Raw genomic sequence first — 72,089 nt, 5'->3', positions numbered from 1 at the left:
GATCTCCCCATAATGACCACAGCCTCACTCATGGCCTCAGACAGGTTGGCTGAAGTGCAGGCACAGGAGTGCCCCTCACTGCCCCCACAAGACAGCTGAGGACAGGTTGGAACAGTTACCAACTTTCCTGAGGCTCAGAGATGACAAGCGTCTTGGTTACTAGGTGCCGTCCTCATGCTGTGTCCTCAGCTGGAATACTCTCCCCTCTGCCTTCTCCTGGCTACATGTGCTCATCCATTAAATCTCTGTGGACATGCCACTTCCTCCAGGAAGCCCTTCCTGACCCTACCAGTCTGGGTGAGTTCCCTCTCTGTGCCTCCTGAGCAGGCCCCTATTCACATAGAGTCACTTGAGTCCCAGAGAGCAGGGCCACTTCAGTCTTACCTAAGTCACTATCCCCAACACCTAGCACAGGGCCTGGCGTGGAGTGGGCCTCCAGTCACTGTTTATGTCCCCCCAGAATTTATATGTTGAAGTCCTTGCCATCAATAGGATAGTAGTAGGAAATGGGGACTCTGAGGGGTGATTAGGTCATGAGGGTGGAGCCCTCATGAATGGGATTAGTGCCTTATAAAAGGGACCTCAGGCAGGATTCCAGTCTGCAACCTGCAAAAGGGCCTTCCCCAGGAGCCGATCCTGCAGGCACCTTGATCTCAGACTTTCAGCCCCCAGAACGGTGAGAAGTACATTTCTATTGTTGTAAGCCACCCAGCACTGTGTTATGTCTAGGGTACTGGGTTATAGCAGCTCAAAAGGACTAGGAGAGATACTATTTGTTGAACTGCTAACCTAAAATTTATTTTAATTTCAACTTTCAGATGATGGGTTTCCTTGCTTCTGGTTGGAAATTCAGCTACTGCTATATTGTTTGAAAACAGATTTCTGTAAAAGATGATAAAGTGAAGCGCTTACAGGAAAAACAAGATTTCCCTCTGTCATGCCACCAGGGGCTCCTAGGCAGCGCCCCCGCCTCCCCTCCACAGCCAGTAGCTGCCCTGAGAAACTTTTAGGAGGTGAAACTAACACGCAGCCGGAGGGGCCGACCTGTTCGGGATGGGGTAGGCTGGAACCACCTCGTGCTGTGGAAGGCTGAGGTTTGGTGGCCATTTCCTAGCCTTAGGTTAAATCCTGTCTTAGATGAGGGTACAGTGAAGACTCCCCTCGGAGGAATTCCTCTCACTCTCACGCCAACACACCCAGCATATGGTGATACCAAGCAGACCGTGAGCAGTGTGGGGTTCCGTGCGCTGCGCTCCGTGCTCAGCAGATTCTTGCTCCTGCCTGGTCTTCTGCCTCCTTTCCCACTGGGAAAGCCATCGAAGTTCACCCAAGGGAGCCCAAGAAACGGCAAAAGAGCCTCTTAAACTGCAGCCGTGAGGACACTGAGGAATCAGAACACGTCTGGATTAAAGGTGCTCTTTCTGAGAACAGACAGAAGAAAGGTTAGGTATCTTTTAAATGGAAATGAATTTATTTTTATGCACACTATAAAAAAATTAAATAGTACAACAGGAATCCAGGGAGAACAAGTCCTTTCCCAGCTGGCATCCTCTAAGACTCCAGTCCTCTCCTGTTCCAGACTCTCAAATATGGGATCTTAGCTAATTTTTAATTTTAATGGACTGTGTTTAATTGCATTTTAATTTTAATTAAATGTTAATTAAACAAATAATAAAATAGTCATTCTTATTTAGTATTAAAAGTATTCTTAATATTCTTGAAAAATATTAAAACACGATAAAGATGTTTAAAATAAAACTGACAAAGACCGAAATAAAATGGAAAAGCAACAAAATGCTAACAGTCAATGATGGGGCTATCCGTGATTTTTTATCTCTATATACCTTTCTATTTAAAAACATTTATATCATAAATATGTATTATTGCTACATTATTAAGAAATCACACTTTAAAGCTGATATATTGAGATATAGTTGACATACAATAAACTGCACTTAGGTGTATAATTTGCTAAGTTTTAACATGTATTACACCAGTGTATCATCATAATCAAGACAAAGAACATATCTCCACAACTTCACACCATACACAAAAATTAACTTAAAATAGAGCTGGAACTATAAAACTCACAGAGAAAACACAGATGCAAATCTTCATGACTTTGGATTGGGTAATGATTTCTTAGATATGACATCAAAGGTGCAAAAAAACAAGAAAAAAGGTAAACTGGGCTTCATCAAAATTTAAAACTTTTGCACTTCAAAGGACACCAAGAAAATGAAAAGACAACAGACAGAATGGGATGATATATTTGCAAATCATATATCTTATAAGGAGTTTGTATCCAGAATATATGAAGAACATTTGCATCTCAACAATAGGACGAGCCAATTGAAAAACGGGCAAAGGATTTGAGAAGACATTTCTCCAGAGAAGATTTACAAATGGCCAATAAGCACATGAAAATATGTTCCACACAATTAGTGATCAGGGAAATAAGATACCACTTTATACACACTAGGATGGCTAAAACAAAAAGACAGACAATAACACTTGTTGACAAGGATGACGGAAAGAAGACATTGACTTGCAGCCAGGTTTTTACCATTGCAAATAAAGCTATGAATATTTTTGTGTACAAATCTCTCCTAGCTATCTCTTTCAAATGCAGAAGTTTTTAATTTTGATGAAGGCCAATTTATCCATTTTTTCTTTTAAAGATCTTGCTTTCAGTGTTTTATCTAAGAAATCTTTGCCTGACTGAAGATCATAAAGATCCTATGTTTTCTTCTAGATATTTTGCAGTTTTACATTCAGGTCTATCTTTGTACCCATGGATATCCAATTGTTCCAGCACCATTTGTTGGAAAGACTCCCTCTAGTCCTTCCGGTGGGTCTTTCCCCATCTTTGGCTTAGTTTCCTCACATATATGCTTCAGTGCTCACCATAATGGTCACGAGACCCCTCTGCAGACTCCCAGAGTTCTTTCTCTGGGCAATTTTCTCTCCTCTTGGGCTCCCCTAGATAGCTCAAGGGTGGATGATGGTCACCAGAAAGACCAAGCAGCATTAGAGGGTTGGAGCTTTCATCCCCACCCCTTCCCCCAACCTTCAAGGAGAAGAGAGGGGCTGAAGGTCAAGTTGATCACCAAGGGCCAATGATATCATCAATCATGTATATGTAATAAGGCCTCCATAAAAACACAAAACGCCAAGGGTGCAGATGAGCTTCCAGATGGCCGAACACCTGGAGGTTCCCAGAGAGTGGCACATCGAGGGCATGGAAGCTCCATGCCCCTTCCCATACCTAGCCCTATGCATCTCCTCCCTCTAGCTGTTCATCTGTATCCTTGGTAATGTCCTTTATAATAAATGGGTAAACAGAAGTAAAGTGTTTTCCTGAGTTCTGAGGGCCACTCTAGCAAACTAATCAAACCCAAGGAGGCGGTCATGGGACCTCCAAATTATAGCCCATTGGTCAAAAGTACAGGTCACCACCTGGGACTTGGCATCTGAAGTGGGGGTGGTCCGGTGGGACTGAGTCTTCAATCTGCAGGATCTGACACCATCTCCAGAATTGAATTATAGGACACCCCTCTGCTGTGTCCACTGGAGAATCTGGTGTCAGGGGTGTCATGTCGAGTGTGTGTCAGAGCAGGCAAAAACGTTTTGTTTTTCTTACCCTGTAAGACAGGCCCACAGGAGGGTAATTCCTGCCCCTCTTATTCTACCTTGGCAAGAAGTGGAAGTTCAAATGAGTTGTTTAATTGACTAGTGGATTTTGAGAACAAATAAAAGGTGGCCAAATTCTTCTGAAAGCTCAATTTCCTAATTAAGTTCCAAGTCTTTAATGTTGGAGGGGAATAGTCACCCCAGCCATTGAAGGCCATGTCATCTCTACTGTCCAGAAACACAAAGCAGAGATGTTTCACACTGTATGTCTAATGAATGTTGTAAAATTGCCTTCTTGGAGGTCCTAAAACCTTCCAGTGATCGCTTTTCTTTTCAAAATCCTCTCAAAGTCCAAGGAAAGAGGCCTTTCTTAAACTTGTAGGTGTCAAGGGGACTAACCATCACCTACCCAAACCTTAGCCTAACACCTGCCATGTTTCCCACAGAAATAATGCACACACATAGAATAAAACTCATTAAGATGTTCATTTTAAGTGGTGTACCCTAAGCCAATATTCATGGCATTTTGTTTAATTTCATATCAGAGACAACTTTTGTGTCTGGTTTCTCAGCTCTTGTTCTGTTTCTTCATTTGTCTCTCCCTTGCTTTCTTCTTGGTTCTTCCTTCTCTCCTGCCTGGTCCTCAGAGGACCCTGAGTTCATTCATAGGAATTATTTTACCCCAGCTAGGGGTTGCTAGACAGCTTTTGACTCCACCTTAGAAGCCAAAATAAAAAGCAAAGAAAATTAAAACTCACCTTTATCTGGATTGCTGATGTTTTTACTTTTAATATAGTGGTACATTTGGCTGCTTATTTTGGATCAGATGGAACCCTTAGCAGAGACAAAGCTAAACAGCCTTTGTGGATGGGTTATTATGTGCTGATCTTTTACAAATAATAGATACATAGAATGAGCAATCCTTGTGGAGCAAAATCATAAACGAAACTCCCCTTATAACCATCCTGTTGGGCTAGTTCTTCAACCTGAGGTCAGGTTGACCTCAGGATTTTCCTGTCCACTGGCTTGACCTCAGATCACGGTCCAGAATACTAAGGAGCCTCGACATATGGCCCAGGCTGGTCTCGAACTCCTGCCTCAGCCTCCCAAAGTGGTGGGATTACAGGCGTGAGCCACCGCACTCAGTCAAAATGAATATTCTTAAGACTCAGGGTACAATTTCTGAAGCAAATTGTGCCAATTTACACTCATACCAGCTATGTGTGAGGGTTTCTGTTTTAGTTCTCCCTGGTATTCTTTGAGGATACTTTAAAAATCTTTGCTGTAAGTCCAATTAAACCTCTTTCTTTTGTAAATTGTCCAGTCTCCGGTATGTCTTTATCAGCAGCGTGAAAACGAACTAATACAGTAAACTGGTACCAGTAGAGTGGGGCGTTGCTGAAAAGACACCCAAAAACTGTGGAAGCGACTTTGGAATTGGGTAATAGGCAGAAGTTGGAACGGTTTGGAGGGCTCAGAAGAGGACAAAAAAATGTGGGAAACTTTGCAACTTTCTAGAGACTTGAATGGCTTTGACAAAAGTGCTGCTAGTGATGTGAACAATAAGGTCCAGGCTGAGGTGGTCTCAGATGGAGATGAGGAACTTGTTGGGAACTGGGGAATAGATGACTCTTGTTATGTTTTAGCAAAGAGAATGGTGGCATTTTGTCCTGCCCTAGAGATTTGTGGAACTTTGAACTTGAGAGAGATGGTTTAGGGTATCTGGCAGAAGAAATTTCTAAGCAGCAAAGCATTCAAGATGTGACTTGGGTGCTGTTAAAGGCATTCAGTTTCCTGGGCCAGGTTCAGGGCTCCCGTGCTCTGTGCAGCCTAGAAACTTGGTGCCACTCCAGCTGTGGCTGAAAGGGGCCAGTGTAGAGCTCAGGCCTTGGCTTCAGAGGGTGCAAGGCCCAAGCCTTGGCAGCTTCCATGTGGTGTTGAGCCTGTGAGAGCACAGAAGTCAAGAACTGGGGTTTGGGAACCTCCGCCTGGATTTCAGAAGATGTATGGAAACACCTGGATATCCAGGCAGAGGTTTGCTTCAGGGGCAGGTGCTTATGGAGAACCTCTGCTAGGGCAGTGCAGAAGGGAAATGTGGGGTCAGAGCCCCCACAGAGAGTCCCTATGGGGGCACTGCCTAGTGGAGTTGTGAGAAGAGGGCCACTGTCCTCCAGACTCCAGAGTGGTAGATCCACCGACAGCTTGCACCATGCACCTGGAAAAGCCATAGACACTCAATTGCAGCCTGTGAAGGCAGCCAGGATGGGGGCTATACCCTGCAAAGCCACGGGGGTGGAGCTGCCCAAGACCATGGGAATCCACCTCTTGCATCAGCATGACTTGGATGTGAGACATGGAGTCAAAGGAGATCATTTTGGAGCTTTATTTGACTGCCCTGCTGGATTTCAGACTTGCGTGTGGCCTGTAGCCTTTTTGTTTTGGCCAATTTCCCCCATTTGGAATGGCTGTATTTATCCAATGCCTGTACCCCTATTGTATCCATGGAGGAAACTAACTTGCATTCGATTTGACATGCTTATAGGTAGAAGGGACTTGCCTTGTCTCAGATGAGACTTTGGACTGTGGACTTTTGAGTTAATGCTGAAATGAGTTGAGACTTTGGGGGACTGTTGGGAAGGCCTGATTGGTTTTGAAATGTGAAGATATGAGACTTGGGAGAAGCCAGGGGCAGAATGATATGGTTTGGCTCTGTGTCCCCACCCAAATCTCATCTTGTGGCTCCCATAATTCCCATGTGTTATGAGAGGGACCTGGTGGGATATGATTGAACCATGGGAGTGGGTCTTTCCCATGCTGTTCTCATGATAGTGAATGGGTCTCATAAGATCTGATGGTGTCAAAAATGGGAGTTTCTCTGCACAAGCTCTCTCTTTGCTTGCTGCCATCCACATAAGATGTGACTTGCTCCTCCTTGCCTTCTGCCATGATTGTGAGGCCTCCCCAGCCATGTGAAACTGTAAGTCCAATAAACCTCTTTCTTTTGTAAATTGCCCAGTCTCCCAGTCTTGGGTATGTTTTTATCAGAAGCATGTAAACAGACTAACACATACACACACACACACACACACACATATATGTGTGTGTGTGTGTGTGTGTGTTCCTTTTATACATTTAGGAATCTATTCTAAGATAACAATAAAAACTAACCGGCCGGGGCCAGGTGCAGTGGCTCAAACCTCGAATCCCAGCACATTGGGAGCCAAGATGAGAGGAGCTTGAGCACAGGAGTTTGAGACCAGCTTGGGCAACATAGTGAGACCTCATCTTTACTAAAAATAAATATTAAAAAATAGCCAAGCTTGGTGGTGCAGACTTGTAGTCCCAGCTACTAGGAAGGCTGAGGCGGAAGGATCACTTGAGCCTGGGAGGTCAAGAATACAGTGAGCTGTGATTGCACCACTGCACTCCAGCCTGGGTGACAGAACAAGAACTTGTCTTAAAAATAAATAAGTAACAAAAATGTGTGTAAAAATACTTATTTAAGTATTATTTACCCTTGTGAAAAAATTGGAAATAACTAAATTCCTAACATTAGGGAATTAGTAACACAAATAACAGGAAAACCATCTCCAAAATAGTATCGCTCGTTGAAACTGATGTTTACAAAGAGTCTTTAACAACATGAAAGAATTCTTCAGCTATGAGTTTTTTAAAAGGCAGGATAAAAGGCATTTTTTTGTAAACTCAGAAAATTTCAAATGCCAATCGTAATCATCTTTGGGTAGCAGAACTGTAGATTATTTTTATTTTCTTTATTATTTTCTGTACTTTCCAAAACATAGATGTATTTTTGTCATAGTCAGAACAAAAATACTATGTGTAAAAATACAGTCCTTCCTGGAAGCAGGAGAATGGGCGTCATTCTTTCTAGTCTTGTGGTTCACATAGAGCCTCCATGGTCTTCATTTCAGATTGCACAAAGTCCAGGCAGATCCAAAAATTCTCTCCCAAGCAGCCTCAGTTTATCTCATCGGAGTTGAACATTCTACAGTTTTAACCTAAAGATAAAATGGAAGCATTCATTTTACAATAAACTATTCAAAGTGTAAGAACAGATTCTTATTCCAGGTTGATTAGCATTTCCTAAATCCTCTTTCTTTCTTTCTAGACTTGCTGCAGCCCTCCCTAGGATTTGGAGATGGCCTCCTGGACTTAGGAACATCTAGATTCCAGCAGATATCCTAACCAAAGTTTGGGAAATATTTTTACTTATAAATTCAGCAAAGAGAACATTGGAGTGCATCAAAAGGAACTTTTACTAATTTATCAGTCAGCCATAGCAACATAAAAAACAACCACAAAATCTCAGTGACACATCCTAACAAGCATGCATTTTGCTCATGCATCTGTTTATTGGCTGGAGGGCCATCTGATACAGGCTGAGCTTGGCTGAATAGCTCTAAGCTGCAAACTGGGATCAGATCTTATCCACATATCCCTTATCCTCCTTGGACCAGTGGGCAAGCTTGTCATGTTTTTCTCATGATGATGGCAAAGGCCTGAAAAAATAAGCCTAACCATGCAAACACATATTAAGTCCTGCTTGCATATCTGTTAACAGCCCATTGACCAAACAAGTCACGGGGTGAGCCCAAAGCTGAGGAACAAGTAAGATCTGCCTCTAGTGGCAGGAACTGCAAAGTCACATGGGTAGAGGTGTGAACACAGGAAAGAATGAGGAATCAGGGCCAATAAATCAATCTATCACAACCAGTAAAGAAGGAAAAACAAATAAAAATGCAAACATGGAAGGTGGAAGTTAACTTACCAAGAGCAGATTCCTCAACCAAAATCTTTTTTTTTTTTTTTAATTTCCATAGGTTATTGGGGAACAGGTAGGTTTGGTTACACGAGTAAGTTCTTTAGTGGTGATTGGTGAGATTTTGGTGCATCCATCACACAATGCAGTATACACTGCACCTTATTTGTAGTATTTTATCCCTCATCCCCCTTCCCATCCTTTTCTCCTGAGTCCCCAAAGTCCATTGTGTCATTCTTATGCCTTTGTATCCTCATAGGTTATCTCACACTTATGAATGAGAACGTATGATGTTCAGTTTTCCATTCCTGAGTGGCTTCACTTAGAATAATACTCTCCAATCCCATCCAGGTCGCTGCAAATGCCGTTAACTCATTCCTTTTTATGGCTGAGTAGTATTCCATTGTATATATATATATACCACAGGTTCCTTATCCACTTGTTGGTTGATGGGCATTTGGGTTGGTTCCATGTTTTTGCAATTACGAATTGTGCTGCTATGAACATGTGTGCAAGTATCTTTTTCATATAATGACTTCTTTTCTTCTGGGTAGATAGCCAGTAGTAAGATTGTTGGATCAAATTGTAGTTCTACTTTTAGTTCTTTAAAGAATCTCCACAATGTTTTCCATAGTGGTTCAACCAAAATCTAATGGACAGCTCCTGTTCCTAGTTACATTCTCAACAGCTCTGTTGCAACCCAGCCCCCAGATCCCCAGCACTTCAAGTATTTCTTCTACCCATCTCCTCCAGAGGAGAGACTGCAGACAGAGATCACTTTGATAGGTTATCAGGTAATGGACATCATCCTAGGGAGAAGATGGAATCCTTGGCTTTACTCTACAGAGGAACACCAGAGGCTGAAGCCTCTCCCAGCCTTCTAACCCAGTCCAGAAAGTGCCTTGATATGATTTGGCTGTGTCCCCACCCAAATCTTATCTTGAATTGTAGCTTCCATAATCCCCACGTGTCATGGGAGGGATCTGGTGGGAAGTCATTGAATCATGGGGGAGGGTTTTTCCCATGCTGTTCTCACAATAGTGAATAAGTCTCACGAGAGCTGATGGTTTTTTAAAAGGCAGTTTCCCTACACATGCTCTCTTGCCTGCCACCATGTAAGGTGTGCCTTTGCTCCTGCTTTGCCTTCTGCCATGATTGTGAGGCCTCCTTAGCCATGTGAAACTGTGAGTCCATTAAACCTCTTTTTCTTTATAAATTACCTAGTCTCAGGTATTTCTTCACAGCAGTATAAAAATGGACTAATACAGGCCTCAAGGCCATCAATCTGCCTGCACCCCTAAGCCCCTTCATAGTGATGAGGAAACGGGTCTGGAGGGTCATCTTTCCGATCTTTCCTGGAGGCAGAAGCCTGAACTGTATGTTGTTAGGTTCCTTCTAAATGGGAGACTTGTGGATTCTATCGTCACTGAAGGGGCCACCATTCATCTGAAACACAAAAAGGAGCATTCAGTAATTGCCTTAGAATATGCTAAATGCAGCCTAAAAGCAACTTACTTCTCCTCCTCTTCCTCCCCTTCCTCTTCATCCTCCTTTTCAAGCCATCTGCGAAGCAGACCTGAACCTTCAACAAAGGCCCTGAACCAACCCAGCCACACTGCTGGGGGCCCAGGGATGCACCAGAGTAATGATTTGCATTCCAACTTTATACCTGTGTCACTCATAAAAGTCAGGTGTTCCACCTTCTGCTGAGAAACATGGGGGTTCAGAGTGCAGATCTTTGGAGTCTGATAGACCTGGAAGCCTGTCTCCCAATTTTTACTTACCAAGTGACTTTAGACAAATGGGTTAACTCCTCAGGTAAAATAGGGACAACAATAGTAGCTACCTCCTAGGACAGTTGCGTGGATATTGTGAGATAAATCACAATATCCTTAGGACAGTGCCTGCCACATCGTAATGCTCAATAAAGTTTGACTATAATGATGAGGGGCCATGGCAGGAGGATTGCTCGAGCCCAAGAGTTCGAGGCTGCAGTGAGTTATGATTGCACCACTGCAATCCAGCCTGGGTGACACAGCGAGACACTGTCTCTAAAAATAATAATAAAGTAATAATAATAACAACAATTTGATGGGAGAACTATTATCTCCAAGCTGGAAAATACCCAATCCTTGTGAACTCTAAGGAGCAGGCACCCTGCATCACACATCTCATGTCTACAGAATTTAAAACGCTTAAAAGACTGGACTCACCTTGAAGATGGAAGCACAGTGTTTGGGTCAGTTTGGAGTTATCCTCTCCAGGGTACTCAAACGTTATAGTAAAGATTTTTGTGGTCTGAGCAAGAATATGCAAAATCGCAGGTGTTGGTGGCCAGTGAATTTAAATGCAAAACCACAATCACCTAGCGATAAGCCAGGAACACCTGTTGGTATCTGTTAGATGCCACCACGTGGTGCAAAGCAGCTCTTTCCTTCTGCATCCTTGGTTGAATCAACTTAAACTCTTTCATGTAACTGAATAAGATGCTGGTTGCCATCACAACTCCACCTTAAATTGTGGCTTCTTTTGGTACATTCAATGTGTTTCCAATATATTTCCAAGGCCCCTTGGTTGCATTTGATAAGGATGTGTGGACTGTTTATACTGTGGCAGATGTTTTGGGCATGGAAAAGGCAGAAAGAAAGAATGAAAATAGGCATGTTTTGAGTTCCTGCTGGGACAAACAACCTATGGTGATTTATAACGCCCCTGCTCTACTTTGTTTAAGGGTGGATCCAGAGAAAGTTAATTTGTGTAACTAGGATTAAGGGGGTAAAATGGAAATACTAATGCTTTGTATATGAAAAAAGGAGTGAGAGACCCAGAAGAGGGGGTCCCACACTGGGCAGAGGCAACTTCCTGAAGAGGTGTGAAGCCAAGATGAACGGGTGGGACCAGGGAAGGGGAGGGGAGGTGGGAATAAAGAGGAGGCAAAGGGGCCATGAGGAGAGAAGTTGAGCAGAGCAGAGCCAATTAAGGTGAGGGTGGGGACGCTGTGCTCTCAAGTGAGATGTAACCCCCTCCCGTGTCTCCATCTGGGATCTTCTTCTCCCGCTCAGCAAGTTGAACATGTGCAATATGCAGAGATGGGCTTCGAGGAGAGAACAGGAGGCCTGGGGCACAGGTTATGTTTTCATTTACTTAGAGCTCTGCTATCACAGGGTTTGAGAGCTCATTTCCAAAACTCTGGTGTAGAAAATATGCCTCTGCCTGCAAACAGTTACATAGTAAATTCTATATGTTTAGGTGAGGAGACTTGGGAACTGGTGGGAGGGGATCATTACTATAAAAGGCAGAAACCCCATTTCTCTCCCCTGCCCAGCAATCCATGCTTCCTCTCATTTGGCTGGATCTGCTGAGGGTAGCTTGAGATTTTTTTTTTTTTTTTTTTTTTTGAGACAGGGTGTCACTCTGTTGCCCTGGCTGGAGTGCAGTGATGCTATCACGGCTCACTGCAGCCTTGACCTGAGCTCAAGGAATCCTCTCATCTCAGCCTTCCCAGTAGCTGGACTACAGATGTGCACTACCACCCCTGGCTAATGTTTGTATTTTTGTATTTTCTTGTAGAGACAGGGTTTTGCCATGTTGCTCAGGCCAGTCTTCAACTCCTGAGCTCAAGCAATCTGCCAGCCTCGACCTCCCAAAGTGCTGGGATTAGAGACGTGAGCCACCGCACCCGGCTGGGGAATATTTTTGACAGGTGGAAAATTTTTCAGGGTTGACTTAGAGGACCCTCACACAAAAGGCACTAAAGTAGGAAGCAAGTAAAAGTTCACATCCACTTTTCTGCTCCAGAAAAGATGAATTATGTCTGACTGTACCTGATGGAAAAATCCTTTCATTTTCAATTGTATGAGACAAACACTAACTGCTTTCAGAAAGGAACTCAACACTTCCGTGGCCCAAGACAATAGAAGTTGGACCTCATCCTCTATCAGCCTGATGTGGTGCTCCTGGTGAGCATATGGCTGGCTTCCACGTGGTGATTCAGGCACTCCGGCTCCTGCCATCCTGCAGACCTGCCATCCCTAGTGCTTCAAAGTTCCCTGCACCCAAACTGCAGAGGGAAAGAGAGAGTACAGCAAAAGCCCACCCACTTCTTAAAAGCCCAATCCCAGAAGTGACACACATCTCTCTACTTCCATCCCACTAACAAGAATTCATGACGTGGGCACATCCGGATAGAAAGAAGGCTGGAAAACATAAACCTTATTCCTGTTGGGATAGCAACAATTCCACACTGTGGAAAGGGAAGCTTAAATTTTTGGTAAATAGTTGGGTACATAACACGTATGCCTGTTAATATATAGTTTTACTTCTTTTTACCTACTTCACCTCTCTCTAACAAGAGTTCCACAAGAGCAGGGATTTTGTTTTGTTCACTGAAGAATCCCCAGTTAGTGAAGATGCCTGAACTGAGCTTTGAAGGAGTTATCCAGGTGCAGAGGCTGGAGAGAAGCAGGCCATGCCGAAGGGGTGGATGGCAGGAAGTGTCGGGTGTGGTATGTTCTGAGTGTTGCAGTTGTCTGCTCTGGCAAGAGAGGAGTGGAGTCTGGGCCAGGGCGTGGCAGGCTCTGAATGGGCAGGGCCGTGGCCTCACAGTAAGGCGTTGAAATGAATCCTTAAACACCATAGGACCCAGAAACTCCACTCCTAGCTAGTTACCCAAAACAAACGAAAACATAGGCCCCCACAAAATCCTGTACACAAGTGTTCATGGCAGCACTATTCATAATCGCCAAAAAGCAGAAACAACCGAAATGTTCATCAGCTGGTGAATGGATAAACAAAATGTGGCATAGCAACACCATGAAATGCCAATTAGCCATGAAAAGGAATAAAATACGGATACATGTTATAGTGCAGACCAGCCTTGAAAACATTGTGCTAAATGAAAGAAACCAGACACAAAAGACTGCATATTGTGTGATTACACTAATATAAAATATGCAGAATAGGCAAACCCATAGAGGAAGAAGTAGATTAGTGGTTGTCTGGGGCTGGGGGGAAGGTGGATTGGGGAGTGACTGCTAATGGATGAAGGGTTTCTTTTTTGAAGTGATGAAAACGTGGAATTAGCTAGTGATGACGATTATACAACCAAGTGACTACACTAAAGACAACAGAATTGTATACTTTTCTTTTTGAGGCAGGGTCTCTCTCTGTCACCCAGGCTGGAGTACAGTGGTGTGATCTCAGCTCACAATAGCCTAGACTCCCAAGTTCATGCCATCCTCCCACTTCAGCCACCTGAGTAGCTGGGACTACATGCGTGCATGACCAAGCCTGGCTAACTTTTGTATTTTTTGTAGAGACAGGGTTTCCCCATGTTGCCAAGGCTGGTCTTGAATTCCTGGACTCAAGCAATCCACCCATCTAGGCTTCTCAAAGTGCTGGGATTATAGGCGTGAGCCATCGTACCCGGCCTGAATTGTACTTTTCAAGGGTGGACTCTGTGATATTTGAATTATATATTAATGAAGATATTCAATGAAGCCGTTGTTTTAAAATCTATCTTTAAGCCAATGGGAAAGCATGGAAGGGTTTTAAGCAAGTGATGGCGAGGCCATCAGGTGTCACACTGGTGGTGATGTCATCAGTGGATTCAGCAGTGAGAAGAACAGAGACTGGTGACCCGGGTGAGACTTAACCCAGAGCTGAGCTAAGGCAGGGGTGGCTGGGATGGAGAGAACATGTGGACTTGAGACAGGACAGGAAGGTGGAAGCAAGGGGAGATGGTGATGGACTTGGTGACAGCTCCACATTTTTACCAATGGGGCTGAGCCGGGCTAGTGAGTAGCTGGGGGAGAGGAAATCTCCTAGAGTTAACGCTGGGTCAAAGGTGGAAAAAATAGAGAAAGCACAGAACCAGCTTAGCCGCTCTCCCTGTAAAACCCCATCTACCAAGCTGGCCAAGCAAAACCTGCATAGGACATAAGAAGTGCCAGGCCTGCTTCTTGTCCAATTGTGTGCAGTTGAGGAGTCGCTGGGTCAGTCATGCTGCTGGCTCAGGGATCCACCTCCTGGGTGTTTGTCTTTTCAGCAACAGAACATGAAGCAAGTTTTCAAGGTTCTAGCCTCGCCTGTCCCAGCAGCAGTGCCACTCCTAGCAACCTGGGTTGTGCAACGTTGGCTGCTGGCTTTGGGGCTCCTTGACATTTTGCCATTTAAAAAAATGAATAAATAATTGCACACATTTAAAAGCTACTTTTGTATCCTTGGGATGTCTCCCACTGAAGGAGAGGGTGATATTTTGCAAGTTAGTTTCCCCGGTTGCAAGAACCTTGGAAACTTTCTCCATGTTTTGGTGCTGAAAAGGCAAACTCCTTAGAGGTTAATTCTTTTTGATTTCATTTCTTTATAGAAATGGAGTGTTGTTATGTTGCCCACGCTAGTCGTGAACTCCTGGCCTCAGGTGTTCCTCCCACCTCAGTCTCCCAAAGTACTGGGATTACAGGCACGAGCCACTGAGCTCAGCCAAAAAGGTGAATTCATTACCTGATTAGTGATTTGGGTAATGAATTTGGTACCTGCCAAATTTGATATCCTGTCCTATACCAAACTCTACAACTCAGGTGGGTTACGCAAACACCTGCTCTGCAGCAGGGATCAAGGAATGTAGAATGGATAGAGAACATGATCCATGTCCTCAGGAAGCTCACAGGCTGGTGGGAGAGAATGACTCTGAGGCAGATGGGTGTGAAGTTATGGAAATGTGGTAACAGAGGCCTGTGAGGTACATCCAGCCTGAAAGGCGGGGAGTGGCTTCCAGCCTTGGGCTCCTCCATGGTCTGTGGGCCCTGAGGCTGGCCTCGTGGCCATCATCTCAGGTGTAACTTCTCTTGAGTGGGAGAACCCATGGGGCATTGCAGAACTGGAAGGCAGGGAAGGAGGACCTGGGATGCTGGGGAAACCCCAAACAAAGAAGACGTTTCAGGTAAAATCCCAAATGCAAGAACAGGAAAGTCAAATCTAGGGTTACTTTTGGGGGATATTGACTATGAAGGGCCCCAAAATGAGCCTCTGATGGTACTAATATTCTATATTTTGATTTAGGTAGTAGTTACAGGTGTGTGTGTGTGTGTCTTGAGGGCTATGTCAAAAAATGAGACAAAACAAAACTCTAGAACTGCTAAGACAACTGGATTATTCATTATATTTTTTCCACAACACAAAAAATTATTCACCTTATATTTCCCATTTACAAGTGTTTTCATCTTTGTGATCTCATTCATTTCTCTTAAAACTCAGATTAACTAGGACACATATTTTATGCCAGAAACGCAAGTTGAAGTAGGTTAGATAACTTGCCCAAATCTTAGAAAGTAGCAAGGCCAGGATTTGAGGAAGTTGTCCTAGCTCCAACTCCAGCTTTATTCTCATTATTCCAAGCTAGTTTAAAAACCTGGAGTCATTAATTTCATATTCTAACCGCAGGAATTTAAGATCAAAATTTGTGCAGAGAGGGAAGAAGCACCCCTTACCTGCTTCTAACACAAACTCCTTTCGACTCAGTTCATCCAAGCCTCTATCTACCACGTGTTCCTGGCAACATGGTGTGGGCACACCAGCCACACCTTTCAACACCTCGTGGTCTAATGGAGGAGACAGGTTGTGTGCTAGCTTGGGCGTGGTGGAAGCAGGGTATGACACAGGTGCTATGTAGGAGATACGAGGGGCGATGTGAGGACAAATGAGGCAGCCGTGGCTTCAGCTGGCATTAATCTTATTCCCAGGATACTCAACTATCTAGAGGACCAAGCCGGGTGGCTGCCACACCAGCTATCCCTGTGGCTCAGCTCCTGAGGAAACTGGTTCTATGCATTTCCCGTGGCCCAGCCTGGGAAACCGAGGGAGCCCTGGTGCTTTACCCAGCTCCTTTTTTGGAAGGCATGTGTTAACTGTGGTGACATTGACCCTGGTTCCTTCTAAGGTTGTCGGGCATTGGCTAGAAGATGAAGGAAAACACTGGATTTCATTGACAAAGTGCAAGGCTCTGAGATTTCTGCCTGATCAGTCCCAAAGAGGCCAACCTTTGAGCCTGAACGGCAGGAGATCAACTGACCCAGATCTTTCCATGGGGGCTGCTAATATGAAAGAAAGAGTATGTGCATAACCGCAGTGAAACTAGGTGCAGGCTGGCTCTGCCATTCACCACCGCTGTGACCCAAGTCTTCCTCTCCTCATCTGTTGCCTGGGAATAATAATGCCTGCCTCACAGGGCTGCTCTGAGAATGAAATGAGAGCTCCCATGTGAAATGCCTCGTGCATGGTGCTGTTACCCATTGGTATTGCATTCCCGCCATGAGGAGATGGTCAGAGCTTCTCTAAAAGCTGGAGTGGATTCCTTTGGCATCACATTCACATAAACATCCCTCTTGAGGCTGCCCTCTTTAAAAATGACTTCATGCTCCTTAAATGCTAGACTTGTCTATTTAAATCCCAGGACAGGATGTCTTTGCCCTCAGAAACCCGTGTGAGCTCTGAGGTGATCTTGCTGCCTGGAAAAGGGTGCATCTCACTGACAGTAACCTCGTTCCACTGCATTGATGAGATGGAGCTGAAACGGCGACGTTAGGTGATCCCAGGCTACGTTCTCTCTGCCCTGCAGCCTCCGGGCACAGAGGCGCCAGCTCATGCAGTTCCACAGTGGAAGTGGCATTTTGTTCCCTAAAGTAGAAGAGCTCAAGAGGGGGGCAGTGAAGAACAGAGACCTGGGGGGAGCAGCCATGGGACAGGAAAAGCTTACAGGCTCCCAGGCCCACCCTCTGCCTTTAGAAAGGGACTTCGCTACATCCTTTACAGCAAATGATAATCTATCCTTTCGAAATGAAAAAGCCACAGGAGAAAGCAAACCTCAACCCTCCCACACACTCCCCACCAGATAAGTGTGTCCAACTTAAATGTCTTGTGCTGTCCCTTAACCCTGGGGTCCCTGGCTTGGTATGAAAAGCAGGTGACCTTATTTTTTTTTATTGAGATGGGGAGCCCGTTGCCCAGGCTAGAGTGCAGTGACACCACCACGGCTCACTGTAGCCTCGAACTCCTGGGCTCAGGCAATCCCCTGCCTCAGCCTCCTGAGTAGCTGGGGCTACAGGTGCACACCACCACACCTAGCTAATTTTTTAATTTTTTTGTAGGGACGGGGTCTCACTTTCTTGCTCAGACTGCCCTCAAACTCCTGGTCTCAAGCAATCCTCTCACCCCGACCCCCTCAAAATGCCAGGATTGCAGACATGAGCCACTGCACCCTGCCGGGTGACCTTTTTGGAGTAGCATTAAATTGCCATTCAGTCTTTTGTTCTGCAGCCTGCAAAACCCCAGTCCTCTTTGAAACAAGAGGTCTTATTACCCAACCCCTCTGTCTCCACATTTTCCATGTCTCTCTTGGATTGTGCAGCCAGTAAGAGACTCAGAAAACAAGTGTCTAATTTCCGAGGGAAGAAACATAAGCCAGGTGTCTATCATCTTAGGAGAAATAAAGTAGTGATTGTCTAGTGCGGAGTCTTAATTATCAGGAGAAAATGCTAATCTGGCCTTTCGGATCATGTTAATGCATCTGTGTCTTTTTTCTTCCCAGGAGAAAAAAACAGTTTTGCCTTTAAAAACAGGATTTAATACAGCAGGAGCTGAATTCTGGACCTAAAGATGAGGTGGGATTAAAAAAGGAAAATTCACATGCAGGAAAATTAACTAATTTGTTATCTCAGGATCACAAATTACTAACAATTGTCTGCAGTCTGGCTCAGCTTGAAAAACCTCCAGTGAGTAGCCTACCAGAGAGGAGCAATCTCTTCACTTTCTCAATCCAGATTTTAAAGTGTTTAAAGGATCCAGATTTTGTTTTCCCGTGTGCCTTAGGACCCACAGGGCCGTGGCCCTGATTTGTTTTGTAACCTCTGTGAGGGCCAGCTCTAATCTTAGCACAATGGGCTTCCTCGGATCAAGGTGACCTCCCTGCGCAAATGTTTTTCTTGTCTGCATGCTCCTGGCTCCCTGGCCTCCCATCTTACATAACCTCTCTTATCTGTGCACACGTGCTTGGTAAGGGAACAGCCTTCTAGACACAACTAATCTCTCAATCAGTCCTAGGTCTCCTTGAGATTATGGTGGCGGATTATATTTTGGGTTTGTGGAGCTATTTTCCCCATGGCATATTCACATCTCTGATTTCACCTTCCTGAAACGTTTTTGTTTGAGAGATGCAATGTTTCATCACTTAATCCTTTGGCCCCAGCCTCAGTTTTCTTGTCTCTGAAATGAGGCAGCTTAACTAGAGTGAGCTTTGTTGGATCAGCCCATTAGAGGCAGCACTGTGATCAGGCACCAACAACTCTCATCTTTGGAAGATGTGCTGCCAACTCACCTTCCAGGATCCTGAACTCCATTCTGCTTTAAGTTTGCTTTCCTTCAAGTCTACTTACCTCCCAGAAAACTCCCAAAAACCCATCCTGTTTCCCAAATTCCTCTCTAATGCCCAAGTTATTCCAGGAACTTACTCTACACTCGTGCTTTCCTAAGAAGCAGGAGGCCCTCCCTCAGAATCCCTTCTATGACAGTGGGTGACTTTGCTGCGCCCTTCCCCACCCAGGGCTCTCAGGGCCTCCTTCCTGCAGCTCCAGGCCTCATCTTCAAGATACCCTCAAGGGAAGGGTCACATTCTGGTCCTGCCCCTCCCAGACCTGATCTTGGCTGGGTGGGGGCTTCCTTTGGCTCCGAAGCCACCGCCAAGCCGTGACTCTTCTGGTTCCAGAACAGGCTTTGGCTCTGGGCCTAAGACAGCAGGTCACACACCTCCCAGGAGCCCAAGGGAATGGGCCCTTCCCATGTGCTGCATGAAACCCCAGTTAGGAACATAATCCTGTTCTGTAACGTTGACAAGCAAGGGCGAGCTTCCAGAGGCCGTCGTGCTGTTGCCAGCAGGACAGTCCAGTGAGTTGTTTAACATGAGACCATCTGGGGGCCCTGCCTTCTCCTATAGGTCTGCCAATCAAAACCCATGTCTTTGTCTTCTGTTCCCTCTAATTCATAACACACACACACACAGGCACCTGTATGCACACAAAGACACACACACACACACACACACACACACACACATGCACGTGCCCACAGTGTGCTAGTACAATGCCCTCAATGTGGCTCGGAAGACTGTGCTGACTTAGAGTCTTTGAGTTCCAGGAAAAGGTATTGATACAGTGTTAAGATCAGGGTTAGCCTTTTCCTCTACTGCCATTTGGGGTACCTGAAGTTCCACCATTACATACTCATTCCTTTTGGCCTCAAAGGTCTCGCAGTCTTCAGAGGCCCCTGCTCCCCAAGTTAGTTATAAATAGCTGGGGAAGGGGCTGTCATGGGCCTCCAGCACCAGTGTTGGCTCTGGATTAATTTCTCAGATGCTTTGGTAGAGTGGAAAAAAAGTCCTGGAGAACGGAAAGCAAAAAAGGCCTGCACGAGGAGGTGACCAGGCGAGGGGACAAGGTCAAGATGTATCCCACAGACACTGTGTCGTGGCCAGCCTACCTGGGCTGTGGAAGGGGTGGGAGGTTTCTCACTCATTCGATGGACATGGACTGAGTGCTTACTATGTACCAGGCACCATGCTCACTGCTAGAGATGTGGTGGCAAGCCACGAGGCTCCTGTCTTTGTGGGGCTTATGGTCCAGTTACAGGAGGGTAGGGAGACATTAACCAAAACATCACACTACTGAATATGCCATTGCAAACCAAGATGAGTGCACTGAAGGAAGGTTCTACAAGAACACAGCACCAACAAACAATCTAGATGGATCTGGAAGACTCTGAGAAAGTGATGCTTGAGCTGATCCTAAAGAAGTAGAATTAACTAGAAAAACCGAGCAGAGTGGACGTTCCAGGCAGAGGGAACTGAGTGTGCAAAGGGCCCTGCAACGGAGCCACCTAACGCTGCCATTGTGGATAGTCACAATCCTTAACCTTCACTAAACCCTGAACTTGAAGGAAAATGTTCCCTTCTAAAAATGTGTTTCCCTTTCCCTTTCCCTTCTACTCACCCCAGCACTTGATACCAAGCCATGCAGAGAAGGTGAGTTGTGCAGGAGAAAGCCTTAAAAAAAACAAAACTTGCAGACAGCAGCTATGACAGCAGTTTCCTGTTTGGTGTCTGTCACTGCAAACCTTCTTAGTCAAATAAATTAACACAGGAAGGCATTTTGGAGAAGTATGTGCTTCTTGCACTTACTGAAAAATGAAGAAATATTCCATCTATTTTTCAGAGAAGAGCTGCCAGTCCGAGGACAGGGCCAGAGCCCACCAACTGTATGAATTGAACAGACCCCAGGCCATTTAGTCCGATTAACTTGGAGGAATCTGAGGCCCAGAGAGGGGAAGGGATCCAGTTCACAGCAGGACTGGGACTTTCACCCTCTCTCCTGCCCCTTTGCCCAGTGTTTTTTCTCTGCCTTCCTCGCTGTGATTGCATTAGGCCAAATCTGCCACTTTCTTCTATCAAACAAGGAACAATGGGGCTAGAACTGCCCTCTGCAGCCACTGTAGGAAAAGCTTAATTTTACCTTGGGTACAGGAGCCCAATGTCCTTGTGGTATGAAAAGGAGGAGGAGGAGTGCCAGACACCCTTTCTTTTCTATATTTGATCATTGCAATGACCCTAGGAGACAGTGACTCATGCCTACACTTTACAAATGAGGAAACAGAGCCTCTGAGAGGTTAAAGAGCTTGCTCAAGTTCACCTAGCTACTACATGGCAGAGCTGGGATATGAACCCTGTCTAGCCTGAAAGCTCATACTTTCTCCTCCTTTCCTCAGCCCAGACCTAGGGGGATGTTGCCATGGAGAAGCCTCCTCAGGATTCCTAACCTTGACTAATTGCCAATGGCCGCCCATCGACTGCCCCTCATTTCAGACATGCCTCTCACATGTGGAACATGCAATGTGGCCTACCTCTGTCATGATCCCCCAGGGAAAATGTATTCATTGGTTCTTCTGCCCCATTCTGGAGGCTGGCTGGTGTATAAATATTTGGGCTGGCACTAGAGCCTCTTTCTCTTGGGTGTGTTCAGCATTTGTCATTTTGTTTTGCCCTAACTGTTCCTCCCTGAAGTTAGAACAGAGAATTTCCAAACTCAAAAACATACCAGCTTTGCATGCATAATATTCTACCAGCTTTGCATATACAATATCCAGTCTCATTCTATTCCAGAAAAGCCCACTAGCTGACACTCTCCAGATAATAATCAGGCAGTTTGCAAGGCCATGGTCTCAGCACTCAGATCTTGGAGGAAGGGGAGTGCAATAGACCCCACTGACGTGAGGTTACCTATAAAAGCATTTCCCAAGGCATGTTCCAAGGAACACTAATGACGCTGTGGATTATTGGCAGCTTTTTCATCAAAAAAACAAAACAGAAACCAAAAACAGACCAAACCTCTTAGCTTCAGGATTTCTCAAAGCCTTCAATATGCTGTGGCAGAGATAACTAGTTGTTCTGCAATTGTCATTCTCTTCCTCTTTCTTTAATAATAAAACTCTTAAATTTTAGCTGAACACATATATGCCAGCTAGAGACTTTTTCCTGGCCTCCCTTTCAGCTGGGAATGAGGATGTAAGATCTGAATAAGGGGATGTGAGCAGAAGTGAGGTGTCTCTTCTAGTCATGTTGTTTAAAGAAATAAGCCTGTGCTTGACTTGCCATTTCTCCTTTCTGCTGGCTGGGATGTAAATGTGATGACAAGAGCAGGAGCAGCCACTTTGGACCAGAAAGCCACCTACTCAGCCTTGTACTAATCGTCTCTGGATTGTTAGAAAGAAAATTCCATCTTGTTTGAGCCACTATATCTTGGGGTCTTTGATCCAGAACTTAGACTGGCCCCTAAGTAACCTAAGCACTAATATGCATAATGGATCTCTAAGTGGAGCCTATAGCATGCAGCATTTCTCAAGCACATATGAGCTTAACAGCAATTTTTGCAAAACGAGTTAGGACTGTGCTCCTTGAAACATATCTTGGGAAACTCTGAAAATACTTTTTTCAACATTCCCAGAACCCCAAACTGTGACTGAGTCCACAGCCCACTTGTCCTTAAGTCATTATCCAAAAGAAGCTTATGGAGTACAAACTACCCGTGCCCCCTCCCCACCTCCACACACACACACACACATACACACACACACACACACATGTAAAGGGATCCATTTCTTTTCCCAAAACCACTGACTTTCTCTTTACAACAAGCCACAAAGCTTTACACCCTACACTTCTGACTTGGGGAGTCCAGATGCCAGGAGCTCATAAAGAAACAGCAGCCAAACACAGTTAGATCTTTCATTCCAGAAGAAACTAATAGTAAAAGTTACAGTGAAAATGAACAGCTGCTGGTGCCATGATGAAAAAAAAATTGCCCAAAGCAGATACAGATTCCCAAGCATGAATAAGAACCAGATCCAGGTAATGGAAAAATTAAGTTTCGAAAACAAGTCAAGAGCTTATTTGGTTAACAAAGAAAATATTCCCACAACTAACATATTTTATGGTGAAAGTCTGAAAGTTTTTTCTCTAAGATCAGGAACAGAATGAGGATGTGTCACCTCACCACTTCTTTTTAATACTGTACTGGAAGTTCTAACCAGGTTAAGAAGGGAAGAGGAAGAAGTAAAAGGCATTCAGATTATAAAAGAAGAAGTAAAATTATTTCTATTCACAAATAATATGATGCATATAGAATCCACACACCCACCCTCGCAAAAACAAAACTTATTAGAATTAATATAGAATTAATAAATATGTACAGCAAGGGTACAGAATACAACATCAGTATACAAAAATCAATGGTATTTCTATGCTAGCAATGAAAAATCTGAAAATAAAGTTAAGAAAACACTTCCATTTAAAATAGCATCAAAAAAGGAATGAATTTAACAAAAAATGTGCAAAAATTATACTGTGAAAACTACAAAACATAGTTGAAAAAAATTAAAGAAGACCTAAATTAATTTAAAGACCTAAATAAATTTCATGCTCATGAATTGCAAGGAAGACTTAATATTGTTAAGATGGCAATACTCACAAAACTGACCTATAAATTCAATGCAATCTCTGTGAAAAATCCTATCTACCTTTTTTTGCAGAAATTAATAAACTGATACTGAAATTAATATGGAGGCCAGGTGTGGCGGCTCATGCCTTTAATCCCAACACTTTGGGAGGCCAAGGTGGGAGGCTCGCTCAAGGCCAGGAGTTTGAGACCAGCCTGGGTAACAAAGCAAGACCCCCATCTCTACAAAAATCAAATAAAATAAATAAATTAAGTAAAATGTATATGGAAATGCAGGGACCCAGAACAGCCAAAATAATCTGGCAAAAGAAGAATAAAGTTGAAAGACTCACACTTCCAATTTCAACCTTGCTATAAAGCTGTGGAAATCAAGACTGTGGTATTGGAATAAGGATAGACATATACATCAATAGAATAGAATTAAGAATCCATAAATAAACCTACGAATAGTCTATTGATTTTCAACAAAGGTACCAATACAGTTCAGTGGGGAAAATTGTCTTTTTAACAAATAGTTCTATAACTGGATATTGACATGCAAAAGAACCAGGTTAGACCTCATTTCACACCATACATAAAAATTAACACAAAGTGCATCAATGACCTAATATAAAAGCTAAAACTATAAAACTCATAAAATATAGGAGTTGGCGGGCACAGTGGCTCACGTCTGTAACCCCAGCACTTTGGGAGGCTGAGGCGGGTGGATTACGAGGTCAGGAGATCGAGACCATCCTGGCTAATGTGGTGAAACCCCATCTCTACTAAAAATACAAAAATTAGCCAGGCATTGTGGCGGGCACCTGTAGTCCCAGCTACTCAGGAGGCTGAGACCAGAGACTGGCGTGAACCCGGGAGGCAGAGCTTGCAGTGAGCCGAGTTCGCATCACTGCACTCCAGCCTGGGCGACAGAGCTAGACTCCATCTCAAAAAAATAAAATAAAATAAAATAGGTGTAACTCTTTGTGACCTTGGATCAGGTAATGATTTCTTAGATATGATACCAAAAGCACAAGCAACAAAATAAAAAATAAATTAGTCTTCATCAAAATTTAAAACTTTTATGTTTCAAAGAACAAAAAAGTGATGAAAACCAACAAAATATGAGAAAATATTTGCAAATTATATATCTGGTAAGGAACTTGTATCCAGAATACATTGTAAACTCCTACAACTTAGCCAGGAACAGTGGCTCATGCCTGTAATACTAGCACTTTGGGAGGCTGAGGCAAGTGGATTGCTTGCGTCCAGGAGTTAGAGACCAGCCTGGGCAACACGGCAAAATTTCATCTCTACGAAAAATACAAAAATTAGGCGGTTATGGTGGCATGCACCTGTAATTCCAGCTACTCAGGAGGCTGAGGTGGGAGGACTACTTGAGCCTAGGAGGTTGAGGCTGCAGTAAGCCATGATGGCACTACTGCACTCCAACCTGGGTGACAGAGTGAGACCATCTCAAAAGAAAAAAAGAAAAGAAAGCTCCTACAACTGAACAGTAAGAAGACAACCTAGGGAAAGGTGGAGCAAGATGGAATAGAACGCTTCACAGATCATCACCTCCCACAAGGACACCAATTTAACAACTATCTACACAAAGAAAAGCACCTTTGTAAGACCCAAAAATCAAGTGAACTCTCACAGTACCTGATTTTAACTTCATATCTCTGAGAGAGGCACTGAAACCAGCAATTGTGAGGCATTGAATTCAGTGCTACCGTTGTTATAAGAGAAAGCAAAACCAGACCAAACTAAGCTGACACCTGCCCACAAAGGGAACATTCAAATCCTAGACAGAGGGGAATCTCTGATTCCAGCAGTACGAACTTGAGTTCCCTCAAGCCTCATCGCCTTGGACTAAAGTAGTCTGGAGCCCCAGATAAACGAAAGGCAGTCTAGGCCACAAGGATTGCAACACCTAGGCAACTCCTGGGATGAACTGGGCCCAGAAACAGTGGACTAGGGGAAGCACGTGACCTACTGAGACACCAGTTGGGGTGTCTAAGGGAGTGCTGGCATCACCCCCCACCCACCCCAGGTTGCATAGCTCATGGCTCCAAAAGTGACTTCTTCCTTTTGCTTCAGGAGAGGAGATGGAAGAGTTAGGAGGACTTTGTCTTTCATCTTGGATACCAGCTCAGCCACAGCAGGATAGGGTACCAGTCAGAGTCATGAGGCCCCGTTCCAGGCCCTAGCCCCTGGACATTTCTAGCCACACCTGGACCAAGAAGAGGATCTGCAGCCTTGAAGGAAAAGACCCAGTCCTAGCAAGATTCATCACCTGCTAACTAAAGAGCCCTTAGGTCCTGAATAACCAGCAGTGATACCCAGGTACTAGGTTGAGGGTCTTGGGTGAGACACTGAGTCTTGCTGGATTCAGGTGAGGCTCAGCACTTTCCCAGCTCTGGTGGCTATGGGGCAAGACTCCTGCTTGAGAAAAGTGGAGGAAAAAGTAAAGGGGACTTTGTCTTGCAACTTAGATATCAGCTCAGCCACAGTGCGGTAGAGAACCAAGTATTCTCTTGGGGTTCCCTATTCCAGGACTTGGCTGTTGGACGGCATGTCTAGACCTGTCTAGAGGGTCCACTCCTCTGAAAGGTGAGTCCCAGGCCAGGCAGCATTCACCACGAGCTGACTCAGGCGGACTTGAACCTTAAGGGAACATCAGCGGTAGTCTGGCAGTACTCCATGTGGGCCTGAGGTGACAGTGGTCATGGAGTGAGGCTCCTCTACCTTTGGAATGGAGAGGGAAGAGTGGGAAGGACTGTGTCTTATGGCGTGAGCGCCAGCTCAGCGCCAGGAAAATAGAACACCAGGTAGACTTCTAAGGTTGTTGCCTCTAGTCTCTGACTCCCAGAAGGTAACTCTGGACCCAGCCAGTGCCTGGGGGAATTTGCTGCCCTGAAGGGAAGGACACAGGCCTGGCTGGCTTTGCCACCTGCTGATTGTAAAACCCCCGGCTTTGAACTAACATAAGCAGTAGAGAGGGAGTGGTTACAGCAGGCCTCAGACAAGACCCAGTGCCATGCTAGCTTCAGGTCTGACCCAGAGCAGTCCTAGGGGTGGTGGCCACAGAGGTGCTTGTGTCACTCCACTCCTAGCTCCAGGTGGCTCAGAACAAAGAGAGAGAGAGAGAGCCCATTTGTTTGGGAAACAGTAAGGGAGAAGAACAAGAGTCTCTGCCTGGAAACCAAGATAGTTCTTCCAGATCTTGTCCAAGACCATCAAGGTGGTACTTCTATGAGTCTGGAAGAACCACCACATTACTGGGCTTGGGGTCTTCCCTAAAGCAGATACAGCTTAGATTGTAACACTCAAGTCCTTTCGAATATCTGGAAAACCTTGCCAAAAAGGATAGGTACAAACAGACCCAGACCATAAAGACTACAATAAATGCCTACCTCTTCGATGCCCAGAAACAGACGAACTTCTGCAACTATTAGTACAATCTAGGAAAACATGACCTCACCAAATGAACTAAATAAGGCACTAGGGACCAATCCTGGAGAAACAGAGATATGTGACCTTTCAGACAGAGAATTCATAATAGCTGTTTTGAGCAAACTCAAAGAAATTCAAGATGACACAGAGAAGGAATTCAGAATTCTATCAGATAAATTTAACAAGAGATTGAAATAATTAAAAAGAATCAAGCAGAAATTCTGGAGTTGAAAAATGCAATTGGCATACTGAATAATGCATCAGAGTCTTTTAGTAGCAGAATTGATAAAGCAGAAAAAAGAACTAGTGAACTTGAAGACAGGCCATTTGAAAATGTACAGTCAGAGGAGACAGAATAAAAAAGAATGAAACAAGCTATTTGAAAATGCAGTCAGAGGAGACAAAATAAAAAAGAATGAAAAAGAATGAAGCTTGCCTACAGGATCTAGAAAATAGCCTCTAAAGAGCAAATCTAGGAAGTATTGGCCTTAAAGAGGAGATAGAAAGAGGAGAAGAAAGTCTATTCAAAATGATAATAACAGAATTTCTAACACCTAGAGAAAGATATCAATATCCAAGTACAAGAAGGTTATAGAACACCAAACAGATATAACCCAAAGAAGACTATCTCAAGGCATTTAACAATCAAACTCCCAAAGGTCAAGGACAAAGAAAGATTGCCAAAAGCAGCAAAAGAAAAGAAAAAAATAACATACAATGGAGTTCCAACATGTCTGGCAGCAGATTTTTCAGTGGAAACTTTATAGGCCAGGAGAGAGTGGCATGACGTATTTAAAATGCTGAAGGAAAAAACCTTTACCCTAGAATAGTATATCCAGCAAAATTATCCTTCAAACCTGAAAGAGAAATAAAAGACTTTCCCAGACAAACAAAAGTTGAGGGATTTCATCAACACCAGAACTGTCCTACAAGAAATGCTAAAGGGAGGACTTCAATCAGAAATAAAAGGACATTAATGAGCAATAAGGAATCATCCGAAGGTACAAAACTCACTGGTAATAGTAAGTATACAGAAAAACACAGAATATTATAACACTGTAACTATGATGTGTAAGCTACTCTTAAGTAGAAAGACTAAACAATGAACCAATCAAAAATAATAATTACAACAACTTTTCAAGACATAGACAATACAATAAGATATAAACAGCAACAACAAAGTTTAAAAATGGAGGGACAAAGTTAAGGCATAGCATCTTTGTTAGTTTTCTTTTTGCTTGCTTGTTTGTTTATGCAAACAGTTGTAAGTTGTTATTCACTTAAAATAATGGGTTATAAGATAGCGTTTGCAAGCCTCAAGAGAACCTCAAACTAAAATCCATACAACATAAACATAAAATATAAAAAGCAAGAAACTAAATCACATCACCAGAGAAAATTACCTTCACTAAAATGAAGACAGGTAGGAAAGAAAGGACAGAGGAGAAGGCCACAAAACAACCAGAAAACAACTGACAAAATGGCAGAAGTCCTCACTTATCAATAGTAACATTGATTATTGGTCAGGTGAAGTGGCTCACACCTGTAATCCCAGCACTTTGGGAGGCCAAGGTGGGTGGATCACCTGAGATCAGGAGTTCGAGACCAGCCTGGCTAACATGGTGAAAACCCATCTCTACTAAAAATACAAAAAAAATTAGCCAGCTGTGGTAGTGGGTGCCTGTAATCCCAGCTACTTAGGAGGCTGAGGCTGGAGAATCACTTGAACACAGGAGGTGGAGGTTGCAGTGAGCTGAGGTCACACCATTGAACTCCAACCTGGGTGACAAGAGCAAAATTCTGTCTCAAAAAGAAAAACAAAATAGTAACCTTGATTGTAAATGAACTAAACTCTCCAATCAAAAGACATAGACTGGTTGAATGGATGAAAAACCAAGAGCCATTTATCTGTTGCCTACAAGAAACACACTTCACATATAAAAACACACATAGACTGAAAATAAAGAGATGGAAAAAGATATTCCATGCCAATGGAAACCAAAAAAAAAAAAAAAAACCAGAAGGAGTAGCTATATTAATATCAGACAAATCGATTTCAAGACAAAAACTATAAAAAGAGACAAAGAATTCCACAATATAATGATAAAGGGGTCAATTCAGCAAGAAGATATACCAATTTTAAATATATATGCACCCAACACTGGAGCACCTAGATATATAAAGCAAAAATTATTAAAGCTGAAGAGAGAGATAGACTTCAATACAATAATAGCTGGAGACTTCAACACCCCCACTTTCAGCATTGGACAGATCTTGCAGATAGAAAATTGATAAAGAAACATTGGACTTAATCTGCACTATACAAGAAATGGATCTAATAGATAGTTACAGAACATTTCATCCAGTGGCCACAGGATACACATTCTTTTCCTCAACACATGGATCATTCTCAAGAACAGGCCATATGTTAGGTCACAAAACGAGTCTTAAAACATTTAAAAAATTGAAATAACATCAACCATCTTCTCTGACCACAATGGAATAAAACTAGATATCAATAATAGGAGAATTTTGAAAACTATACCAATACATGGAAATTAAACAATATGTCCTGAATGACCAGTGGGTTAATGAAGAAATTATGAAGGAAATCGAAAATTTTCTTGAAACAAATGATAATGGAAACATAACATACCAAAACCTATGGGATACAGCAAAAGCAGTACTAAGAAGGAATTTTATAGCTGTAAGTGCATACATCAAAAAAGAGGAAAAACCAAAAAAAAAATCTAACAATGCATCTTTTTTTTTTTTTTTTTTAGATGGAGTTTTGCTCTTGTTGCCCAGGCTGGAGTGCAATGGCACGATCTCAGCTCCCTGCAACCTCCGCCTCCCGGGTTCAAGCATTTCTCCTGCCTCAGCCTTGCAAGTAGCTGGGATTACAGGTACCCTCCACCACACCCTGCTAATTTTTTGTATTTTTAGTAGAGATGGAGTGTCGCCATGTTGGGCAGGCTGGTCTCCAACTCCTGACTTCAGGTGATGCACCCACCTCGACCTCCCAAAGTGCTGGGATTACAGGTGTGAGCCACTGCACCCAGCCACAGTGCATCTTAAAGAACAAAAAAAGCAGGAACAACCCAAACCCAAAATTAGTACAAGAAAAGAAGTAATAAAGACCAGAGGAGAAATAAATAAAATTGAAGTGAAGAAAGCAATACAAAAGATCAATGAAATGAAAAGTTGGTTTTTTGAAAAGTTAAACAAAATAGACACGCCTTTAGCTAGAGTAACTAATTAAAAAACAGAGAAGATCCAAATAAATAAAATCAGAGAATAAAAAAGGAGACATTACAACTGATATTGCAGAAATTCAAAGGATCATTAGTGGCTACTATAGGCAACTCCATACCAATAAATTGGAAAATCTAGAAGAAATGGACAAATTCCTAGACATATACAACCTACAAAGATTGAACCATGAAGAAATCCAAAATGCAAACAGACCAATAACAAGTAACCATATCAAAGCTATAATAAAAAGTCTCTCAGTAAAGAAAAGCCCAGGACCCAACGGCTTCACTGCTGAACTCTACCAACCATTTTAAGAAGAACTAATACCAATCCTATTCAAACTATTCTGAAAAATAGAGGAGGGAGGACCACTTCCAAACTCATTCTATGAGGCCAGCATGACCCTGATACCAAAACCAGACAAAGACACATCAACAGAAAACTACCAATATCTCTGATGAAAATTGATGCAAAAACCCTCAACAAAATACTAGCGAACTGAATTCAACAATACATCAGAAAGATCATTCATCACATCCCTTGTAAGTTGTATTTCTAGGTATTTTATTCTCTTTGTAGCAACTGTGAATGGGAGTTCATTCCTGATTTGGCTCTCTGTTTGTCTATTATTGGTGGATAGGATGGCTTGTGATTTTTGCACATTGACTTTGTATCCTGAGACTTTGCTGAAGTTGCTTATCAGCTTAAGGAGATTTTGGGCTGAGACAATGGGGTTTTCTAAATATACAGTCATGTCATCTGCGAACAGAGACAATTTGATTTCCTCTCTTCCTATCTGAATACCCTTTATTTCTTTCTCTTGCCTGATTGCCCCGGCCAGAACTTCCAATACTATGTTGAATAGGAGTGGTGAGAGAGGGCGTCCTTGTCTTGTGCCGGTTTTCGAAGGGAATGTTTCCAGCTTTTGCCCATTCAGTATGATATCGACTGTGGGTTTGTCATAAATAGCTCTTATTATTTTGAGATACGTTCCATCAATACCTAGTTTATTGAGAGTTTTTAGCATGAAAGGCTGTTGAATTTTATCGAAGGTCTTTTCTGCATCTATTGAGATAATCATGTGGTTTTTCACATTGGTTCTGTTTATGTAATGGATTACGTTTATTGATTTGCATATGTTGAACCAGCTTTGCATCCCAGGTATGAAGCCAACTTGATCATGATGGATAAGTTTATTGATGTGCTGCTGGATTCAGTTCGATTATAAATCATTCTACTATAAAGACACAAGCCCACATATGTTTATTGCAGCACTGTTCACAATAGCAAAGACTTGGAACCAACTCAAATGTCCATCAATAATAGACTGGATAAAGAAAATGTGGCACATATACACTATGGAATACTATGCAGCCATAAAAAAGGATGAGTTCACGTCCTTTGCAGGGACATGGATGAAGCTGGAAACTATCATTCTCAGCAAACTAACACAAGAACAGAAAACCAAATACTGCATGTTCTCACTCATAAGTGGGAGTTGAAAAATGAGAACACATGGGCACAGGGAGGGGGACATCACACACTGGGGCCTGTTGGGGTTGGGGGTTAGAGGAGGGATAGCATTAGGAGCAATACCTAATGTAGATGAGGGTTGATGGGTGCAGCAAACCACCATGGCATGCATATATCTATGTGACAAATCTGCACATTCTGCACATGTACCCCAGAACTTGAAGTATAATAATAATTTAAAAAAGAAAGATCATCATAACCAAATGGATTTATCCCAGGGATGCAAGGATGGTTCAATATACATAAATCAATCAATGTGGTACATTATATCAACAGATTGAAGGACAAAAACCATAAGATCATTTCATTTGATGTTGAAAAGGCATTTGATAAAATCAACAGCCCTTCATGATAAAAACCCTCAAAAATCTGAGTATAAAAGGTACATACCTCAACATAATAAAAGCCATATATGACAGACCCATAGCTAATATCATACTAACTGAGGAAAAACTGAAAGCCTTTCCCCTAAGATCTGGAACATGACAAAAATGCTTACTTTCACCAGTGTTATTCATCATACTACTGGAAGTTCTAGCTAGAGCAACAAGAGAAAGACAGAAACAGCATCCAATCGGAAAGGAAGAAGTCAAGTTATCCTTGTTTGCAGATGATATCTGATATTTGAAAAACCTAAAGACTCCACCAAAAACTATTATAACTGATAAACAAATTCAGTAAATTTGCAGGATACAAAATCAACATATAAAAATCAGTAGCATTTCTATATGCCAATAGGGAACAATCTGAAAAAGAAATAAAAAAGTAATCCTGTTTGTAATAGCCACAAATAAAACTAAATACCCAGGGATTAACCAAAGTGAAAGAACTCTATAACAAAAACTATAAATCACCAATGAAAGAAATTGAAGAGGACACCAAAAAAATGGAAAAATATTCCATGTTCATAGATTGAAAAGAATCAATATTGTTAAAATGTCTGTACTACCCAAAGCAATCTACAGATTCAATGCAATCCCTATCAAAATACCGATGATACTCTTTACAGAAATAGAAAAATAATCTTAAAATTTCTTTGGAACCACCAAAGACCCAGAACAGTCAAAGCTCTCCTGAGCAAAATGAACAAAACCAGGAATAGCGCTGGCAAGATGACCGAATAGGAACCGCTCCAGTCTGCAGCTCCCAGCGAGATTGATGCAGAAGGTGGGTGAATTCTGCATTTTCAACTGAGGTACCAGGTTCATCTCATTCGTACTGGTTGGACAGTGGGTGCAGCCCACGGAGGGCTTCAGCTCCTGAAGCAGGGTGGGGTGTTGCCTCACCAGGGAAGTGCAAGGGGTTGAGGAATTTTCTCCCCCACCCAAGGGAAGCCGTAAGGGACTGAGGCTGCTCCTGCTTGTCCCATGGTTTTCACAACCCACAGACCAGGAGATTCCCTCCGGTGCCTACCCCACCAGGACCCTGGGTTTCAAGCACAAAACTGGGCAGCCATTTGGTCAGACACCAAACTACCTGCAGGAGTTCTTGTTTTCCATACCCCAGTGGTGCCTGAAACACCAGCGAGACAGAACCGTTCACTCCCCTGGAAAGGGGTGCTGAAGCCAGGGAGCCAAGTGGTCTGGCTCAGTGGGTCCCGCCCCCATGAAGCCCAGCAAACTAAGATCCACTGGCTTGAAATTCTCACTGCCAGCACAACAGCAGTCTGAGATGGACGCAGGATGCTTGAGCTTGGAGTGGGGAGGAGCATCCACCATTGCTGAGGCTTGAGTAGGTGGTTTTACGCTCACAGTGTAAACAAAGCCACTGGGAAGTTCGAACTGGGCAGAGCCCACTGCAGCTCAGCAAGGCTGCTGTGGCCAGACTGCTAGATTTCCCCTCTCTGGGCAGGGCATCACTGAAAAAAGGGCAGCAGCCCCAGTCAGGGACTTATAGATAAAACTCCCATCTTCCTGGGACAGAATACCTGGGGAAAGGGGCAGCTGTGGGCACAGCTTCAGCAGACTTAAACGTCCCTGCCTCATGGCTCTGAAGAGAGCAGTGGACCTCCCAGCACAGTGATTGAGCTCTGCTAAGGGTCAGACTGCCTCCTCAAGCAGGTCCCTGACCCCCATGTATCCTGACTGAGAGACACCTCCCAGTAGGGGCTGACGACACCTCATACAGGAGAGCTGTGGCTGGCATCTGGCAGGTGCCCCTCTGGGATGAAGCTTCCAGAGGAAAGATCAGGCAGCAATCTTTGCTGTTCTGCAGCCTCTGCTGGTGATACCCAGGCAAATAGGGTTGCAAAAGCGGACCTCCAGCAAACTCCAGCAGACCAGCAGCAGAGGAGCCTGTCAGAAGGAAAACTAACAGAAAGGAATAGCACATCCACTCAAAGACCCCATCAGAAGGTCACCAACATCAAAGACCAAAGGTAGATAAATCCACAAAGATGGGGAGAAACCAGTGCAAAAAGGCTGAAAATTCCAAAAACCAGAATGCCTCTTCTCTTCCAAAGGATCCCTCGCCAGCAAGGGAACAAAACTGGACAGAGAATGAGTTTGACTAATTGACAGAAGTAAGCTTCAGAAGGTGGGTAATAACGAACTCCTCTGAGCTAAAGGAGCAAGTTCTAACCCAATGCAAGGAAGCTAAGGACCTTGAAAGAAGGTTAGATGAATTGCTAACTAGAATAACTAGTGTAGAGAAGAATATAAATGACCTGATGGAGCTGAACAACACAGCATGAGAACTTCGTGAAGCATACACAAGTATCAACAGCCAAATTGATCAAGCAGAAGGAAGGGTATCAGTGATTGAAGATCAGCTTAAGGAAATAAAGAGAGAAGACCAGATCAGAGAAAAAAGAGTGAAAAGGAATGAATAAATCCTTCAAGAAATAAGGGACTATGTGAAAAGACCAAATCTATGTTTGATTGGTGTACCTGAAAGTGACAAGGAGAATGGAACCAAGTTGGAAAACACTCTTCAGGATATTATCCAGGAGAACTTCCCCAATCTAGGAAGACAAGCCAACATTCAAATTCAGGAAACACAAAGAACACCACAAAGATACTCCTCGAGAAGAGCAACCCTAAGACACATAATTGTCAGATTCACCAAGGTTGAAATGAAGGAAAAAATGTTAAGTGCAGCCAGAAAGAAAGGTCGGGTTACCAACAAAGGGAAGCCCATCAGACTAACAGCAGATCTCTCTGCAGAAACCCTACAAGCCAGAAGAGAGTGGGGGCCAATATTCAACATTCTTAAAGAAAAGAATTTTCAACCCAGAATTTCATATCCAGCCAAACTAAGCTTCATAAGTGAAGGAGAAATAAAATCCTGTACAGATAAGCAAATGCTGAGAGATTTTGTCACCACCAGGCCTGCCTTACAAAAGCTCCTGAAGGAAGCACTAAACATGGAAAGGAACAACCGGTACCAACCACTGCAAAAACATACCAAATTGTAAAGAACATCAACACTATGAAGAAACTGCATCAACTAATGGGCAAAACAACCAGCCAGCATCATAATGACAGGATCAAATTCACACGTAACAATAGTAACCTTAAATGTAAATGGGCTAAATGCCCAGTTAAAAGACACAGACTGGCAAATTGGATAAGGAGTCAAGACCCATCAGTGTGCTGTATTCAGGAGACCTATCTCACATGCAAAGACCCACATAGGCTCAAAATAAAGGATGGAAGAATATTTACCAAGCAAATGGAAAGCAAAAAAAAGTAGTTGTTGCAATCCTAATCTCGGATAAAACAAACTGTAAACCAACAAGGATCAAAAGAGACAACAAAGGGTATTACATAATGGTAAGGGGATCAATGCAGCAAGAAGAGCTAACTATCCTAAATATATATGCACCCAATACAAGAGCACCCAGATTCATAAAGCAAGTTCTTAGAGACCTACAAAGAGACTTAGACTCCCGTGTGGGAGACTTTAACATCCCACTGTCAATATTAGGCAGATCAACGAGACAGAAAATTAACAAGAATATTTAGGGCTTTAACTCAGCTCTGGACCAAGCAGACCTAATAGACATCTACAGAACTCTTCACCCCAAATCAACAGAATACACATTCTTCTCAGCAGCTCATCGCATTTATTCTAAAATTGACCACATAATTGGAAGTAAAACACTCCTCAGCAAATGCAAAAGAATGGAAATCATAACAAACAGTCTCTCAGACCACAGTGCAATCAAACTAGAACTCAGGTTTAAGAAGCTCACTCAAAACTGCACAACTACATGGAAACTGAACGACCTACTCCTAAATGACTACTGGGTAAATAACAAAATGTAAGCAGAAATGAAGATGTTCTTTGAAACCAGTGAGAACAAAGACACAATGTATGAGAATCTCTGGGACACATTTAGAGCAGTGTGTAGAGGGAAATTTATAGCACTAAATGCCCACAAGAGAAAGCAGGAAAGATCTAAAATTGACACCCTAACATCAAAATTAAAAGAACTAGAGAAGCAACAGCAAACAAATTCAAAATCTAGCAGAAGACTAAGATCAGAGCAGAACTGAAGGGGATAGAGACACGAAAAGCCCTTCAAAAAAATCGGTGAATCCAGGAGCTGTTTTTTTTTTTTTTTTTTTTTAAAAAAGATCAGCAAAATAGACCACTAGCCAGACTAATAAAGAAGAAAAGAGAGAAGAATCAAATAGATGCAATAAAAAATTTTATAGGGGATATCACCACTGATCCCACAGAAATACAAACTACCATCAGAGAATACTATAAACACCTCTATACAAATAAACTAGAAAATCTAGAAGAAATGGATAAATTCCTGGACACATACACCCTTCCCAAGTCTAAACCAGGAAGAAGTCTAATGCCTGAAGAAACTAATAACAAGTTCTGAAATTGAAGCAGTAATTAATAGCCTATCAACCAAAAAAAGTCCAGGACCAGATGGATTCACAGCCTAATTCTACCAAAGGTACAAAGAGGAGCTGGTACCATTCCTTCTGAAACTATTCCAGACAATAGAAAAATAGGAAATCCTCCCTAACTCATTTTATGAGGCCAGCATCATCCTGATACCAAAACCTGGCAGAGACACAACAAAAAAAGAAAATTTCAGGCCAATATATCTGATGAACATCGATATGAAAATCCTCAATAAAATACTGGCAAATCGAATCCAGCAGCACATCAAAAAGCTTATCCACCACGATCAAGTCAGCTTCATACCTGGGATGCAAGGCTGGTTCAACATATGCAAAACAATAAACGGACTCCATCACATAAACAGAACCAATGACAAAAACCACATGATTATCTCAATAGATGCAGAAAAGACCTTCAACAAAATTCAACACCCCTTCATGCTAAAAACTCTCAATAAACTGGGAATCAATGGAACATATCTCAAAATAATAAGAGCTATTTATGGCAAACCCACAGTCAATATCACACTGAATGGGCAAAAGCTGGAAACATTCCCTTTGAAAACCGGCACAAGACAAGGATGCCCTCTCTCACCACTCCTATTCAACATAGTATTGGAAGTTCTGGCTGGGACAATCAACCAAGAGAAAGAAATAAAGCATGTTCAAATAGGAAGAGAGGAAGTCAAATTGTCCCTGTTTGCAGATGACATGATTGTATATTTAGAAAACCCCATCGTCTCAGCCCAAAATCTCCTTAAGCTGATAAGCGACTTCAGCAAAGTCTCAGGATACAAAATCAATGTGCAAAAATCACAAGCCATCCTATCCACCAGTAATAGACAAACAGAGAGCCAAATCATGAGTGAACTCCCATTCACAATTGCTACAAAGAGAATAAAATACTTAAGAATACAACTTACAAAGGATGTGAAGGACCTTTTCAAGGAGAACTACAAACCACTGCTCAAGGAAATAAGAGAGGACACAAACAAATGGAAAAATATTCCATGCTCATGGATAGGAAGAATCAATATCATGAAAATGGCCATACTGCCCAAAGTAATTTATAGATTCAATGCTATCCCCATCAAGCTACCACTGACTTTCTTCACAGAATTGGAAAAAACTACTTTAAACTTCATATGGAACCAAAAAAGAGCCTGCATAGCCAAGACAATCCTCGGCAAGAAGAACAAAGCTGGAGGCATCATGCTACCTGGCTTCAAACTATACTACAAGGCTACAGTAACCAAAACAGCATGGTACTGGTACCAAAACAGATATATAGACCAATGGAACAGAACAGAGGCCTCAGAAATAACACCACACATCTACAACCATCTGATCTTTGACAAACTTGACACAAAAAAGCAATTTGGAAAGTGTTACTATTTAATAAATGTTATTGGGAAAACTGGTTAGCCATATTCAGAAAACTGAAACTGGACTCCTTCCTTACACCTTATACAAAAATCAAGATGGATCAAAGACTTAAACATAAGACCTAGGACCATAAAAATCCTAGAAGAAAACCTAGACAATACCATTCAAGACACAGGCATGGGCAAAGACTTCATGTCTAAAACACCAAAAGCAATGGCAACAAAAGCCAAAATAGACAAATGGGATCTAATTAAACTAAAGGGCTTCTGCACAGCAAAAGAAACTACCATCAGAGTGAACAGGCAACCTACAGAATGGGAGAAAATTTTTGCATCTGACAAAGGGCTAATATCCAGAATCTACAAAGAACTCAAATTTACAAGAAAAAAATAACCCCATCAAAAAGTGGGCAAAGGATATAAACAGACACTTCTCAAAAGAAGACATTTATATAGCCAACAGACATATGGAAAAAATGCTCATCATCACTGGTCATCAGAGAAATGCAAATCAAAACCACAATAAGATACCATCTCTCACCAGTTAGAATGGCAATCATTAAAAAGTCAGTAAACAACAGGTGCTGGAGAGCATGTGGAGAAATAGGAATGCTTTTACACTGTTAGTGGGTGTGTAAATTAGTTCAACCATTGTGGAAGACAGTGTGGCAATTCCTCAAGGATCTAGAACTAGAAATACCATTTGACCCAGCAGTCCCATTACTGGGTATATACCCAAAGGATTATAAATCATTCTACTATAAAGACACAAGCACACGTATGTTTATTGTAGCACTATTCACAATAGCAAAGACTTGGAACCAACCCAAATGTCCATCAATAATAGACTGGATAAAGAAAATGTGGCACATATACACCATGGAATACTATGCAGCCATAAAAAAGGATGAGTTCATGTCCTTTGCAGGGACATGGATGAAGCTGGAAACCATCATTCTCAGCAAACTATCACAAGAACAGAAAACCAAGCACTGCGTGTTCTCACTCATAAATGGGAGTTGAACAATGAGAACACATGGACATAGGGAGGGGAACATCACACACCGGGGCCTGTTGGGGGTTGGGGGGGTAGGGGAAGGATAACATTAGGAGAAATACCTAATGTAGGTGACGAGTTGATGGGTGCAGCAAACCACCGTGGCACATGTATACCTATGTAACAAAACTTTGTGTTCTGCACATGTACTCCAGAATTTAAAGTATAATAAAAAAAAATTTTAAAAAGGACAAAACTGGAGGAATCACATTACCTGACTTCAAATCATACCACAGAGCTATGATAACCAAAACAGCATAGTCCTGGCATAACAACAGACACATAGACCAATGGAACAGAACAGAGAACCTAGAAACAAATCCACACGCCTACAGTAAACTCATTTTCAACAAAGGTGGCAAGAACATACACTGGGGAAAGGACAGTCTCTTCAATAAATGATTCTGAGAAAACTGGATATCCATATGCAAAGAATGAAACTAGACCCCCATCTCTCACTATATACAAAAATCAAATCAAAATGGATTTAACACTTAAATCTAAGACCTCAAACTATGAAACTACAAAAAGAAAACATTGGAGAAACTCTCCAAGACATCAGTCTGGGCAAAGATTTCTTGAGTAATACCCCACAAGCACAGGAAACTAAAGCAAAAATGGACTAGATGGGGTCATGTCAAGCTAAAAAGCTTCTGCATAGCAAATGAAACAATCAATAAAGTGAAGAGACAACCCACAGAATGGGAGAAAATATGTGCAAATTACCCATCTGACAACGGATTAACAGTCAGAATATATAAGGAGCTCAAACAACTCAATAGGAAAAAAAATCTAATAATCTGATTTAAAAATGGGCAAAAAATTAGAATAAACATTTCTCAAAAGAATACAAACAGATGGCAGACATATGAAAAGGTGCTCTATGTCATTGATTAGAGAAATGCAAATCAAAACTACAATGAGATATCATCCCACCCCAGTTAAAATGGCTTTTATCCAAAAGACAAGCAATGACAGATGTTGGCAAGGATGTAGAGAAAAGGGAACCCTTGTACACTGTTGGTGGGAATGTAAATTACTACAGCCACTATGAAGAGCGGTTTGGAGATTCCACAGAAAACTGAAAATAAAGCCTACCAGATGATCCAGTAATCCCACTGCTGGGTATATGCCCCCCAAAAAAGGAAACCAGTATATCAAAGAGATATCTGCACTCCCATATTTGTTGCAGCTCTATTCACAATAGCCAAGATTTGGAAGCAACCTAAGTGGCCATCAACAGATGCATGGATGAAGAAAATGTGGTACTTATGCACACTGGAGTACCATTTAGTCGTAAGAATGAGATTTAGTCATTTGCAACAACATGGATTGAACTGGAGGTCATTGTGTTAAGTGAAATAAGCCAGGCACAGAAAGACAAACATTGCATGTTCTCACTTATTTGTGGGATCTAAAAGTCAACAGTTAAACTCATGGAATTATAGAGTAGAAGGTTGGTTACCAGAGGCTAGGAAGGGTAGTAGGAGGTCAGTGGCTTCTATGTGCAAAGCCCACCAGTCAAACTCTTCGCACCAGAGGTTGGCTGGACATTCCATGAAGACCAGCACCATCAGTCTTCCTCCACACACAGATCTTAGAAAAGCACCATCGTTTTCAAGTCTTCCAGCTATCTCAACTTTCCCTCATATTTAAGTCCTGGATTGTAAGAACTGGTATTTCCCTTAATTCAAAGAAAGAGTCCATTCCACCTGTAATGGTGCCAAGATATGAGAAGGAGGGCAGAGACAGAATAGAAACCTAACTTCCAACGAAATCACAATCCTCAAATCAAAATTTCCCAGCAGCCGTCTGCCAGCATTTCCTTCCAGAGCACTGAATGAGCTAAAGGAACACTTTAAGTTTACTGTCCTCTTGTGTAGTGCAATCAGACAGCACCCAGGGGCCTTGCTAAGGAATCAAGAGGCATGTTACTCCCACTAGAATATTATTTGAATGGAAATATATTTTTAAAAATAAAGAAAAAGAAAAGGAAGTAGACTCCAGTTCAAATTTTATTTGTATACAAAAATATATTATAATGGGAAAGCTTACTGCTATTTCCAACTATATATAATTAATTACAAATATTTTCATAAAAGCACTTTAAATTACAGGAAAGCTATGTTTTAACAGAAAACACAATATTAGCATAGATCGTCTGTTCTAATACGCTGCAAGCAGGTAAACAAAGTCAGTTTCACTGTCTAAATTGCCCAGAAATGGGATCAAGGGCTGATTTTAAGGTGAGCCTGAGAGTGGCCTGGTAGAAGGGTGAGTGCACGTCTTCATCCCCTCTGGCAGCAGATTCTAGTAGCTGATTTTAGCAGGTCCTCAGAACTTTCTGAAGCTTCTCCCTTATGATGAAAGGACCCAGAACTTCTTGTTTCACATACCTGTAAATGAGAGATAGGTAAGGTTATCCACTCAGAGGCTCACAATTCCTATGCTTAACCACATCACACTGTCTCAGACGTGCATCAAAGCACCAAACTCAATGCCGGGCTTCCCACATGATAAGCGTCTGATTAACTGGAATGACTGGGCAACCCACTGCAATTTCCATGGAGTAGACAGGCTTGTTACATGGGTCTAATACAAATTATGCTGCAATTGTAATAATCCCTATCAAAACAAGCCCTGGACTTCTGATATAAGATGGTGCAGTAAGAAAACAGGCAATAAAATCTTCAAGCAAATAGAGATGACACAAGGACTTTCTATCTGATATTTAGATTTGCCTGCAAGAGTGTTAAGAACATAGTTATTTTTAAATAACCAGCTTTGGATTTAATTTTTCAGAGTTTACCCGGCTCTTTAGCAAAGAATAGCATTAAATACTTCTCAGAGAAAATCAACCCTTCCACTGGAAAATTAAGGGGCTGGGACAAAATTTTCCCGGCCCACGCTGTGACTAAACAGGACCCCCCCATAGGAGAGTTGCTGAACCTTCCATCCCAGAAGCTGGAGTTGGTCCTCCTGGCTCTTGTAATCTTAACCTTTGGAAATAGAGTGTGTAGATAGAGTGTGAGGGTCCCTTCTTCTGGGCCCCTATACTGCAGTTATAATTTGATGTCTTCAGTTCTCAACATTTTTGGTCACACAAAACAGGTAACAATTAGTGTAATTCAGGCCGGGCATGGTGGCTCATGCCTGTAATCCCAGCACTTTGGGAGGCCAAGGGGGGTGGATCACCTGAGGTCAGGAGTTCGAGACCAGCCTGACCAACATGGAGAAACCCCGTCTCTACTAAAAATACAAAAAAAATTAGCCGGGCATGGAGGCGCATGCCTGTAATCCTAGTTACTCGGGAGGCTGAGGCAGGAGAATCACTTGAACCCAGGAGGCGGAGGTTGCAGTGAGCCGAGATCGTGCCATTGCACTCCAGCCTGGGCGACAAGAGCGAAAACTCCGTCTCAAAAATAAATAAATAAATAAAAAACAATTAGTGTAATTCCCAAATAAGAGGCTTGCAAGTATGCATACCTAATCCAGGTCATTCAGTCACTGGCATGGGTCTCTGGTGAAAGGCCCCACAAGCCAATTCTCTGTTTCGGCACCCACATCTTAAAGTTAGATTTCACCCAAACCCTGGATCTAACCTGGGAAAATTACCCTGGCCCATGGGATGGAAGCCTTTTGGCTTGTTGGAGTAATGCACTTGTGGTTAATCCGTTCGTTTCTTCTCTGAAAAGCCTGACAGGCCATCATGATGGTAATGCTCCAGTCTTGCTTGCTCTCCATTTCTCAAACAAAATGCCATTTTTTGCTAGTGACCTGTTCTCACTGTTTGGAAACACACATGGTCTACTTTAACACAAGCTTATCCCAGAATTTCATTCCTAGCCACTAGGGTCCTGTTTCTTCTTCCTCTCATTGTTATTATTATTACTATTTTGACGGAGTCTCGCTCTGTCACCGGGCTGGAGTGCAGTGGCGCAATCTCGGCTCACTGCAACCTCCACCTCCCGGGTTCAAGCGATTCTCCTACCTCAGCCTCCCAAGTAGCTGGGACTACAGGTGCACGCCACCACACCCAGCTAATTTTTGTATTTTTTAGTAGAGATGGGGTTTCACGTTAGCCAGGCTGGACTTGAATTCCTGACCTCAGGTAATCCACCCGCCTCGGCCTTCCAAAGTGCTGGGATTATAGGCATGAGCCACCACCCCGGCCTAGGGTCCTGTTTCTAAACCTAAAGAAGCCTTAGGATGAAACTTTCTGCCCCAGGGCAAGCTGGTTAACATTACAACACTGTATCGGCAGTGTCTGTTAGTTTTTTGTTTTCTTTTTAATATCAGACATGTACTTACTTGCTAAAGTTCTGTCAAGATCAGCAATGAAGGCTTCTAGCTCTTTTGTGTCTCCTAATTTAGCTGTGAAACAGGAGAGAGAGAGAGAGAGAGAGTTCGGTTTCCATAACAAAGACAGCTGATGACTCCATATTGAGTTTTCCAGGAAGTTGGAACTTCCGGAGTTATAGAATGGATTATTTCTATTTTACATCTACCTCCTTATCTTCAGAGACTTTATTGAAGAGTGCCCTGGGCCAACCCTAAGTGTTGCTCCAGTGTTTTGATACAGTAAACTCAGAAACTGATTCTGAAGACTAGCCTCAGTGTTTCTTTATTTTTTAGTTCATCACCACCCTCTCCAACCATCCCACCCCACTTCTCCCTCACCTGGAAGAGGAATCTTCCTTCACTGTCTTAAATGTTTGCAGGAGAGTGAGGAGCAGGAAGGGAAGATAAAAGAAGTTTGGTTTTTGTATTGTGTAGAATATGAGTTATTAGTCAAAACAGTAAGCATAGCACTGTGCAGAGCAGACACCTAGATTGTGTCATTCCTGTGGCACTAGCCTTCTGATGTGTTCTTGCTTGTGCTATCCCCGCAAGGCAACGCTGCAGCCCTCAGAGTCCCTCCAGTATGAAATGAATGAAGAGTTCACTGTTTCTTATCAAAATGGTACAGGGAAGGCACCACGAGGCTTCTGGGTCCAGGACAGCCTCATCCCCTCCAGGTGCCCACACAAGGTAATGAGTCCTCATTCTGATTTGGTTCTCTCTAGAGCCTGAGATGTAGAGATTTTTTTCATACAGCTGACTTTATTTCTGTAGAGTTCATCACATCATTCATGCCTTCCTTGAAATGCAGTACTGGACAGTTTTATTAATTAACTAACCTGCTGGCTACAAATGGCTAATTGTTCTTAGCTTTTTAAGTCAATTTGCCACTAGGGGCTTTTTTTCCCTCTTTAAGTCCTACCTCTTGAGGATCAGGTAACAAATCTGAGCACTTTCTAGACTGCTCTGCCTCTGAATTCAACAGATCCATTACAGACTGAGGGCTGGATAGTGGCAGAATTCCCAGTGGGTGCTAACGTTGCTATGTTGAGAAGGGAATTTTAAAATGCCTCTTTTGAAAAAAGAGTGAAGTCCTGTCTTATTGCCAAAGTGAAAAGAGAGATGGAATTGTCATTTCTTTTTAACTATGTTCATTTTTATTGCATTCTGCAACTATTTTCAGTAAGTATAACTTTTCTTAAGGAAAAAAACTCCTTTTGTTTTCAAAAAGGCACTTGTCCAATGTAACAGAACATTCAGCTCTCTAGCTGGAGACATTTTACCAGTTCCAAAAAATAAGAAACTGCTCATGCATCTTTAAAGACATTTTAGGTCTATTAATACCACAGTAGAGACAGGCTGGAGCTGCTATTTTAAATCATGTTAGATCATAGCTTATCTAATAATGACAACCCCATTTAATTGCTAAATTGGTCATCTGAAAGCATTGGTTAAATAATTAATGCAATAAAAAGAATCCTACTATCTGCAAAGGCAAACTGAGGAGTTTTAAATTCTAGAACCAACAAGTCTAGGAGGAGACTCCTAAGAAACACTGTCATTTGCACAGTCTTGATTACATCACATGAGAGAGAACAGTCTAGTCTCCAAATTTTCTTTCTCCTGGTGACTTCAGGTTTTCTGCCCCAAATTATCTGATTTCATGTTCACACCGATTAAAATCCTGAGAAATAAAAAATTCCACTGTATACAGTATTAAGACATTAGTCTTACCTGTTTGTTTTGTACACTTGAGAAAGATTGTTTAGGGATAAAAGGGACAGAGAAGGGATTGAGAAGGAGAGAGGAATAAAAAAGCAAAAAACTCAAATTCCAACTAACGACCTTACCTTTCTGAGGAGTGACAGTGGGAGAGAGAAGAGCTGGGGTAGAGTCTGTTGGAGAATTAAGTTTTTCATCACTGAAGCTGAAGCTGTTCCTATAAAGTGAATCTGCACCTTTCAGGAAGGAAAATATACTCATTAGAAATAGTACTCATGAGATTATAGACTTATCACGTTATAGTCTATTGATAACCAACAATTTGTCTTCAAAATAAGCCAAAGCTGCAAATCTGTAGTAAAGAAAACAGCCAGGTGTGGTGGCTCAGGGCTGTAATCTCAGCACTTTGGGAGGCTGCAGCAGGTGGATCACCAGAGATCAGGAGGTCAAGACCAGCCTGGCCAACATGGTGAAACCCCTCTCTACTAAAAATACGAAAATTAGCCAGGCATAGTGGTGTGCGCCTCTAGCCCCAGCTACTTGGGAGGCTGAGGCAGGAGACTCACTTGAATCTGGGAGGCGGAGGTTGCAGTGAGCCAAGATCACACCACTGCACTCCAGCCTGGGCGACAGAGTGAGACTGTCTCAAAAAAAAAAAAAAGATTAGGAAACAGGTTGATTTCTAGGTTTTATGTTTATGCCCCCAAAGTGATTCGAGACAGGGGAGAGAGAGTGTGTGTGTGTGTGTGAGAAAGTGTGTGTGTGAGAGTGTTTGTGTGAAAGTGTGTGTGTGCATGAGTGTGTGAGTGTGGGTGTGTGTGTGAGAAAGTGAGAGTGTGTGTGATTGTGTGTGTGACAGTATGTGAAAAATGTGTGAGAGTGTGTGTGATTGTGTGTGCGTGAGTGTGTGGAGTGTGTGTGAATGTGTGTGTGCATGTGTGGAGTGTGTGAGAGTGACTGTGTGTGTGAGAAAGTGAGTGTGTGTGAGAGTATGAGTGTGAGTGTGAGAAGTGTGTGAGAGTGTGTGTGTGTGAGTGTGTGTGTGTGTCCAATCAAGTACACCAAAGGCCCTTGCTTCCCTAATACAGGAAGGGGGTGATAGGATCATCATGACCAGTGCTTGGTTGATGGTGGGGGTGGGGGGGGTAAGGATCTTAGGCAAAAGGAATCATCTCAAGTGAAATATGTCCCTTCTGCCCTCTGAGCCTCCTAAAATACAAACATCCGGTATCCCATGACTTAAGCCTCTTTCCCTGCTCAAGAGAGATCTTTGCTCTCTTGCTGTCCTATAATTTAATAATCCTCTCTTTTACTTAAGAGAGGTTTTCCTAAGAGTCTGTACTCTTCAGATAAGCCAGAAGGTCAAAGATAAAGACATCTTCTCCTGGAAGTTCATCTATTAGACACTTGGAGTGACATCACGGCTCCCTCTATTCTCATACTTCCAAAGACTTGAACGACAGCAAGATGAGGCCCCAGAAGTTCAAGGCTGAACTGGGAGTCAAGGGGACCATCCAGTCAACTACTAAGTACTAGGGTGCCTTTGAACAAGACGGTATCTCTGGGCCTAGCTTACTTATCAATAGAATGGGAAGGTGGACTAAATAATCCTTAAAGGCACTTCTAGCTCTAAAGTTCTGAGATTCTCTAAGTCCTGCTAAGGGGAAGGAAACCAACCCACGGTTGGCCCAGCTGTGTGGCTGTGACTCAGAAAGGGGCTGCTGGCTGAGCAGCACTGACTCAAAGGGTGCAAAGGCAAGGCAGGCAGCAGAAGCAGGATGTGGCCCCTGAGGTCACGGGGAACAGCCTTCCTGGTTAAAACAAAACACAAAGCCAGCCACAGTTGGAGCAAAAAAGTGGCTCTTCAGGTATGAGAGGGCAGCTGAATGACGGGGGCCTTACCAGGTCCCTGCCGCCTCGGGATTCTTCCACTTTAAGCCAATTACCTCCAGCTCAGGAGGAGGCAAAAATATCTCTCTTTGGTCCCGTTAACTGAAAAGGAATTTGCCTAAGTGACAAGAGATAGGCCCAGTACAAAAAGTATCAGAGTTTTCAGAAGAAGAGGTTTCTGGTCTCCGGGAAATTCAGCTTTGTCCCTAAGAGGCTGCCACAGCTTCTCAGGTGCCTCACCTGGCTCCCTTTCCCCCCACCCTCTCCTGCCCAGGGGCCCACCTGCCCCCTGCTCTTTTTCGCTGACACCGCCATCTTGTCCACTTTTCCAAACACGCCCAGAAGACCCTTGAGAGCAACCCTCACAATCTTTGCTTCCTTCAGAGGTCCAGCCCAGCTCACCTGAAACGACCACCATCACTGGGTTGTGAGGATGAACATGGACTGAGATCCAAAACCCTGGACCTGATACCTACATTTCCCCAAAAATACATTCCTCAGAATGCTGGTCCTCCTAGGGCTGTGTGATCAAGTACACCTGAGAAACACCAAACAGCCTTGGTCATTCCCGTGGGTATGCCCACTTCCAACATCCTGAAAAGACTTGTGGTTAAACAAAACCAGCCCCATTTCCCCAGTGTACCTGACCACAGGACACTTTTTTGTGGTGCTCCTGCTACTACTTCTCAGGACCCTTGGACTCTGTGGAACCTTTCTCGGGAAGCCCTCCTGCTGGCTCCCTCAACCAAGCCCACCTCCAAAGGAGCTCTCCAATTCTCCCAGGGGAAGCCCTTTCCCCTACACACAGGAAGCTGGCCACACCCACTGCAGACCTGCAAGGGAGCCTTACTGTTGTCACCATGCAGTCACCAGGAGAATCGCCACAAGTACAGCCCGAAAAACTCATGGGGAGAAGATAAGGCAAGATTTAGGGGCGAGAAAACCACAGAGGGTCCTGAGGAGGCAGGCCTCATACCTAGACTCCGAGCCAGAAAATACGAGGCCCTTGGCACATTATCTGTGGCTATGAAGGATACCTGAGAGCTTCGCCCCCATCCCTGGCCCAGAGGCTGGCTGGGCCAGATCGCAGGGACCACACCTCCGCTCTCTATCTCCCACAAGCAGCTGGCCTGGGAGAGCAACTTTCCATGCCACCGCTCACTCCACCTACCCAGCCTGCACCACAGGCCCTACCCTAACTTTGAACTTCAGCTCTCTTCTGCCCCTACTCTCCAGCAAGTTTCCATCCACGTACACTCCTCTGCAGGGGGAGAAAGACACCACAATTTGTTCACCTCACAAGCAAGGAGGCCAAACACTATTGAATGTTGGGAGAAGGAACAATCTAGATATGGAAAGGCCATTACAAAAGAGGATGGTAGCAGGGGAAAAAAGGAATCCAGCAAAGATTCAGGAAAAATTCAGCATAACTCATGGGGCCTGGAGAGAATCTGTAGAGAATGAGCCGTAGATCCGGAATATTGCCAGGGCTGTCCTCTGATCTTTTAGGTTCACAGGCTAAATGCCTTCTTGACATGAGCATTTTTCCCAAACTGAGAAAATATACAGACAAACTGACAACCACTCCTACAGTGAGGGAGGAAGAGGGGGAAAAATACTAGTTACAATATCTATTTATATAGAAACATACGCACACAGAGGCATGGCAGCACAGCTACGCTCACTTCCTCCTGCCCGCCCCCCCTGCCCACCACACACACACACACACACACACACACACACACACACAGAGAGACACACATTAGCTCACGCCCCGGCTCGTTGCCACACCATGACTTCACTCCCTTTCCATGAGGTGTACAATCTGGGACAGACCCAACTCCAAGTTTTGAAATGTTCAACCTTCGATCATCAAGAGGAAGCCGACCGCCAGCATCCTTGAGCCAAACCTGCTGCAGCCGAGGCGCACGCTGTGATGATATCTACACGTCGTGTATGGCACAGATGAAAAGAGAGCCCTCAAGGCCCCAAAGCTACACCACTGGTGAGTGGGCATCTAGCATCTATGCCACTGTCGAGTGGGTGTCTAGAGGCCACGTGAAAACTGCATGACCCTGTAGAGTCACTCCATTTCTTCCTTGTTAGAAGAAGAACAATAACCTAGGTGCTCTGTGTATAATGCCTGTCGTTTTAATGATTTAATTCTAAAGTTCCTAGCAAAGTGTAGAATAGCGCTCCTGAGAGAGCAAAGGTAATCACAGAGAATAAACAGAATCAAGATTCTGCCTCTTCTTGAGAGAGCAGCAACATTCTTAAGAGAACTTTCTCTTCAGTGGCATCCTAGAACAAACCTTCCAAGAGCAAACCCTCAACATAGAGGTACCCCAAGGTCTAGACCTCTCTTTACCCTTAACCAATAAAATTTCTTTCCACAGAGTTTTATTAAGAACATACAATGGGCAAAATCTCACGCAAGACAGATTTCAAGGTAGGCAAGGCCGGACATCCTGTTCTTTTCCCTCCCCTGGAACTCTATTCCTTGCAAAAGTAATAGCCAGTTAGTCTGATTAAATGACAGCAATGTGTTGCTGGCTGATCACATATTCATGTATTATTGCCCCGTACGGGTATCAGGTGCTGCTATTAACAGGGGCTCGAGGGACCTAGAACAGTGATGATTTGGGGAACCCTGGCAGGTGGTAAGGCTGGATATTTGAGGGCCTTACAACATCGGCTTCAATCAGCTCTGAAGCACCATCTCACATGTATCTCAAATTCCCATTAGAAACATCCCTGGCAAGTCCAGTTAGTGTACTGAAGTCAGGAACCTCAAATTCTGGGACCACGTTTTCTAAGTCACCATCAAAAGAAAGAAAAGCATATGAAATATACAACTGAGTCTGAGAAACTCTGCTGCAAAAAAAGCTTGTTTAAAAGGTAGGTGTGTTTTTTCAGCTTGGGGGGTTGGGAGAAAGGTAATTTAGGGTTAGCGCATGTCAACGTGCTGCTCCAGAGGGAAGTAAAACCACAGACAGTAAACCTTACCCAAGGCTCCTGTAAATATAGAACGATCCCACACGTTTAAAGCAAGCAAACTATAGTAATTAACTGAGAAAAAGAAAGCTTTGGACCTACCTCCCTTTTGCCACAGGGAATGGCTGGGGGTGTGGGTTGAATTCTCCTCCTGAAAATCTAAATTCTGATAGCCTCGCCAAAGGGGGACAAAATAAGAAAGAGCATATTTCCTCAACTTCACCGTTGTCCCAGCTCCCTTTCTGGGACCTCACTGTCCCTCTATATGCCTTGCCAAGCATCACAAGACCTGTCACCCATGCAGAATTACTAACACAATACCAGGGAACCCTGAAGGCTCCTCACTGGCCTTATTCTCTCATGGCTTGAACAAGTTCAGGTTCTACCTCAGTGGCTTCTAAGCCACATAAGCCATCTGTCATGCTGGTTCTCCAGGGCCCACAAGGTCCCCTCTCCCAGGGCCAGGCCAGAATAGTCTAGGCAAAGATATGCAGGTGTTCTAAGTCTTGCTGATGCTAAAGAAGCCAGTTCCTCATTTCCTAAATGGTCCTACAATATCATAATAACCCTAGCATACACAGTAGACTTCAGACCTTTTCTATTGATCAGCTGCAGCTTGGTCTAACTCTTTGGCAGTGCTGCCAAGGAAACAAGCTGGAACTCAGGTTTCTGAGTCAAACCCTGACCCGGGTGGTGAGCGCATTTATCCCTTTGCAGAAGGGCAGCTTATGTTCAAGTCTAGCCCTGAATCTTAGCCCAGGAACAAGGAAGAGCTCCAGGTTTCAAAATAAGAGAATCACAAGGAAAGGCCATTACTTTCACTCCTGAGTCAAGGGCAGCAAAAGGAGTGACATTCATGCCTGTAACCCATCTAAGGATTAAAGGCTGAAGAATAACACAGAATAGTTTAAAATTGACTTTGCACTTTGAAAAACAATAAGTAATTCTGGATTTGAAACCAACAATCATGTAATACTAAAAAGGCACCTAATTTGCTGTTTGAGGTACCTGTAGTCCTCCCAGGACATGTGAGTTCCCGGAAAAAGCTGTCTCTTTTTGTTGTTGTTGTTGTTGTTGTTATTTTGTTGTTGTTGCTGACAAAGTTGTTCAGGACAAAGAGACCCTGGGGTAGTCTCCATTGTGAGAAAGGTCACCAGGAAGCACCTTCATGCCCATGTGCTCTCTGGCTCCCCCTCCAGCCTGGTGGAGGACCTGGCTGAAAAATACTTGAACTCAGCAGTGCCAAAGATTTTCATAACTGCATGCAATGGAGCAACAAGTCTGAGAGCTAAGGGCCAGAAGAAAATGCAAGCAGTTATTTCATAAATCCCAAGAACAGCAGTTTGGGCTTATGAAACCTTTCCTGGTTTCATGAATATTTCCGTTCTGCGCCCTCCTATGTCCCCACTGTGCCCCCTCATTTCACTGGCACTTGTTCCACATCTTCGCGGGGTCGAATGCCCTGGACTGTGCGCTGAGCTAGGCGCTAGCCGCTCGCCTCTCGCCACAGACGGCTAATTAAATGTAGAGCAATTAACATGCAACGGAGTGAAACATTCACAGCTGAGAGGGGAGAGGCACGGAAAGGAGAAGAGGAGGGAAACTGTGGAAAGGCCTGGTGCAAGTCCAGGGAGTCCTGTCTGGCTGAGTCGGGACAAGCTGCTTAAACTCGCCTGCCTGGTGACACACCTGTGGGCGGCAGGTGGACCAACCTGCCCTCCAGCGACCTTTCCCGTGATTATCGTCAGGGGCCCCGCCACCACTCGGCCTACGGCGTTGAGCTTCAGGAAACCATTCCTCAGTTTACAGATAAGAAAACTGAGGCCGCAGCCTTCGCGGGCCAGGTCCTGGGAGCTGGGAGATCCCGGCGCCATCCTAGCGGGGGCCGCACTTACTCTCCGAGTCGCTGAAGCCGCTGCTGTCGCTGACGCTGGCGCTGCTGCGCCGCTTCATGCGCTCCAGGTGCTCCTCGTAGTGGAAGTGGCGCTCGTGGAAGGGCGACGCGAAGTCGGCCAGCACCGCGTCAAACTCGCACAGCGCGTCCGACAAGTCCTCCGCGGCCGCCGAGTCCAGGGCCGGGGCTGCGGGCAGGGCCAGGGGCTCAGTGCACGGAAGTCGGGGGGCAGCAGGACCACCTCCCAGGGCCAGGAGGGGCTGCCACGGTTCCCAAAGATAACTGACACTTGGCGCCTCTGCCAAGTGACAGCCACGCAGTCACTGTTACCTTATAATCTCCTCCACCACCCCCGAAGTGCGTTCTATTACCAAGTCCGTTTTACAGATAAGAAAACTGAGCCTTCGCCAGGCCCAGGGTCATCCAGCGACTTGGCGCGGCCAGACTCCTCCCCAGGCGCTACCGGGTACCTGTCCCCCCGCTCGCCCCAACCCCGAGCGCGCGCGGAGCTGGTGGTGGCGGGAAGGTGGGACGTGGGGTCCAGCCCGGGCAGGGAAGGAGGCTGCAGCCGCCCGCGCGAGAAGACCGGGGACAGGTTCCCACCGGGGAGGATGGAAGGGTGGGGGGTGTGAAGGGACGACACGGGGCCCCTCCTTTTTCACCAGCCATCTGCAGAGCCGGGACTTTAAGGGGACCGCGGACCCCGCACTCACCTGCGGCCGCGGCGGCCGCGGGGCTCCCCTGCGCCGCGGGAGGCTTCATGAGGCTGCTCAGCTGGGCCCGGCGCGCGTGGCCTTGGGTCCTGCGAGGTGGCAGCCGGAGCTATTCGGGGGCTTGCTGTCCCGCAGACTCCCGCCCTGCCAGTCCCTTCGGCGCTGCGCTCCAGCCGCGCCGCTCCCAGCACGGTCCGTGCCCGCCCTCCGGCAGGCTCGGGCTCCTAGGTCTTATAGCCTTCAGCGGCCGGAGCGGGGGCGGGGCCGGGGCGGGGCTGCGGAGCCGGGGCGACGGGTCTGTCCCCGCCGCCCTCCGAGGAGGCTCCTGCCCCCAGGCACCGCCCTCGCCACGCGCCCGCCCTGGAACCGCGGTGACGAGGAGTCGCCGGAGCCCGGGTTACAGCCCCAAATATTTACCCGCCTCTCGCCCGCGCGCCCTGACAACCCGGCCCACGCGGTGTCCTCGGCCTCACCAGAGCTGACTGCTGGGCGCGAGCTCCGCTGCTTCCCGCCGCGTGCCAGGCACCTCCGCGAGCCGCAGCTTCCTCGGCTGTGAAGTGGACGTGGGCATGCAGAGCCTACCTAGCTGGCGGGGAGGGACGAAGGAGCCCGCGGCCGTGTCCCAGTCGGGTGTCGGGGACGCGGAGGTCCCCTCCGCATTGTCCCAAGGGGACTTCCGAGATGGTGGGCCGGCGGAGTGGAGAGGGTCGGGGGCGAGAGGGGCAGGAGTTGGGGGAGTCCTAAACTGTTCCCACCGCGGAGCGCGGGAGCCTGAACTACGGTCCAGGGCGCTCCCGCCAGCCTGACTTTATCTAGAAGGGGTTTATTACGGGAAGAAACTACTGCGTCGACGCAGCGCGAACCGGGCGCCTTGCAGTGTCCACGGGGTAACGAGCCACCCTGCCCCGCGGCCTGCGGGGGCGAACGCCCTGGACTGTGCGCTGAGTTAGGCGCTAGCCGCTCGCCTCTCGCCACAGACGGCTAATTAAATGTAGAGCAATTAACATGCAACGGAGTGAAACATTCAGCCTCCACTCCCAGCTAGTTTTTGTATTTTTAGCAGAGACGGGGTTTCTCCATGTTGACCAGGCTGGTCTCGAACTCCCGACGTCAGGTGATTTGCCCACCTCAGCCTCCCAAAGTGCTGGGATTACAGGCGTGAGCCACCGCACCCAGCCAGGATTTGTTTTCAGAATATAGAAAGACCCATCTACAAAGTAATCACAAATAGACAACCTGGTAAAAATTAAAAATGGGCAAAACATTGAAACATACACCTCACAAAAGAGTATGTATTAATGACCAATAATCATATGAATAGTCCTCCTTTCTTGTCTACTCTGGGTGGCCTAGGGATATTCTTGTCTTGCGGAGGCGCAAGCACTGTGGGCTCAAGAGTGGGGAGCCTCTTTCCCTGGTAAGGGGAGGGCACCACTGGGATCTCTGGTGCCGTCTTCTGCAATGGATCTTCTGATATTGGGTTGAACAGAACTTCAGGAGTTGATCTTCCTGGGCGGGTGGAACGGGATCCTTCCTTAGCTATCTGTCCCTTTGCTACTAGTATTGCTGCTGCTTGCCCTCTTAGCCACTGTGGGGGGTCTAGCACCAGCTGTCACCAAGTGTCTGTATGGGAACTGGTCTAGCTATCCTTTACCAGTTACCTTGTGCCACACCTTAGAAACAAGGGACCTGTCCAGGCTTCCTTCTGATGGCCAACCCACTTTTAATGGTGAGCAATCTATTTCCCACAAGGTTCTAAGTTCCCCTGGTGGTCTAGTGCTTAGGGCTCAGAGCTCTCACCGCCGCTGCTGGGGTTCAATTCCCGGTCAGGGAACCAAGAAATGGAGCAGGACAAGCTGCGGACAAAACCCCTCAGACAGCGGATTAAAGAAGGAAGGGGCTTTTTTTATTGGGCCGGGAGCTTCGGCAGACTCGCGTCTTAAAAGCCGAGCTCCCCGAAGGAAAACAGAGTTCCTGGCCCGTTTAAGGGCTTACAACTCTAAGGGGTTCCACGTGAAAGGGTCTTGATGAATTGAGAGCACATGTGCTTAGAGTGGGGTGGGGGGGAAGGGGGCTAATCTTTTCACCTCAGGCCGGCTCATCAGTGCCACCGGCTGGTCTTGACACTGACTTCATTCCTGTTGTCTTCCAACTTTTACTTCCTCCTCCTCTTCAGAGACAGGAGACAGTAGAGAAATGGCTTCTCTCCTCAGGGCGACAGGATGATATTACTCCCAATATCGCAGGGGGTGTACGCACCCATATGAAACTCTTCCTACTATCCAGAGGGAGAGAGGATGATATTACTCCAAGTACTGCAGGGGTTGTACACAGCCCTGTGATACTCTTCCTAATATCCACAGGGAGAGAGGATATTACTCCCAATATCGCAGGGGGTGTACACAACCCTGTGATATTGTTCCTAATATCCAGAGCGAAAGAGGATGATATGACTCTCAATATCGCAGCGGGTGTACACCCCTCCTGTACTCTTGTTCTTAATACCCTGGGAGGGAGAGGATAAGATTACCTTGAATATCGCAGGGAATGTACACCCTCCCCCTCTGATACCCTTCCTAATATCCAGGGGAAGAGAGGATCATTTTCCTCCCAATATCGCAGAGGCAGTACACGCCCCCCCCCCCCCCGCCCGTGATATTGTCCCTAATACCCAAGGGAGGAGAGGATGATGCTTCTCCCAATAAAGCAGTGGGTGTACATTACCCCTGTGTTATTGTCTCTAATATCCGGGGGCTGGGTAGGAGGGCGGAGAGGATAAGATTCCCTCGAATTTGGCAGGTGGTTTGACGCCACTTGTGGTATTGTTTTTAATATCCAGCGGGGAAGACAATAATACTACTCTGAATATCACAAGAAATGTACATCCCCCTGTGATATTGCTGCTAATATCCAGGGGTAGAGAGAATGATGTTACTCCCAATATCGTCAAAGTGTCCACCCCCTCTTTGATATTGTTCTTAATATATGGAAGGCAAGTATGATATGACTCCCAATAAGAAAGGGGAAATACACGCCCCTGTGATATTGTTCCCAGTATGCTGTGGAGGAGAGAATGATATCACCCCCAATATCGCAGGAGGTGTACACCCCTCTGTGATCTTGTTCATAAGGTTCAATAGAAAAGATAATCTTACTGGAAATATCGTAAATACACTGTGTGTCCACAGTGGCTGCTAACATGCAGGGAGGGACGGGGGTTGATATTACTCTGCACATCAGTGGGGGGTGTCCACGCGCCTGCGATGTGGCAATGTTGATATTACTCCCAATAACACAGAAAGTGTACACACCTGTGTAATACCGGGAGGGACTGATATTTCTCCCCTCATCGCGAGCGTCGCCCGCCCCCCTGCGATGTGCATCGTAATATCCAGGGAAGGAGAGGGGCGTGATATTACTCCCCGCATCGTGGCGGAGTCTATCACAGGTCGGGATACTATACACCCCCTGGGATACTGGGAGTACACCCCCTGTGATATTGGGAGTAATATCATACTCTTCCCCCCTGAATATCAGGAACAATATCATGGAGGGGGTGTTCACCCCCTGCCATACTGTAAGTCATGTCATTTTCTCTACCCCTGGACATTAGGAGCAATACCACAGGGGTGGTGTGCAACCCCTGCGAAATTGGGTGATATATCTTCCTCTCCACTTTTGGATATTAGGGACAATATCACAGGGGAGGTCTACACCTTCTGGATTATTGGGATTAATACCGTCCTCTCCCCGCCTGGATATCAGCAACAAGATCACAGAAGGGATGTACACCCAGTGCGATATTTGGAGTAATGTCATCGCCTACCCCTGGCTATTAGGAACAACATCACAGTGGGGTGTACATTTTCTGCGATATTGTGAGGAATGTCTCAATATTACTTATCGCAATTAATAATATCAATTATTATAATTGATATAATAATAAATAATACCGATAATAACGATAATTACTATTAAACAGTTGTTCTAACGATAATAAATTATTAATATTAATTATTAATAATGCCTGATATTAATAACTGATACTGATCTTATTCATTAGAAAACAGTAATATTAGCTCCTAATAATTAATATTAATATTAATAATCTGAAAACTTTTTATTAGCAATTATTTCTTAATATTAATATTGGTAATTCATATTCATGTTAATAATCAAGGTGTAATAATTCATACTAATATTACTCCTAATACCGCAGTGGGTGTGCACCCACCTGTGATATTGTTCCTAATGTCCACGGAAGGGAGAGAGCATGATATTAAGCTCAATATCGCAGTAGGTATACACCCACCCGGTGATATTGATCCGAATATAACATCCAGGGGGTGGAGTATGACGTTACTCCCAATATAGCAGTGGGTGTATATCCACCCGGTGATATTGCTCCTACTATTCACGGAAGAAGAGAATGCTATTACTCCCAGTATCGCAGGAAGTGTACACCCCTTCTGTGATATTGTTCCTAATATTCGGAGGGGGAGAGGGTGATATGACTCCCAATATCGCAGGCTGTGGACACCCACCCTCTGATATTTTTCCTAATAGCCAGGAAGGGAGAGGACGATATGACTCCCCATACAGCAGGAGGTGTACACCCACCCTGGGATATTATTCCCAATATCCATGGAGAGGAGAGGCTGATATGACTCCCAATATCGCAGGGGGTGTACATCCTTTCTGTCATATTGTTCTTCATATTCAAAGGCGGAGAGGTTGATGTTACTCCCAATATCACAGAAAGTGTACAAACCCGTGTGATATTGTTGCTACTATCCAGAAGAAGAGAAGATGATATTACTCTCCATATCGCAGGAGGTGTGCACCCACTCTGTGACATTTTTCCTTATATGCGGGGCGGGAGAGGATAATATTCTTTTTAATAACGCCGGGTGTGTACAGCCCCCCTGTGATATTGTCCTTAATATTCCAAGGCGGAGAGGATGATCTTACTCCCAATACCGCAGAAAGTGTACACCACGCCAGTGATATTGTTCCCATGATCCAGGAGAGAAGAGGATGATATTACTTTCAATATCGCATGGGGTGGACACGCCCCCAGTGGTATTGTTCCTAATTTCAACGTGGGAGAGGATGATTCTACACCCAGTGCCGCTGGGGGTAGAAACACTCCTGTGATATTGTTCTGAATATCCAGGGGGAAGAGGATGCTATTACTGCAACTAGTGCAGAGGATGTACACCCGTCTGAGATATAGTTGGTAATTTCCAGAGGCGGAGAAGATATTACTGACAATAACGTAAACAGGCTGTGTGACCACCGTGGATCGTAATATCCAGGGGGGGAGAGGGGAGTGATATTACTCAATTACTCCTAGGATCTTTTCCCTACTGCCACACTTGGTTAACAGCCTGGGACATTATTTTCCATATTCTAGCAAGATGCCACTGCTAAAGTCACAGGGGTATACACCCTGCGATATTATTCGTAATATTGTAGGGGAATGTTAATCCTGATGTCACAAGACTCTACACACTGTGGTATTATTCACAATATCCTAGCTTTACCTTAATAATAATGTCACAATGTGTGTACACCTTGTGGTGTTATTCTTAATCTCCTAAGGGGAGGTTACTTTTATTGTCACACAGGGTATGTTCCCTTTGATATTATTCATAATATCCTAGAGGGATGTCACTCCTTATGTCACAGGGTTTGTACACCTTGTCAAATTACTCGCATTATCCTTATAAGATGTCACTCCTCATATCACAGAAGATGTACACTCTGTGATATTATCGTCATATTCTAGTTAAATGTGACTTTTAATGTCACAGAGGGTGTACGCCTTGTGAAATTATTCGTTATAATTTTGTGGGATGTTACCCCTAATGTCACACGGGGTGTACACACAGTGATATCACATGTAATCTATAGAAATGTTACTCGTAAATCACAGGTCCTGTACACCCTTTAATATTCTTCATAATATTCTAGGAAAATGTTACTACTAATGTCACAGGGCGTGTAGACCCTGTCATAAAATTCATAATATCCTAGCGGGAGTTCACTACTAATTTCACAATGCATGTACACCCTTTGATATTATTCGTATTATCCTGAAGAGATGTTACTACTGATGTCCCAATGCAGGTACATTCTCTGATATTATTCGTTATATCCTCAGGGGATGTTACTTCTAATGTCACACGGGGTGTACTCCCTGTGTTCTATTTCATAATATCCTAGGGCAATTTTACTTTTAATGACACAGGGGGCGTACACATTGTGATATTATTCATGATATTCTAGAAAGATGTTACTCCTAATGTCACAGGGGTGTACACCCTGTGATAGTATTCATAATTTCCCAGGGGTCTATACTCCTAATGTCACAGAAGATAACACCCTGTGACATTATTCATAATATTCTAGCAAGATGATACTCCTAATGTCACAGGGGATGTGCACCCCACGATACTATTCTTACTATTCTAGGGGGATGTTACTCTTAATGTCACAGGTGTGTTCCTTCTGTGATATTACTGAAAATATGCTAGCAAGATATTACTACTAATGTCACAATGTGTGTACACCTTGTGATACTGTTAGTAATATTCAGGGGGATGTTACTCCTAATGTTACAGGGGTGTACACCGTGTGATATTGTTCTCAATATTGTAGGAGGATGTTACTCCTAATGTCACAGGGGGTGTACACCCTTTGATATTATTTGTAATCTTATAGAGAGATATTACTTTAAATATCAAGGTGGGTGTACACACATGGGGTACACCCACTGGGATATTATTTGTAATATCCTTGAGAGATATAACTCCTAATATCACAGTGGGTGTACTCCATGTGTGTATACCCTGTGATGTTATTTGTAAAATCCATGGTAAACATTACTTCTAGTAACCCACAGAGGGTACACCCTGTGATACTTTTCATAATATCATAGGGAGATATTGCTGCTAATAACACAGTGGGTGTACACCATGTGTACACTCTGTGATATGATAGCTTATATCCTAGGGAGATATTCCTTCTAATATCACAGTGAGTTTAAACCCTGTGATATCATTCGTAATATCCTAGAAACATGTTGCTGCTAATATCACAGATGGTGTTCCCCCCGTGACATTATTCATAATATCCTAGGGAGATGTTACTCCTAATGTCACAGGGGATGTACACCCTGTTATATTATTCATAATATTCTAGGGGGGTGTTACTTTTAAAGCTCTGAGTTTCTGCGAGGTGGACAGCTGGGCAGCCAGGAGGAGGAGGAAATAAAGCAGAGAACCCAGGTCCTGGAAGCAACACAGCAAGTCATCTGCAGCTTTCATTTTGTCTTTTCGTTCCCTTTTTCTTTATCCCATTTTACATTCTTTTTTTCTCCCTCTCCATGCCTCATTCTCTTCGACCTGCCCCTGGCACCCACTGATGATGCCCTGAGCTAACAGACCAGCAGCCAATCTGGGAGCTGAGGCCATGAGGCTACCTTCAAATGTAGCTCTCCCTCTGGCCAGAGCTGGGGTGCAGGGAAGTAGATATCCAACCCAGCTCTTGCATGATGGCTCAGGGTCCCTGTCAGCTAAAGAATCAGTCGAGCTAATCTTCAGAGGAGCCTACAGAACAGTCCAATCTTTAACAGCCGCTATAATTTATCAAACAAATGAAGAAGCTCTTTACCCAGAAGAGATTGGTTGGCTGCTGTCAGCTGCACCCCACTGTAAGGGAACCTGCCCACACACTGGGGAGATGGCTGGGCAAGGGGCCTGGACTCAAATGGAGTGTCACCACCTCTAGGATGAGTGTCACTTTGATTCCAAAGGACTAGTACCCTCTCTCTTTCCTAATTATAAATATATTTTAATATATAAGAAAACGTAGAGATTGAGTAATACTGTGTGTACCCACCACCAAGAATTAACATATGTTAACAATTTGTCATGCTTGCTTCCGATATTTTTGAGACCTAACTTAAACATACAATAAAGTACACAAATCTTGAGTGTAGAGTTTAATAAATGTTTACTTGTGTAAACACCTGTGTAATTACCATTCAGATGAAGATGTAATATATCATCATCACCTCAGAAGGGTCTCTATGCTATTTTCTCATCAGTAGCACCCCATAATGAACCCTTATTCTGAATCCTGTCACTAGGAATTAGTTTTGCCTATTGTAGAGCTCCTTAAAACAAAATTACATTGCATGTAATTGTTTATGCCTGGCTTCTTCTGCTTAACAGAATGTCTGTGAGATTCATCTGTGTTATTGCAGTATTAATGCATCCTCCTGAGGGTGGACATTTGAGTTGTTATTTTGTTGTTGTTGTTGTTGTCGCTGCTGTTGTACATGGTGTTGCAATGAATATTCTTGCACCTGTGTTCTTGGGTACATGATTAAGACTATCTAACATCTATATCTAGAAGTGGAATAACCAAATTGGTTTGATTAGTCACTGGCTAATATAAATAAAGCTGCTATGAACATCCTTGTACATTTATTTTGGTGCACATGTATACTCACTTCTCTTGGGTTTCTATCTAGGGGCAGAACTTCAGAATCACGGGATAGGCATATGTTTCACTTTCATAGATACTGCCAAACCGTTTTCCAAAGTGCTTGAATGAATATACACTCCCACCAGTGTCTAAGAGTTCCAGCTGCTCCATATTTGTGCCAACATATGATGTGTTAAACTCATTAATATTAGCCATTCTGGTGAGTGTGTACTGGTATCTTACTAGGATTTTTCTTCTCTTCCTCCTTCTTCTCCACCTTCCCCTCCTCCTTACTGTGGCTTTAATTTACATTTCCCTAATGAGTAACAAATTAGCCACCTTTTCACATGCTTCAAATATTTTTGAATAAGAGAAAAGAGCAGTACAGATAAAGTTGAAACCCCCGATCGCCCTTCCCAGTCCAAGTCACCTTCCTCCCCAAAGACAGCCACTACCGTGAATTTGGTAAATACTCTCCATCCATATTTTTATACCTAAACTATATTTATGTTTCCGTAAAAAACCTACAGAATTTCTTTCTGTGGTTTTTCTAGTTTACATAACTGCTTTCATGCTGCAACATGCTTTATTTTCATTCAATATTGCTTTTGCACATATTGAGATACACACAGATCTAGTTTATTCATTATCTGCCAAATAGAAGCCCATTGAATGCCTACAGCATGATTTATTCATCTACTCTCCAGTTGATAGGCACTTGGGTTATTTCCAGTGTTTCTCTCTCACAGATAATGCTACAGTTACCATCCTTGTACATATCTCCTGCGCATGCATGTGAGTCCCCTTCTGTATGCATCTTGATTCCTTCCCTAGAAGCAGATAAAAGGCAAAGCTTAAACTCAGCCCCTTTTCTGTCCCAGGGCCTCCTCTGGTCCTCAGCCACCTGACCATAGTGACAGAGATGATGAGTGACCATCTCGTCCCTCACTGAGAAGGGACAGGGAGCTGTGTCTTTCATCAGCCCTGAGCCTAAATCTTTTATTAATTTTTAATTATAATTGGCATATAATAATTGTATATATGTATGGGTTACAGTGTGATGTTTCAATATATGTTTACATTGTATAATGATCAGATCAGGATAGTTATCATAGCCATCACTTTAAACATTTATCATTTCTTTGTCATGACATTCAAAACCTTCTCTTCTAGGTTCTTGAAATATATACTGCGTTGTTATTTACTATAGTCACCCAGCTGTGTGATAAAACACCAGAACTTATTCTTCCTGTCTAACTGTAACTTTGTACCCATTGACCAACCTCTCCCTGTTCCCTCCTCCTCCCTACCCTCCCAGCCTCTGGTAACCACTATTCCACTCTCTACTTGTATGAAATCAACTTTTTTAGATTCCACATATGAGGGAGATCATGTGGTGTTTGTCTTTCTGTGTCTGGCCGTAGGCCCAAATTAACCATCACATCCTTATAGTGGGATTTACACACATTCCAAGTTCCAGAAGGTCATTCAGTCACACAGATCTCCTTCCAGAAAAAGACGAGTTAGCCTTTGATTTGAAACAGGACAACCACAGTTTCTTGTGTTTTTAAAGACCAGTTCTTTTTCTTAATTGGCATCTGTCTTAGTCCACTTGTGCTGCTATAACAAAATACTGCAAACTGGATAATTTATAAAGAACACAAATGTCCCTCGGTGCAGTGGCTGATGCCTGTAATCCCAATACTTTGAGAGGCCGAGGCAGGAGTATCATTTGAGGCCAGGAGTTCGAGATTAGCCCAGACAATTATAGCAAGATGCCATCTCTACCAAAAGTATTTTTTAAGAAAATAAATTTTAAAAAAGAAATGTATTTCTCACAGTTCTGGAGGCTGGGAAATCCAAGAGCAAGGCACCAGCATCCAGTGTCTGATGAGGGCCTTCTTGCTTTGTTCTCACATGGTAGAATGGACAGAAGGGAATTAACCCATCCCCTAAGGCTTTTACACTGGCAATTAAGTTTCAACATAAGAATTTTGGAGGACAGTGGAGACAATAGCAGCATCTCTTCCCCCACCCACTCCTGACCACTCTCTCCTTGAAACCTGTCCTGAGTATCCAGCTCCTGGCCTCATCATTCTTCTCGGGCCCCTGCTGAGTCCTCCTTCTGTGTGTGAATTCATTAATGTCAGTGGTTCCCTACTTGACCTTTTCTTTCCACTCTACACTCTCTTCGGGCCATCTCCTCCCCTCTCAAAATCTTACCTAACATGCAAGAGCTTTCAAATCTTTATTTCCAGAACTGACTTTTTTAACTCTCAAGTTTCTTACACCCAATCACCTGATGTTCTTCCACAGACACTCTGTGGAAAAACTTCTAGTTGTTTCCTAGTATCAGGTCTCCCCATCCTGTTTAGTAATGAATAGGTGGACCCATGGATTCCTGAAATAAAGACTATATTCCCAGCCTGTTTTGCAGTTAGGTGTGGTAATGTGACTAAATTTTGGACAGCAGGCTGTAAGCAGAAGTATCCTGTGAAACCTCGGGAATGCCTCCTTACAGGAAGGGGACAAGCACCCTCATCCTTGCTTCTTCCTGTTCCATGAAAGACAGACCCAAAGCTAGAGTTCACATCATGGGGTGGAAGCCACTTATTGAGGATGGCAACAAAAGGTGAGAGAATCTTGGATCCCTGATGCCATGAAGCTGCTACACCCACTGTCCCTGGATTACCAACAAGAGAAAGGTAAAATAAAATGTCCAACTTGTGGGCTGGGCACGGTGGCTCACACCTATAATCCCAGAACTTTGGGAGGCCAAGGCAGGCAGATCACCTGAAGTCAAGAGTTCAAGACCAGCCTGGCCAACATGGTGAAACCATGTTGCTACTAAAAATACAAAAAATTAGCCAGGCATGGTGCGGTGTACCTATAATCCCAGCTACTTGGGAGGCTGAGGCAGGAGAATCGCTTCAATCCTAGAGGCGGAGATTTCAGTGAGCTGAGATCACGCCATTGCACTCCAGCTTGGGCAACAAGAGTGAAATTCCGTTTTAAAAAAAAAAAAGTTCATCTTGTGTAAGCCACTATTTAGGGGATTTCTAATCTTTACAACTGAACCTAACCCTGATACCAAATGCCTCAAACAAATCCTGTCTGGAATCTCTCAACCCTGGAATTGTGAGTTTAATAGACAGTCGTTTCCTTATGGCTTAAGCAAGGATGAGTCCTGTTTCAGTGACTGTATTCTTTTGCTAGGGTTGCCGTAGCAAAGAGTCACAAACTGGGTAGCTTAAAACAGTAGAAAGGTTTTCTCTTACCAACTTTTGAAGGTTAGAAGTTCAAAATCTAGGTGTTGGCAGGGTTGGTTCCCACTGAAGTCTCTAAGGGAGAATCTGTTCCAGGCCTCTCTGATATGGTTTGGCTGTGTCCCCATCCAAATCTCATCTTGAATTGTAGCTCCTATAATTCCCACATGTTGTGGGAGGGACCCACTGGGAGATAACTGAATCATGGGGGCAGTTTCCCCCATACCATTCTCGTGGTAGTAAGTCTCACAAGATCTGATGGTTTTATAAGGGGAAACTCCCTTCACTTGGCTCTCATTCTCTCTCTTTTCTGCCGCCATGTAAGATAGCCTTTTGCCTTCCACCATGATTTGAGGCCTCCGCAGCCACATGGAACTGTGAGTCCATTAAACCTCTTTTTCTTTATAAATTACCCAGTCTCAGGTATGTCTTTATCAGCAGCATGAGAACAGACTAACACAGTTTCCTAGCTTCTGGTGGTCTGCTGGCAGTCTTTGGCATTCCTTGGCTTGTAGATGCATCACTGCCATCTCTGCCTCCATCTTCACATGGTGTTCCCCATGTGTCTTTAGCTGTGTCTTTTCTCCTCATTTTAGGAAGACACCAATCATATTATATTAGGCCCACCCAAATTCAGTATGACCTCATCCTAACTTGATTACATCTGAAAAGACACTATTTCCAAGTAAGGTCACATTCACAGGTACAGGGGTTAGGATTTGAACATATCTTGTGGAGTGGGACATAATTTATCCACAATAGTGAAATAAACCCCAAATTGACCTATAGTAACTAAAATCATACTAAAGAAGGATAAAGTTACCCTACATGGTTTCGAGACATATTATAAAGTTACAATAATTAAAACAGTGTGGTATTTGCCAAGGACTGGCAAATGGACCATTGGAACAGAATAAAGTCCAAAAATAGTTATATACATATTTGATTAATTGATAAATAAAACTGTCCATGAAATTCAATGAGCAAAGAAAAGTGTTTTTAAAAAGTGGTGCTGGAATAACTGGCCATCTGTACAGAAAACATTTTACTGTAACATCTACTATATACCCCCCATAAAAATTAATTTAAAATAGATCATAGACCTAAATGTGAAAGCTAAAACTATAAAACTTTCAAAATGAAACAGAAGAATATCTTCATGACCTTGATGTAGTAAAAGATTTTTTTAGACAGGTTACAGAAAGCACTAATTATTTTTTAAAATTTGAGAAACTAGACCTTATCAATACTAAAAACTTTCACTGATCCAAGAGGCCATTAGAAAAAGACAAGCCACAGACTGGAAGAAAATATTGTAATACATATCTCTGACAAATTATTCATTTATTTATTTATTTTGAGACAGAGTCTCACTCTGTTGCCCAGGCTAGAGTGTAGTGACACGATCTTGGCTCACTGCAACCTCTACCTCCCAGGTTCAAGTGATTCTTATGCCTCAGCCATCCAAGTAGCTGGGATTACAGACATGAGCCACCACTCCCAGCTAGTTTTTGTATTTTTAGCAGAGATGGGGTTTCTCCCTGTTGGCCAGGCTGGTCTCAAACTCCCGACCTCAGGTGATCTGCCCACCTCAGCCTCCCAAAGTGCTGGGATTACAGGCGTGAGTCACCACACCCAGCCAGGATTTGTTTTCAGAATATAGAAAGACCCATCTACAAAGTAATCACAAACAGACAAACTGGTGAAAATTAAAAATGGCAGAACATTGAAACATACAACTCACAAAAGAATATATATTAATGACCAATAATCATATGAATAGTCAAATATACAATTACCCTATAAGTTAGCAATTCTCCTACATATTTATCCTCAAAGAAATGAAAAACAATATAAAAAGGAATATTTATTCATAATAGCCAAAAGTTGGTAACAACGCAAATGTTCATCAAAAGAAGAATGAACTCACAACTGTGGTATATTCATGCAGTGGAATACTGCTCGGCAATAGAACAAACTACTGACACACACATGGATAAATCTTAGAAACAGTATGTTTGCAAGAGTGCTGCGGTAGGTGGAATAATGACCCCTCAAAGACGACCATCCTAATCCCTGCAATCAGTATGTTACCTTACCTAGGAAAAGGGACTGCATATGATGAAGATTAAGGATCTTGAAATAGGGCGATATGCCTGGATTATCCACGTGGGCCCAGTCTAATCACATGAGTTCTTAGAAGTAGAAAACCTTTCCTGGCTGTGGTCGGAGAGAGAGATGGCTACAGAGGAATGGTAGAGATGCAACATTGCTGGCTTTGAAGACAGAGGAAGGGGCCATGGGCCAAGAAATGCAGGTGGCCTCTAAAAGCTGGAAAAGACAAGAAAATAAATTCTCCCCTAGAGCCTCCAGAAAAGGACACAGACCAGCAGATACCCTGACTTTGGTCCAGCAAAGTCCAACTCTGTTGGACTTCTAATATAAAAAACTTTATTGTTTATTAAATAATATGTATTTAAATTTGTGTTATTTTAAGCCACTAAATTTGTGCTAATTTGTTACAGCAACAACTAGAAAACTAACAGAAGTACATACTATATAGTTCCATTTATATGGATCCAAAGTCCAGATGTGTAAAACTGATCTGTGGAGCTATGTGTCAGATCAACGGCTGCTTCCAGGGTAAGGTGCTCCCCACTGGAAAGGGGCACAAGGGAAATTTCAGAAGTTCCACCTTGATTTGGGTGATTGTTACATGACGGTGTGCCTTTGTCAGAACCCATTGAACTGTACAGTTAAGATTTATTATGCACATAACTGTATATAAATATATCTCAGTAATACTTTTTTTAAAACAGGGGCAGCTATGCAGTTTGCCTTCCCTGATTATCAGGATCTTCTACCCATAAGCTCTATCCTGTTTCCTTTTTCAAAAGCAAGCACATGTGCTTCTTTGCATCCAGACCCACGAAATCACCATCTTCAAGCCAAAATGCCACTGTTCTAACCATCCTAAAAAGTCCCAGAAAAGCCTAAGATTTCTCTGGCAAATGGGTGTCCCTGGCACAGTCTGTAGGAAGGAGAAGCCACCCTGGCACCTGACACATATCAGACCCTTCACATTCACCCTCTGTCCTCCTGACGAACCCATGATATCAGTATTAGGATCTCCACTTTACAGGGAAGAAAATTGAGTTATATTTCAAAAATAGCTAGAAGAGAGGACTTAAAATGTTCCCAACACATAGAAACAAATACACAAGGTGACAGATACCCTAAATCCCCTGACTTGATCATTACACATCCTATGCACATAACAAAATATCACACATACCCATAAATCTGTATAACTATTATGCATCCATTAAAACTTTTTTAATTACAAAAAAATGAAGAAAACCGAGGTTCAAACAGCAAAGAACCCACCTGACATGACCCAGCTAATGGGATACCGTGCTTTGCACCCCATCTGTCTGACTCCTTAGTTGACCTCTTTCCATGACCCCAAGTGACCTTCCTCCCACACTGCCTCCCTAACTCCTGCTAACTGCCTGCTTCCTAGCAGGGACCACCAGTGATTTATAATAAATGAGGGACAAATGTAAGCAGAATGTTCCAGAGGAAAGAGCCCTCCTTAAAGAAAGCCTAGCATGGCTAAGAAGATGGGAGTTTTTAGAGAATGAAAAATATCTGTAATTTTTTTTTACAGATTTCTGTGAATATAACTGACTACAACAAACATAATTGGGTACATTCACAAGGTAGTGAACATAACCAACTCCCCACTCTAATCCCCTCTCACTCTTTCCTGTCCCCTCCCCATTCCCAGGCAACCAATGATCCATTCTCTGTCACTATGGATTGATTTGCAATTTTTAGAATTTTATATAAATGGAATCACGCAGTATGTACTCTTTCTATAATTAGTGTTTGAGATTTCTCCATGTTGCTGTATATATCAATAGTTCACTCCTTTTTATCGCAGAATAATATTCCATTGAATGAATACATCACAATTGTTTATCTACTCACCTGCTGATGGACATTTGGGCTGTTTCAACTTTGAGCTATTACAAATACAAGGACAGGCAGATGCTATTGTTTTCTCCTGGGTAAATACTTAAGAGTGGAAAGGCTGGTCGACTTTTTAACTCTTAGAGAAAGAAAAGCACTTTATTTTATTATTTTTTTTTTTTGAGATGGAGTCTCACTCTGTCGCACCCAGGCTGAAGTGCAGTGGTGTGATCTCGGCTCACTGCAACCTCTGCCTCCAGGGTTCAAGCGATTGTCTTGCCTCAGCCTCCCAAGTAGCTGGGACTACAGGCATGTGCCACCACACCCGGCTAATTTTTTTGTATTTTTAGTAGAGATGGGGTTTCACCATGTTGACCAGACTTGTCACAAACTCCTGACCTCAGGTAACTCAGGTATCTCAAACTCCTGACCTCGGCTTCCCAAAGTGCTAGGATTACAGGGGTAAGCCACCACACACAGCCTAAGAAAAGCACTTTAATGTGATTTTAAGCCAAAACAACCACAGCACTTCTTGAGCAGCCTCAAAACAGGAGTTTCCCCACAGCTGGGTTTTACAACTTCCTGCTGCCACCACCTGGGAATCAAAAAGACAAGCGGTGTCCTCAGGATCCACTCCCGGGGCCCAAGGTCTACCCTGCCCTCTCTGCTCTCTCCAGCAATGCTGCCCCCACCACACCACACCACACCACACCACACCACACCACACCACACCACACACCACACCACACCACACCACACCACACCACACCACACCACACCACATCACACCACACCCACAGCCTGCAACCCATTCAAAGACCATTTAACTCACTTGGTTACCGGTGATGAATTTCTGAGTGGTTCAGCCACACCCATAATCAATGGGAAGGAGAATAGGACTCAAACCTTTTTAGTCCTAATGTGACAGAGGAAAAAAAAAAATGTTTCAAATGCTAGAAATAAGCTAGCACTCCCTTTGCAACCCAAACCAGCTGTGCAAATTGTGATCTATGTCACTGGTGTTTTTGTACCCTGGTGCCTGCCACTTGGTAAGTATTTAATTTACATTTGTTGAGTGGATGAATGAGTGAACGATCACCACACACATTTCTCTAATTAGCAACAGTAAAGGTGCAGTTGGTTCCTAGTAAGAGCACTCTGAACTAAGGGTCAGAAGACCTGGACTCTGATATTTGCCCGGCCCATAAACTAGCTGTGTGCCAGGATGTGCAACCTTTCTGAGCCTCGGCTTCCTCACATATAAAATTAGAAAACAACCTGGCGACTTTAGCTTTTGGGAATATTTAAATAAGAGCCACAATGCAAAAATCCTTTATTAACTATCAGTGTGTCACAAATATACAATATCAACATTTACAAATGTATTTACAAATGTATTCACAAAAATAACTATACAATATGCCTTTTTACATTGTCTTCCAAAAACACAAATCTGTCTCATACATTTAGGGCTGTGTTGTTCATGAGTTAAGGAAGAGCAAATTTACGCCCCCCCTAGTAAACCAAGACACGAATGCAGAGAGGTTAACTGAGTCTCTGAAGATCACCCAGGGAGTCATTTTTTGGGCAAATTTGAGTCTGTCTCTCCCTTCTGAAGATACACATTCCTCTTTCTCTCCACGTTTCCAGTAGCATTTTTCTGTACTGATGTCTCTGACACTCCTAAATGTGGAGACAGACTTTGTAAGACTAAGTGGAAAGCAAATGCGAATTTCTTCCTTGCACCAGTGGGGATGGTTCATTTGCGTGCTTGGTTATTTTATAAATGGTGTTAAACTTTCTCAGATAAAGACCACCTAGTTCCAATACATAGTCCAACACTATTAGAATACAATAAAGTTAACAGATTGTCAGGCCTCTGAGCCCAAGCTAAACCACCATATCCCCAGTGACCTGCACGTATACGTCCAGATGGCCTGAAGCAACTGAAGACCCACAAAAGAAGTGAAAATAGCCTTAACTGATGACATTCCACCATTGTGATTTGTTTCTGCCCCACCCTAACTGATCAGTGTACTTTGTAATCTCCCCTACCCATCTCCACCACCCTTAAGAAGGTTCTTTGTAACTCTCCCCACCCTTGAGAATGTACTTTGTAAGATCCACCCCCTGCCCCCAAAACATTGCTCTTAACTTCACCGCCTATCCCAAAACCTGTAAGAACTAACGAGAATCCCACCACCCTTTGCTGACTCTCTTTTTGGACTCAGCCCGCCTGCACCCAGGTGAAATAAACAGCCATGTTGCTCACACAAAGCCTGTTTGGTGGTCTCTTCACATGGACACGTGAGACACAGACTATTAATGCAAGAGATTATTTTCACCACCGTCAGAAAAAAAAAAAAAGATATACAGAAATCTAAAATTCTTCGCTCACCTGACCCTTATTTGTCCTCCTCTGCTCCCACCTCCACATTACCCATCTGCTCTACCCACAGCTTATTTTAGATGAACATCTGCTTTGGTTTGGAGTCGAGGTTGGGAATGGAGCAGTAAATCATGACTTTGTAAGGACCAGGCGTGGAGTCTCCATCTTCTACTATCCCACAGCCCTGTTTTGTACATTCCAGTGTGATTACTTTACCCTTCCCTGTGTTCTAACACAGGTGCTCATGGGGTGGAAATGATTAAATGAACACACACATAAATTAGGCTGACACACTGCCAGCATCGTGTGAGTGGGGAGAAGTAGAAGAATGCAATATTCCTTGCTAAGTAGCATCTTTTTCCAGATTCTTGTGGCAGAGAAAACTTCAAGATGATCACACTAATTACAATGAAATATGAATAGGGTAATGATCATGTTTTCAATAATAAGAAACAGACTAGCTACAGGGGGTCCCAGGGCTATGGAAGCAGCACTCCTCATGACCCCATCCTGTCACACTTAGAGTGGGGGAGAGGAACCCACTCGTTGTACAGCTAACCTCATGGCTTCCTGAATGAGATGTTTATCCTCTTGATTGCTCTTCAGAAAGATGACCTTTTTGAGAAGGAAACATAGTTAACTTACTAACTTCTTAAACATTTAGAGTTTGGGTAACTTTGCATGAAAAAGAAGCAATGAAATATTAAGCTTTATGTTGTCAAGGTAGTAGAAAATCTTAGCGTTCAATAAAATCTACCATAAGTAAAGTTGAATATGGTAACTTATGTTAAATGCAGGGGGGAGGTCAGTGTGAGTACAGAACCTTTAAGCTCTCAATAAATGTGGCCCAACATCAGTAGCTGTTCTTTGGATCATCCCTAGTACACGTGAGCATCACCAGCACCAGGAATTTGTTCTCTAATTTCACTAAAAGGAAAAAAGACTCCCTGGAGAGTAACAGCTGATTGAATGTCTTAGAGAAGGAAAAAAGATTACTTTGAAACTGGAATATCCTATTGTTTCCAGAAAGCAAAGATGTTTTTTGAAAATGTCTGGAGTACAGCAACTTGGGGTAGGCTCCATCTGCCATGTAATGACAATTTAAGTATCATCATCTGTATATGCAGTGGAAATCAGTGATTCTCAAACCTGAGAGAGTGTCAGAATCCCCTGGAGGGGTTAAAACACACACATGGCTGGGTCCACTGCCGGTTTCTGATTCTGTGGGTCTGGAGTGGGGCCCAGGAATCTGCATTTCTAATATGTTCCCAGGTGAAGCTGCAGCTGCTGATCCAGGGTCCACATTTTGAGAACTGGTATCCTAATTGAATTGAATGAGTATAAAGTATCCTAATTGAACTGAACGAGTCTGTGAGCACCTGTAAGTTCATTATGATACTCAACAGA

The 72,089-nt window shown here is 43.7% G+C and overlaps 1 protein-coding gene across 1 annotated transcript; it reads right to left on the bottom strand.

The window, feature by feature from the left end:
- Window positions 1-41,006: 41,006 nt before the first annotated feature.
- Window positions 41,007-52,818, bottom strand: RGCC (regulator of cell cycle). The gene is made up of 5 exons (XM_032150769.2): window positions 52,557-52,818; window positions 51,845-52,030; window positions 45,194-45,301; window positions 43,314-43,376; window positions 41,007-41,398 (listed from the first exon to the last, which is right to left on the bottom strand). The coding sequence occupies exons 1-5, from the start codon at window positions 52,603-52,605 to the stop codon at window positions 41,391-41,393; spliced, it is 414 nt and encodes a 137-aa protein (XP_032006660.1). The 5' UTR covers window positions 52,606-52,818; the 3' UTR covers window positions 41,007-41,390.
- Window positions 52,819-72,089: the final 19,271 nt, after the last annotated feature.

The sequence above is a fragment of the Hylobates moloch genome, unplaced genomic scaffold, assembly GCF_009828535.3.
Source record: "Hylobates moloch isolate HMO894 unplaced genomic scaffold, HMol_V3 SCAFFOLD_4, whole genome shotgun sequence".
Taxonomy (NCBI): Eukaryota; Metazoa; Chordata; class Mammalia; order Primates; family Hylobatidae; genus Hylobates; species Hylobates moloch.
This window is presented reverse-complemented; position numbering and strand designations above follow the sequence as displayed.

Excerpts from the sequence above, each read along its gene's own strand:
- RGCC (XM_032150769.2), bottom strand. The coding sequence starts at position 52,605 with ATGAAGCCTCCCGCGGCGCAGGGGAGCCCCGCGGCCGCCGCGGCCGCA. Across the intron at positions 52,031-52,556 it reads CGCGGCCGCCGCGGCCGCAG|CCCCGGCCCTGGACTCGGCG; the intron begins GTGAGTGCGGGG and ends CCCTGCCCGCAG. Across the intron at positions 43,377-45,193 it reads CACTGTCACTCCTCAGAAAG|CTAAATTAGGAGACACAAAA; the intron begins GTAAGGTCGTTA and ends CCTGTTTCACAG.